Source organism: Humulus lupulus, chromosome 8, assembly GCF_963169125.1.
Source record: "Humulus lupulus chromosome 8, drHumLupu1.1, whole genome shotgun sequence".
NCBI lineage: Eukaryota > Viridiplantae > Streptophyta > Magnoliopsida > Rosales > Cannabaceae > Humulus > Humulus lupulus.
Window position 1 is genome coordinate 144,837,580 of NC_084800.1, and position 72,089 is coordinate 144,909,668.

General features: G+C 40.4%; 1 non-coding gene across 1 annotated transcript; it reads left to right on the plus strand.

Moving 5' to 3' along the window:
- The first annotated feature begins 71,759 nt into the window (after positions 1 to 71,759).
- LOC133799052 (small nucleolar RNA R71) lies at positions 71,760 to 71,865 on the plus strand. Its single transcript, XR_009876260.1, has one exon. It is a non-coding gene; the product is annotated as a small nucleolar RNA R71 (small nucleolar RNA).
- Positions 71,866 to 72,089: the final 224 nt, after the last annotated feature.

Genomic DNA, 72,089 nt, shown 5'->3' on the forward strand with positions numbered 1-72,089 from the left:
AAGATGGAGGAAGATTGTTGAGGATTAAGCCAACTTGATTTTCCTCATATATTGTTGTTCCATGTAGTTCAGCTTCTTGAAACTAGTTTGTCATTTTGATCAGATGATCATGGACATGTTGAGAAGGTACCATTCAAGCATGGGCATATTTCTTGGTGGCCTCAAAACGAGTTTGTGCTGACTTGGAACCAAACATGTCTTGGAGTTAATCCATGATTTTGTAGGTCATCTCGACATTCTCCATCTTTGTCTTGAGAGTGCCGACCATACTAGTCAACATGTAGTACTGTGCCTTATTGTTTGCCGACTGCCAACGCTCATATTTATCCCTTACAGACTTGGTAGCACCTTCAGCTAGAACTTCCGGGGATTCCTCAGTCATGAAGAACTTGGAGTTGTCACCAATCAACACAATGTTGATGTTTCTCTTCCATTTAAGGAAGTTTTCTCCAGTGAGTTTCTCCATCAAAAGTTGAGAAAGGAGGGGAGTAGACACAACCATACTTAAAACTACCAATCATCAATAAAATAGAAATCACTCACTTTTGCTCAATAAAACTTCTATTCATACAAAATTCAAGAAATAACACAACATATACCAAAACTATGTAAGATAAGAGAAAAAAAATACTAAAATGATCATATCTCTATTTCTTCAGGTTTTTAACTAATCTATGATATCGTTGTCCCAGTTGGCGAGAGTAAAAAAATACCACTAGTTAAATAGAGTTGCAAACTCATTTAATAATGGACACCATTATTAACAACCTACTATTCGATCAAAATAAGAAAACAAAATCTCTTATTTTATGAGCTAGACCCACAGTTTCGATAATCATAGATTTAGTCCTAGTAGTCACCGTAGGGGTGAGTCTAGTAGAATTTGACCTATAATTATCTATCTTTCGAAATTTAACCTTGTCAAAATAACTAATGAACACCTTCCGTAGGGGGATGAATCAAAGCGTCTCGAGGCCCCATTAAGCTATTGACCTTGTTAAACCAATGGTGGAGATCAAATATAATTCTTAAAATAAGCTCATTATAAAATTAAAAATAGTATTTTTATTATTTATTTTTAGAAAATTAATGACTATGGTTCTCCAAAAAATTGAAAAGATTAAATTTTTAAAACTAAAGTCCTATAATTTTCTATTAATTCTAAAGTGTCACATTGAAACAAATTCAATTAATTTAGAATTAATTTGTTGTTAATAAATATTTAGGTTTAACTAATATAAAGAACCTATACAATTAAGTCCAACTCATGTAAATGGGCCTTAACAATTAAGCTTGTATGAATGAGGGTTGAGTCCAGTATGTCATTCCAACCCCCATACTTCCATACAAGGTCCAAAAGACAGGAATTTAAACCTTCGTTTTATTAATTGTTATTAATTGACTAGGCCCACTATAGTCATGCAAAGTAAATGAGCCTTCACAAGTGGAACCACCAACAAGAGAGGAATTTAAACTTTACATTTTCTAATGGGCCCAAATAAAACCTATAATTTTATGAATATTTTATTTGGAAAAATCCATATATCTAGCAAACATATGGGTCACTATATGCATCTAAGCTCATTTGCAAAAATACCACATATAGTGCAATCAAACATGTTATAACTGGATGGGCCTAATCGTATTACTATATGAGCAAGTCTATGAATTTATGCAAAAATAACACAATTTATTTCATTTGCAAAAATACCACAATTAAGTATATATAAGCCATCATAAATTCGAATTAATTAAATTTTTACAAAATATAAGTCAATTTAAATGAAATTTATCAACAATTAACAAAAGTTAATTTAAATTTCATTTATTAACAATCAACTTGGTTTAGGTTAATTTGAAAAACATTAATTGGTTGAAAAAAAAATGATGTTTTTCAAAATTTAACCAATTTTAAATTTTAAAACAATATCTTAACTGTTTTTCAAAAAATATCTTGTGTTGTTACAACAATAAGCTAATATTTTAACCATTTTAAAAAAATTAATTATTAATAGTTATAACAACCCTAAAATATCTCAAAACAGTTAAACAAATTCAAATATACATGAAAATATCTAACTAACAAATTTCAAATAATTTAAATATTAAAAACTATAGAATAAACATATATTTATATTTTCAAATAAAGATTTAATAAAAATAACAAGTATTTAAAAGAAAATATCTTAAATATCTGATATCTTAATTCTAATAATTTAATATATTAAAAGATTTAAAATTAAGTTGTTAGTCTATTTTTAAATTTGAATTTGAACCTTTGTAGAAAATATCTAATTATTTAAATCTCAAACAACTTAAATATCTTATTTTAAAAAACATTTTTAAATGAAAAAGTAAATATGATATTTTTGGCTTTGCTATAAATAATCAATTTTCACATTTTTATTTTCTTTAATTTTAAAATTTTTTTTTAATTTTTTTGGGTGAATAGTACCCGCCACCGTGGCCGAGGTGTGCGTGCAGAGAGGTGTGGTTGCCAAGGGGTGCGCATGCGGCTGTTGGGCGATGCGCGCGCGTTGCACGTGTTGGTGCGCGCATGCATGGGTAGCCAGGCTTTTGAAAAAAAAATTTGTGCAATTTTTCAAACCAAAACCATTTTCTAATTAATTTTTACCATGTTTTACACAAAATAAAGCATATACAAAAATTAATAGCATAGAAAACACAACAAAATAACCTAAAAATATCTAATAATCACAGAATTCAATATGCTTCATAAAATCATGAAATCCATTCAATTACTCAACACATCATGTAATTCAATTTTTAACATGTTCATGCATGAAAATAAAGATTACCAAATGCTCTGAGCCCAGTTCTTGGGAAACTTATATATGATCTTTATTTATTTTCATGTAGATCTAATATTAAACAAATTAATATGAGACAACCTAAAACATGCTTCTAAAATTGATTTCAAAGAGAAATAATGAAAGGAATACTTACTGTTATCCAAAAAACTGGCATTGATGACGTGGCAAGTAATCCCTGGACACGTGGCTGACATCTGGAGGAACTCTGCTAGTGTATCGACCAGAAGGTACATTATAGGCAGAAGGCGGCCTAGTCTTTCCTGCGACCAGTCTGGTCGATGGTTCCGCATGCAGCATGATGTTCCAATAAAGATCTTTGTAAATCCCGAAATTAACTCACACAATCTCCTGAGTATCCGATTATTCAGGAGAGAATATCTGTAACAATCTCGTGTAATCCCCCTTGAGCCTATAAATAGAGAAAGATAGCTCAAGGAAGGGGTTTTTGGCTTTCGAATTATTTGAGACTAGAGTAATTCTATCTAAGATATTGTATTGTTCTTCAGAGGTCAGTGAAACTCATTGAACCCTAGTTCTTTGATCACCCATTTGATTCTCACATCAATAACAATCTAAGTGGACGTAGGTTATTACCAGATCCTGGGGCCGAACCACTATAAAATATTGTGTTCTTATTATTTTTGTCATTACGTTCTTTTCAACGCATTCATTCACATCAAGCATATTCTGAATCCGTGTCAGTTGACCAAAATCTGGGTCAACATTCTGGTGCTTTCATTGAGAGCTTGATATATCACCGTTGAAAAAACCAATGGCAAAAGCTGCAAAGAAAATTGGATAGGCGGCCGCCGCTGCACCGTCAAACCCTCCTCCTCCTCCTACAAGCGTAGCTGAGGATGAGCCACATTTAGACTTTGAGGAGGAAGAAATGGATGATGCGACGCTGAAGAGTACTCTGGGGGCGTTGCATGAAGAGCTGGCCAATCTGAGAGCTAGCCAAGAAAGTGCTGTCGAAATCATGGCGCGGCAGCAGCAGGAGATTGAACGGCAGCGCGCGGAGTTAAGCGAAAGGCAGGCGGAGATGGACCGCCGCCAGAGCAAAGCCATGGCAGCCCTCGAGGCAGCCTTACAATTGGCTAGAAATCAGGCTGCACCTGCCTCGCAGCCTGAACATCCTACAAATGGGCCACCCCAAAGGGGTCCTAATCCTAGCCCACCAATCCAGCCCTCAAGTCCACAAAGGCCCGAGCAGCCTCAGGTGCCTCATGACGATGTCCCACTGGACCCTGAGGCACAGCCACCATCCCAAGCTGGTCGTGGTAATCCCCCGCAGCAGAGGTAGAATAGGACCGAGCATCAGCCTCGCAGTCCTAGACGCCGTAGGGGCCATGAGCCAAATCTACTGAACAGAGGTCAGTATCCTCCTGGTAACATGAGGAACTCAGAGTTAGGCTCTGCGGTCCGGGGTCCCCCATGGCATGATAATGCACGGGGACACAACGACCAGCGTAGGCCACCCTCTAACGCTCGGGACGTTTCAGCCAGGGATGGAAATCGAGGGAACAATCGATCCCACCATAGCCAATCGAGGTTCAGAGATGGCCATGGGTATAATGAGGCTGACTCAGGCAAGGGAAATGCTGGTCGGAGGAATGAAGAGAGAGGTAGAGGCGGAAGCCAGATACCTCAAGATGACCAACCTAATAGACGGGATGCTGGGGGGCCGCCCAGGCAAAATAATGTCTTCAACCGGCTCAGGGGTAGCGAGCAGCGGAGAAGAGACGAGGATTTGCGAGACGTACTCAATGATCGCCGCGAGCGGCATGGCGAGAACGTCCCCCCAGCAACAGAGGCCACAACGATTCCTGTCGCTGTACAGGCCCAGATAGATGCCCTCAACCAGGCAGTGCAACAGCTGGTCGGGGAAGGACATCTTATATCGACCACGATAGGAGGAAAGACACTCCTTTCGTCCAGAGGATATCTATGGCATAAACTCCAAGAAAGTTCAAAATACCTACGCTTCCAAACTTTGACGGGTACGGAGACCCAGTATCTCATGTCAATAAGTTTGAGATACAAATGGACATACAGAAAATGTCCGAAGACACTCGGTGCAGGATCTTCCCTGCAACACTTTCTGAGGCCGCGCATGAGTGGTTTTTTTAAGTTCCCTCCTGCAAGCATAGTTTCTTGGGAGATGTTCGTGAGGGAATTCTTCAGGGAGTTTTATGCAGGTCGTGTGCATCCGACCGAAGCAAACCAGCTTGTTGAAATTCACCAGCAGGATGGAAAGTCGCTGAAGGATTACATCCAGCGTTTTATGCGAGCAGCAGCTGGAGCAAAAACAGTGGGGGACGAAGGCAAAATGATGGCAATAACCGCAGTAGTTAAGCGTCGTTCCCCCCTCTGGAAAAGTCTCCGTAAAGATGGAGTTAGGACTACCCCCAGGAATTCTTGGACCGGGCTGATCGTTACATCAAGCTCGAGGAAGCCATTGCCGACGATGGAAAGCCCTCAAGCAAGGATAAGAAGGCTGCCGAGCCGCCAAAGCCGCCAATGGGTCTAAACCTAACGGCAACGGCAAAGGCAACGGGAACGGCAATGGCAAGAATGGTGGAAAACGGCCGCACAATGAGCCTTCCACCTCCGAAAATAAACGAGCCAAGGGTAACCGTTATGAACCTCGGTTCACTAACTACACTGCCCTCGTTGAGTCTCGGGAAGAGGTTTATCAGGCCACAAGTTCTAGTGTGCCTTATAAGAAACCTGGCCTCATTCGAAAGGATATTTCGAAGAGAGACACTACCAAGTTCTGTCGTTATCATAACAACAACGGACATGACACCAACGAATGCAACCAGCTGAAAGACGAAATCGAGTTCCTTATTAGACAGGGACACTTGAGAAGATACGTACGGGCCTCGGGAAATTCCCAGCGAGAGGCTCCAGGTAGCAACGAGCAGGCGCCCACGCGCCAACGCTCGCCACCCTTACAACCTGCCCCTGTGACTGGCACACTCTTAACCATTTGTGGAGGCCCGCACCTCACGGGAAATAGAGGAAAGGCCAGGGAACGATATGCTCGAACTCTGCGCCATGACCAGGACATCGAGATGATGACTGTGGAGGACCGCGCGCCAAAAAAGGCTCGATCAGAGGAAGGCGAAATAACCTTCTCCGATAACGATGCCCAACACGTTCGGTTCCCACATTCCGATCCACTGGTCGTGGATATCCAGATGGCTAACATGATGGTAAAAAGAGTGTTGGTCGATACAGGAAGTTCGGTGAATATCCTGTATAAGTCTTCGCTGGAACGCATGAAGTTGTTCGTTAAGGACCTGGAGCCCTGCAACCAAACGATATACGGCTTCTCTGGAGAAGGACTCACCCCCACCGGATTGATCAGACTACCAGTGACGACAGGTACAGCGCCTGCTACCAGGACATTACTCGCTACTTTTGTAGTAGTCGATTGTCCTTCGGCGTACAATGCCGTCATTGGAAGGCCTATACTGGTTGATCTTCGGGCCATCACCTCTATGTGGCACCTAGCCATGAAGTTCCCTACAGACGCAGGGGTAGGACGCGTATTGGGGAACAGAGGGAAGCCAGAGAGTGCTACAACGCCTCAATCACAAAGGCAAAGAATGGAACACCAAAGGGCACTACCTCGGATAGGTTGCAAATGGCAGTTGATACACGAGCCCAATCCGGTGATGGAGTCACCAAATAGGGTGTTGCCCAAAGTGAGGACAGAGATCTAGATCCTCACTTTGGGGATTTTGAAGAAAACGTTGGACCCGTCGAGGACCTGGAAGAGGTCCAACTCGACGAAAAAGACCCGACCAGAGTTGTGAAGGTCAGAAAGAACCTAGAGCCAACCACGAAGCACGCACTGGTGGAATTTTTGCAGAAGAACCAGGAGGATTTTGCCTGGTCGCACAAAGACATGGCTTGGATAGACCCTGCAGTTATCAGCAATGTCCTGAATATAGACAAGACTTTTCCACCCGTGCAACAAAAGAGAAGGCTGCTCGTTAAGGATAGATCGAGAGCCTTAAAGGAAGAAGTTGAAAGATTAAAGGAGAATGGGTTTATTAGGGTGGCATTTTATCCATCGTGGGTCTCCAATCCAGTGCTGGTTCCCAAGCCTAACAGCAAATGGCGAACCTGCGTGGATTTTACAGACCTCAATAAAGCCTGCCCAAAGGACTGCTTCCCACTCCCAAGAATCGACCAGCTGGTCGATGCTACTATAGGACACAAGATCCTCTCATTCATGGATGCAAATTCGGGCTACAACCAGATTAGCATGCATCCCCCTGATGAGGATCACACCAGCTTTCGGATCGATACAGGCTTATACTGTTATAAAGTAATGCCCTTCGGACTGAAAAACGCAGGTGTGACTTACCAACAGCTAGTCAACCACATGTTTAAGGAGCTTATCGGAGTAAACATGGAGGTATACGTGGATGACATGCTGGTAAAGTCTAAGAAGGCAGAAGGACATGTGAGGGATTTACAAGAGTGCTTCGATGTATTGAACAAATACCGGATGAAGTTAAATCCCCTTAAATGTTCCTTGAGAGTTGGATCAGGGAAGTTTTTGAGGTTCATTGTAAATTCAAGAGGAATTGAGGCCAACCCCGACAAGATAAAAGCCCTGATCGACATGAAATCGCCGGAAAGGATCAAAGATGTACAAATTTTAACTGGGAGAATCGCAGCCCTAAGTAGATTTATTTCGAAGTCAATAGACAAATGCGTCCCTTTCTTCAATCTACTTAGGGGAAATAAGAAGTTTGAATGGACACGAGACTGCGAGCAAGCTTTCCAGGCCTTGAAAGCTCATATGGCACAACCTCCCATCTTATCAAAGCCAATCGAAGGAGAAACTTTGTTTATTTACTTGGCGATTACTGAAGTTGCTGCTAGCGCGATGCTAGTACGAGAAGAAGAAGGCGTACAGAAAGTGGTCTACTATGTTAGCAAGAGGCTGATCGGAGCAGAATTGAGATATCCACCAATCGAGAGGTTAGCATATTGCTTAATCCTGGCCTCTAGGAAGCTGCGCCCTTACTTCCAAGCCCATCCTATCACAGTTTTAACTGACTAGCCCCTACGGCAAGTCCTTCAAAAACCAGAGGCGGCTGGGCGATTATTAAAATGGGCAGTCGAGCTAGGGCAGTTCGACATAACTTATTTGCCGCGAGCAGCAGTAAAGGGACAAGTCTTGGCCGATCTTATTGCAGAGTTCACAGAACTCCCAGGGAGCGAGCAGTGCGAATCGCCTAGTGCGCCTGAGCCTCAAGAGAAAGCTCCTTCGTGGAAGTTATTCACGGATGGATTTTCCAACGAATCCCACGCAGGAGTGAGAGTGATATTGATAACGCCAGAAGGGCATCGATTTCACTGCGCCATCAGGTTTGACTTCACCGCGTCAAATAATGAAGCACTCCTCGCTGGATTAAGAATGGCGAAAGACATGAGCATAAAGACACTTGATATTTACAGCGACTCACAGATGGTGGTGAATCAAGTGCTAGGAGAATATCAAGCGCGAGGCTTAAAAATGGTGGCCTACTTGAATAAAACAAAAGAACTGCTAGCCCAGTTCGCAAAGTACACCCTCCAGCAAATACCGCAGGATCAGAATTCAAACACAGACGCCTTACCCAAATTCTCGAGCGCGAAGGATGCTTACACTTTGAACATCGTGCCAGTAGAAAGACTAAGTGAGCCAAGCATACAAGCGGTTGAAACCAGTATGGAAATTCGAATGGAGGATACATGGATGGCACCTTATTTGGAGTATCTGACAAACGGTGTGCTACCAACAGATAGAAACAAAGCCAGAACTCTACAAAGGTAGGCCGCTAGGTACATACTGGTCGATGGTGTTATGTACCAAAGAGGGTATTCAATGCCACTACTCAGATGCGTTACACCAGAAAAAGCTAAGGAACTCATGAAAAAGGTGCATGAAGGCTTCTACGGGGATCACGCTGGGGGGCAAAGTTTGGCAAAGAAGATTCTAAGGCAAGGCTACTTCTGGCCAACTATGAACGAGGATTCGATGGATTTTTTACGAAGATGCGATAAATGTCAAAGGTTCTCCAAGATTCCACGAGCAGCTCCAAATGAATTGAAATAGATGCAAAGCTCGTGGCCTTTTGCGGTCTAGGGGATAGATTTGATTGGATCCCTGCCTATGGGGAAAGGCGGAGTAAAGTGCGCAGTCGTGGCAGTTGATTACTTCACCAAATGGGCTGAAGCTGAGCCACTCGCTACCATCACGACCAAGAAAGTTCTTGAATTTGTCATCAAGAACATTGTTTGCCACTATGGTTTGCCCCGAAAGATAGTTTTAGACAACGGAACCCAATTTGACAGCGACTTATTCACCGACTTCTGCGAAAGGCATGGAATTATTAAAAGCTTTTCTTCAGTTGCGTATCCCCAAGAAAACGGGCAGGTCGAGGCCGTAAATAAAACTCTTAAGGACACCCTGAAAAAGAGGCTTGAAGATGCTAAAGGAGCATGGCCGGAGCAGCTGCCTGAAGTCCTCTGGTCGTATAGAACGTCTCACCGAACAGCGACAGGTCATACCCCATTTTCCTTAGCTTACGGATATGAGGCTATGTTACCTGTCGAGTTAGATCCCCCCTCACATCGACGCCTAACATACGACCAGGACCAGAACAGCCAACTAATGATGGAGTCCCTAGACTCAATTGATGAGATACGGGAGAAGGCCCAACTCCGAGTTGCTGCGTACCAGCAAAAAGTCGCCCGGTACTTTAACTCCAAAGTTAAAGAAAGAAAATTCAACGTCGGTGACTTGGTGCTACGACGAGTTTTCTTAAATACCCGCGACCCCACTGCTGGAGTACTCGGACCTAATTGGGAAGGACCTTCCCAGATTGAAGAAGTCCTTCATCCGGGCACCTACAAACTTGCACGCCTAAATGGAGATCTCGTTCCACGTTATTGGAATGGAGAACACCTGCGCAAGTACTATCAGTGATCAGTCCTTTATAAAGGACTGGCTTGTATTAAATTTTTCTTTTTTACAAGTTTAGCAAAGAGGGTTAGCCACGCTGTATGGCTAATCGCTCGTATATGTAAGATTCTATTTTAGAATCACTCGTAAAGACATGTTTAGTCCATTTTTAATACGAGATTATAAGGGACTGTGCGCAGCCAGTCATTCTTGCAAACCTTTGTAAATTTATATTTACAAGTATTTGTTCATTACGTGTGTTGTTTTGCTGTATTACAAGTATTCTTTTTTCACCCGAGCAGAAATGTTCGAACAGGTCATGGTCAAGGCAAGTGACCAAGGACCTAAAGCTCCTCGATCACTTGGGGGGCATATAAGGCACATCGATAGCAAAGCGTACCATGAGGTATGTAAACACATGAACAAAATGAGTGAAAGCATGCTAAGGTACTTAGAGTATTTTTCAAAATTTATATTTTGTTAAATCAAGCCAAAGTACTATGCTAAGTTCGGTCATACGGACAGATGTTATAGTAGATGAAAATATTATAACATTATAAAGCAATCTTTTACACCGCAAGCATCACTACTTGGATGTAACTGTTCAAATAAAAGGAAAAGTTTGCTGCCCATGCAGCAAATTAAAAAAAGATATTGTCTTTACATCACGACTCATGGGTCGTGTAACCAAAAGAAAGAAAAAATAATAATAAAAGCTCAAGAGGCATTAGGAGCAGGAGGGTCTTTATCAACATTCTGATTGGTCGCATCCTCAACAACTCCTTCTTTCTTTGCGCTAGCGATGCTTGGGGAAGCAGGGATCCTTGCTCTTGCCTCCTCTTCAGCCAATTGAGCAGTGCAGCGGGCCAGCTCAGCATTTCCAACATCTTCTGAAAGATAACCGAAGTTGGCGCCCTGATTGTTTTTCCAGAAGTTGTAAAAACACCGGAGCGTCACGTTCTTGTACCTTTCCAAATCTTAGGCATTGGAAAGCTTCAGCTGCTCTACTTGGCTCTCAAGAGTAGTGATGGCCTCGTCCTTGGACTTGAGCTCCTCGTCTAGTCTCTTGCATTCGCGATATTGGACTCGGCTGGCCTCCTGATACTCCTCCCTCTGCTTCCTCATAACTACCTTTGAAGCTTCAGCCTCTGACAGATTTGTCACCGCAGCATCCCTCTGCTGAATGACCGCCTCCAACTCCTTCACATGCCTGGCCTCTGCAGCTGAAAGGTCCTCGGCTGCTTTCACCTGGTACCTCTCGATGGCCTTTGCCCGAGCCTGGTCGATGATGGCTTGGGCGCGGGTACGAGCGGCAGTTGCAGTCAGCAAAGCCTGTGGACAAAGGATAAAGTTAGAATCTGTTGCAAAGAGTAAAAGATGGAAGCCAAAAAGAGAAGAAACACTTACGATGGCCATTTCATTTAGGGCCCTGTTCAAAATTTGGTCGACCCCCATAGTCTCTGCCTCAGCCAAGGCGGTCCTTGGCCGCTCGCAGGGCGCAGTTCGAGAGTTTGGCCCTGAGGGCTTCGTCCCGCTGAGTTTGTTCCTTGGTAGCTGCAGGTTGAGGAGTCGTCGTCGCAGGCAGAGCTTCCTTTTCAGCAGGAGCCGAAGGCTGAGTAGAAGTTTGCCCAGTCGGCACGTCCTTGGAAGGATCTTCTGTTCGACCCTTTTTGGCAGGAGATCCCTGGCTTGTTTTGCCGTTGTGTCTCCTGGACGACTTCTGCTGAACCAGAGGAACTTCTACTTCCTCCTCAGCCTGGTATAAGTCAAAAACGTTGGGAGTGGCCATATCTGCATACGAGTAAACACATGCAAATGATAAGATAAAGGCAGATAAAAAATCTTTATCAAAAACAAAAGAGGTCACAAAGTTAATACCCGAGCTACAACTATTGGTCGCTATACTATTGACTCTATTAGTCACACACTCACTATTTGGCACGAAGAAGTCTGGCCCTAGATTTGGAGTATATGTAAAGTTGCCCTTCCCGTCAAACAAGTGACAGGGAATTGGCAAGCTATTTAAAAGCAAAATAATTGTACCGTTTTCATCGGAGGATTCCCCCAAGTCCACAACCGGCTCTTTTTCTTTTTGTTTCCCCTTGCCTTGGGGAGCAGAAGGCCTTTCTGCAGAAGGATTGCCCGTGGGTTCCCTGATTGTAACCCCCGTCGGCCTCTTTCGTGGAGGGGACGTAGGAGGTTGCTTCTCGGGAACCCCCTCGGCAGTGGCATCAGCAACCACGGGTCCTCTTGTTTCATGGCGAGGAGCCAAGAGGCCAGACAGCCTCAGGTTTTCATCAGTAACCAGGGACTTGATGCTTTTTTCTGCGTCTGTCATCCTGGCCAGTGCATTGGACCTCAACACCATATCTGGTGTTGGGGTCGGACGTAACCATGGGCTTGAAAGATAAAGAGTACTTTAAGAAAGATGAAGGAAATATCGCTAATTGAAAAGTATCGACCAGTAAAAACAACACTTACCTCCTCGAGCGAAGCCCAAGTTGTTGCTGGTTATGTCCGGAGTAAGGAAGTACTCCTTGTTGTACTGTCCCACGTTGGATATGTGCGTGGTGTCACTCAGGAATGTTCGATTTGTCTCTTGGTGACAAAGATGGAAGAAGCCCATCCCATACTGTTGAGGGTTGGACTTGAGGTCGAATAGATAATTGACCTCATGAGGGGTAGGTTCTGGCCATTTTTTAAGTTTGTACAGGATATAGAGTGTGGCCAGCATTCTATATCCATTTGGAGTAATTTGGAAGGGGGAGACATTGAAATAATTGGCCACCCCTTGATAAAAAGGATGAAGAGGGAGGATAGCCCCCGCCTCCGCCTCTATGTGGTACCGAGACCAAGCACTATATACACCTCCGGGGAGGTTAGCCCTTTGGTCTGCAGCATGAATTTTGAGAGTAACCCCTGTGAGAGGATACTTCCTAAGGTAGTTAGCAAGCATCCTAGGAGTCACTAGGCTGGTCGGGGAGAAATACCACTCGATATTAGGCAGATTCTGATGGCGAGGGCGGGCTCTAGTTTGGATGTTAGGGTCAGGAGCAGGATTTTCTCGGCCACTGGTCGAAGGAACCCTGGCCTGTGAATCAGGCTGGGCTGGAGAGTTTGGACTATCAATGGATTCAGGTCTTTTCTTGCCTAAGGACTTAGAACGAGCCATTTGAGGAGGAGAAGGACGAGGTCTGGAGGAAGATCGTGAAAAAGGAATCTCGTGAATTCAGTCGGTCGGTTGTTCTTTGCCTTCGAGCAGCTGGGCGAGAAGATCGTCGTCGATGGGCCGTTCACCTCCCCACAAATCTGGCATCAAGGTCTGCAAACAGAAGAATGGGGAGGTGAGGATAGAGAATTTTTAAAGGCTTTTTAGAATAACGCTGATCGAGTATAAAAGTCAAGCTTTTATACAGCAGCATTCTAACAAAAAGCTAAATTTTTCCACACGAATAGTTTGAGAAACGGATCAAAGGGTGAAAGCAAAAAGTTTTTCATAAAAGCTTTTTCAACTCCCCTTAGGGCAGGAAAAACCTATCTTTCGACTTGCCTAAAAATCGAATTTTTACTTCGATTTTACGTCCTAAAAGTACGATCCTAAATATCAAACTAACTCGTAACTCTTTTCACCCACAAGACATTCTACTGACAAGCATCTCAAACCAGAAGAACATGAACTCAAACAGTCAACATACAGAAGCATGCATTATGAAAATTTGAAGCATGAGGATTCAAAAACTTACCAGAAAGAAGATCGTGGAGATTGGCAAAGGGTCTTCGAAAATTGAGGAACTCTCTGCCCAAGTCTTGAAAGCGCAGAAGAACGGTCTCCAGGAGAAGATGGAAGCTCTGGTTTTAGGGTTTCTGGAATGAGTAATAGCGTGCGTAAAAAGAAAAAGAAAACTTCGGAGATGTTATATAAGTTTGTCTGTGGCATTAAAAAGGTGTAATAATCAGTTTCCCTTTTTCGAAGTATGGGGAAGCGAGATAGCCGTCGAATTATTACTGGCGAACCGAAAGGTCATGATTAGACAGGAGTAGGTTTCTTTTTCCAAGAACACACGAAGGGTTCTGACACGTATGGCGGGGTCACCGAAGGGTCGTTTACTCAAAAGTTTATTTATTGCTCGTAATAAATAAACTTGGGGGGCAAATGTTATCCAAAAAACTGGCATTGATGACGTGGCAAGTAATCCCTGGACACGTGGCTGACATCTGGAGGAACTCTGCTAGTGTATCGACCAGAAGGTACATTATAGGCAGAAGGCGGCCCAGTCTTTCCTGCGACCAGTCTGGTCGATGGTTCCGCATGCAGCATGATGTTCCAATAAAGATCTTTGTAAATCCTGAAATTAACTCACACAATCTCCTGAGTATCCGATTATTCAGGAGAGAATATCTGTAACAATCTCGTGTAATCCCCTTTGAGCCTATAAATAGAGAAAGATAGCTCAAGGAAGGGGTTTTTGGCTTTCGAATTATTTGAGACTAGAGTAATTCTATCTAAGATATTGTATTGTTCTTCAGAGGTCAGTGAAACTCATTGAACCCTAGTTCTTTGATCACCCCTTTGATTCTCACATCAATAACAATCTAAGTGGACGTAGGTTATTACCAGATCCTGGGGCCGAACCACTAGAAAATATCGTGTTCTTATTATTTTTGTCATTACGTTCTTTTCAACACATTCATTCACATCAAGCATATTCTGACTCCGTGTTAGTTGACCAAAATCTGGGTCAACACTTACATTATACGCATCGGAATAATAGAGTCATTCCTTAAATTTCTTTAACCCTTGTATCCTTTCTGTCACAGAGTATTACCAAGAAATTGAACCGATCTTCAATTTTCTTCACAGTCTTCCAAAGTATCCTTAGAATCACCTAGACTAGAGTGGGCAATCCTCAACACATGAGATAGATATAGAGAGAAGAAGAGAAAAGAACAATAAGGCTTAGAAAAGGACTTATGTTTAGAGAGAACCAAAAACCTATAAGAAACTTGTGTTTTAGAAATCTGAACTTGTGATTTCATCTCTCACTTAGCATTCCTTTTATAGGAATAATTAGGTCATTTATTTAATTAAAAAATCAATAAAATAATAGTAAATTAATATCCCTAGATCAATATTATCATGGGCTTTTGGCCCGTGAAATTTCCAATTTGATTATAAGCCCATTGGACTTAAAATCAAGACCTGTATTATTTTCTATTGATTTAATTAATTAAATAATTATTTAAATCGCTTATCAAATTAATTATTTATAATTTGAACCTTGATTTAAACTTATTTATTAATTTAGATACCAATTTATCTTAATTAATAAATCTGCCCTAATTTATCTTTTCTTATCAAAATTACATAACTCTGTGAAACTATCCAAAATTGACCTGGTCAACTTTGACAATTCTAATTGATAATTAAATCAATTAATGGAGACTATCTAGATGATTTTATCCAAGGTACAGTGGGGACCATGAGCCTATGATAAGAAGCTCCAATAAGTTATCATAAATCTAATAAATAAATTTACTAACTTATTAACTCCTCGTGATTCCACTAAAGACTCAGAATTGCACTCTCGAATTCATATAACACTCTACAAGGAATATAGATACGTTATTAATTATCCATTGTTACAACCATAATTGTCACTCAATCCTCTATAGACGGTCTACAATGAGATGGGACTAAAATACCATTTTACCCCTCATTGTATTTTATTCTTAAAATACTTAGTTCATTGTAAATGATATTTCAATAAACTAATATTAATTACTGAAATGAGATCTCAATCATTTAGCACCTTGAACCAAACTAAAAGCAAACCATAGTTTCACTTCTTCATCAGAAGCTATAGATGTTCATATCTATGATTAACACTCCCACTCAATTATACTACCGAGTTCCCAAGATGTAAGTATGGGCTAGTCTGTAGGGTAAGCTGGTAACTTACAAGTCAAAGAACTCAAATAATACAAAAATCAGTTAGAATACTATTCACTCAGAATTGAGATTGAATTGACCTATGGTTAACTATATGATATGACTAGAATAGATAATAATGGTATGTTTACTTTTCCTATCTACTATCAATATTGTTCATGTCCGATGTAAAAAATACATCTAATCTTATCTACTTTGCTAATGTTCTCGAAAGAACATAACACTACAATGTGTAAGTAGATCATATCATAGATTGGCAAGTTAGTGTAAATCCTGTGCACTGACTAATCTTAGGACTAACATATATTTGAACATATAATCATGTTTATATTCCACTGTGATTACGTCACTATAAATACGATTAGCTATATGCTCAGGATCTAATAGAACTTTATATTAAACAAATAATAATAAAAATAAAACATGTGAGCAAAGTGATTGACCAAGTCAAAAAATAATTTCTATTCTTTTATTGATAATAAATGAGATTAATAAGAAATTGGGTTTTAATTAGGGCATAAAACACCAACAAACTGTACTGAGATAATCACGTCCCGGGGCTCACTGTCCCGAAATGCTATCTTGGGCTTTCCGCCCAGCCCCTCGAGTATAGTTACTCAGACCTCTACCACGTGGAAGTTGTGAGCTCATTGTCTGTGGGCTCTAAGTCCCCGGAGCATGCAACCGAGTCTTGTGTCTTTAGGCCAGGTATCTCAATGTTAGATTTCTGTTCCCACCTCAAGTCAGCACTCGCGTTACTTGGATTTCTCATCACCGAGTGAGAAAGTTGTGCCCAAGTACAAATGACTCGAGACTCCATTCACATCTCGAGGATTGGGACCTGGTTTTCGTTCCTTGGGCGCTCGTGTTCCTCGGGAGAATACCTTAGGTCCAACCTCGCGTTACTTTGATTTCTCCAACGCTGGGAATTTTCCCAGGTCTTAGCTTAGGGGTCCCATGACACATAGGTTGCTACGCTCGTCGACTAGCTTAGCTTCCGAGGTCACTAACTCCCAGTGCTAGGATTAATCTTACGATGCTCGAGTTTTGTCAACTCAAGGCTTCAGGCCCAAGTGCATACGACTCGGGCTTCCGCTCGCATCTAGAGATTTAGGAACTTGGTCATAGCTCCTTGGGAGGTAACCTAAGTTCGCTCTCGTGCAATTAGGATTGTCTAATCTTCGATGTCCCGTGACACTAGGCCTACGCTCATGACAGGCTTAGTTTCCTAGGTCTTCAGGCTTGAGTACAGATTACTCGGGTTCCGTTCTCATCTCGAGATCTAAGGACTTTGGTCATGGATTATCAGACTCAATGTCCTCAGGAGGTAACCTAAAGTTCGTTCTCACACTACTAGGATCTTTAAGTCATGGACTTCCCTAGACTTTGCTTGGTTCCCCAGATTTTTCTATTCTCTGGGTATTGACATTAGGCTTACTCCGCTCAAGACAAGCTTAGTTTCCTAGGGAATCCTCTGTGAGATAGTATACACTGTGAGGCTGCCCAAAATCTATGCCCCCCAAGTGATCAGAGACTAGTCTATGCACACTTGTCCAAGCCAGCGAGTGGGTGCTCTTCGAGTAGTACAAATAGAATAAAAAAGGAGACTAAAATGTAAGAATATTCTTTTAAACTTCCTATCGAGTTTTGTCTACACAATTTCCATTACTTGTGCTCGAAGGCTACAAAATGATTACAAAATTTAACAAAAATACAATGTTCACATCACTGGTAATACCGACAGAGATGCTCAACATTCTAGGCATGGGGTACTAACTCCCCACTCATTCGAGAAAGCTTATAAGTCCCTAGACATACAACGCTCTTGACTTGGTGCATACCTTCCCATTTAGGGCCTAGCACTCCAGCACCAAGATCTCGAGTGGCCAGGAAAAATCTTCGCAACACCAAATCTCCAACCCCAAATTTTTTATCCTTTACTTTAGAGTTAAAGTATCTGGTCACTTTCTACTGGTAGGAAGCTACTTGAAGCTGAGAAGCGTCGCAGAGCTCGTCCACGAGGTCCAGAGACTCCTGGAGTAAAGTGTGATTTATGGTCAGATCATACGTATCTATTCGATGAGTGGAGATCGTTGCCTCAACTGGGAGCATGGATTCACACCCGTAGGCCATGGAGAATGGAGAGTGGCCAGCGGAGGTCCTGGCAGTGGTGGGTAACTCCACAATGCCTTAGGAAGCTCCTCAGGCCAAGCGACTTTCACCTGCTCCAGCCTTTTCTTCAAGGTGGCCTTAAGCATCTTGTTGACTGCTTCCACCTACCCATTTTCCTACAGGTGAGCTATGGAGTAGAAGGTCTTCACCACCCCATGCCTTCGACAGAAATCCATGAACAACTCGTTGTCAAACTGTAGGCCGTTGTCAGAGACTATCTTCCTCTGGAGCCCGTAGCGGCAAATGATATTCTTGATGACAAAGTCCAAAGCCTTATTGGAGGTGATGGTAGCAAGGGGTTCAACCTCAACCCACTTCGTGAAGTAGTCAACCACCACAATTGCATACTTCTGTAACGTCCTAAATTACGTAATGAGGCTTAGGGTCTTGAATAGGGGGGCAGGATGGAAAATTATGGAATTGGGTATTTATGTGATATATATGTGTGTCATTATATGATTATTTTAGTTATATTATAATATGACTAGATATGCATGTTTAGGTGTATGATATATGCATGTTGGCCCATTTCTTATTAGAAGGGAAATTTTTGTAATTTGGCCAGTTATAGGTATATTTGGAATATATGTGCATATATGTGTTATATGTGTGAGACAACATTATTATGTGGATATATTTGGGTTACTTGGCACGAGACGATCCTAGAGAGCAAGTTAGCGGGAAAGTCACAACGAGACCTAATACCCGACTCGGGTGAGTCAAGGGGTATTTTGGGTATCTAGTACATTAGCGAGTTATCGGGTAACGAGAATAAATATTCGAGGATATATTTGGAGTTAGTGAGATTAGGAGGGAATTTAAGGGATTTTGACCATTTTTCCCTTGGCGACGTTTTTGGTACCCCGAGCCTCGAGATTTGCTTAAGGTTAATTAGAGCCTAAGTAAACCTCACAAACACTAAAATAGAAGTAAAACAAGTTCTTTCTCTCTCTCTCTCTGTCTCTCTTTCTCGTTTACACACACACTATCAAATTCCTTGGGAATTCTTGGGATTTAGGAGGAATCGAAGTTAGGTTAGGCTCAGGATTGCTTGGGGAAGGACCCTATCAGATCATGGAGATCTTACAAGAAGGAACCTTCAAACTAGCTTGGCTAAGTGGAGAATTGGTTCCACGAACTTGGAATGCTCTACATCTCAAAATGTATTATTAGTAATAGGATGTATTTGTTAGATTTAATAGTTTTGGTTCTTTGTAAGGCTTATTTATAAAAGCCATTTTATTTTCTTCGAATTTGAATAATAAAGGATTGCTACGTATTTTAAATGCGGTACTAGTTTTTCCACTTTATTCTCGTAATTCAGTGTGAGTTGATTATGTAAAAGCTATCTAGAATATTTACAAATTCTGATTGCTTGGTGGGCATATAACCCTCGGCAAGTCTTTGAAACATTAAAAAAATTTAGTCTAAAATTTTTGCAACTTAGAATTTGGAAAAGTGATTACTCTATGACTTCTTAAAGCTTGAGTTTTCAAAAAAATTTCGAGTACGTACAAAATTAAGAAAATTCAAAGCATAAGAAAAAAGGTAGAACATAACTAGGTACAAAAATCCTGGAACTAAACCAGGTCCAAGGCCTAATCCCTAACAAGTATACGCGAATAAGCGATCAAACTTCTGGAAATAACTAGGTCATGAACCAGAAATTAACTAGGTGAGCTATCAAGCAACAATACCTCGATCTAAAATTTCCCCTATAACTATTTAGATGAATAAGGACTTTGAAAGTTCACAAACATATATACTTGATAGAAAAAGGGGGGTAAACAAAAAGATTAGAGATATACCAAAATATGTCAATTATATTGAGGGTAAAAATAACCGTGAATTAAAAGCCCAAGGGCAATTGTCTCGGCCTAAAAGGCCCACATACAAAGTGCTCTAGGTGCCAAAAGAGAGAAAATAAAAAAAAACATGTATATACATAAAAGATGTCCCCCTTTCATCCCTAAGCTCCGGTAACTTGCTCCCGGGGTGACACATCTTCCTCTTCGGCCCATGCCGCAGCTCCAAAAGCCTCGACTATATCCATAGGCTCCTTTGATAACTGATCCTGGAACTTGGCGAGGTAGCGCTCCCAAAGTTCTGCTTACAGGAATGAGAAATCCTCTTCCTGGTTATACGCCCAAACCCGATAAAACATTTCTTATAAAGAGTTCTCTGCTTCACCAGCGTCCTCCTTGGCCTTGACCTTGACCTTCGCAAGCTTCTGCTTAAGATTGTTAACCTCGAGCTGAAGCTGGTCCCGCTGTCAGATTATTTCCAAGGCTTGTGCTTTGGAAATTTTCTCATTCTCCTGGGAAGACTTTAGGGCATTGTTGGCCTCGTCCATGGCATCCTTCGTGGCGTTGGCTCCTTCCAAGGTGACCTGCACCTTCCCCAAGGAAGTCTTGGCCTTTTCAACCTCAACTCAGACCCAAGAGATGCCACAGATCTGAGCCATGCAAGACTACAAACAATGAATAAAGAGGGGTTGTTTTCTAAAGGCATGGAACTAGAAGAAGAGGACAAGTATAATACTTACTGTCATAGTCATCCGCAATGCAGTCGAGGACTGTCATTGATGGTGTCAACTTAATAGATTGCAGCTATTTGATGCTGACCACACTCGTGTGCTTGTTCAGATGGCTCACAATTTCTTGATATGAACCGTGCAGAGGCTCTGGATATTTCCCCACCTCGAGAGGGGGGGGGGGGGGGGGAGTGGGATAGTGACAATTGGGGCTTCGGTTTGGATGACTTGTGGGACAGGAGTGGGGTCGCGAGGAACTGGTGGAGGAGCTAGTAGGGTCATGAATAAACTGGGTTGAGGCTACTCTTGCTTCTGGGAAGAGCTGGCACCTTTGTCTTTCGCAAGAGACCCGATGGCGGCTCCAGCTCCAGGAGTGGTTTTCTTCAAAACCCTCTGCCTCTTTATGTTTGGTTCAATTTTTAAAGCTTCCTTCTGATTCTTGTCTTCGTCTACAAAAGAGCGAGCATAAAATTCAGACCCAAGAAATGTTAGCCAAGATAACACAAAGCAAAGAGTAACAGAACAAGAACCCTACCCTTCGAACTAGAGGAGGAGAATACTATGAATAGTTTCGGGTTATGGGCCGGGTTGAGTAAAACCTCTAACTATTGGATTATTGTAGGAGGGAGAGATTCTAGCATTACTACATTATGGGACCTACGGGTTTGGGCTCTTCATCTGGACTAGACTCGTGCTCGGCCTGCATACCCAAAGTAAATGTATCATGACACAGGGAAGGCCATGACAAAAGGTTTGTACCATACTGTTAAAAAATAGTGGACCTAAAATGCAAGGTATTATCTACCACTATAGTACATCTGGGGTAGCCATGATCATGGCGTAAGACCAGTTGGTCAAAACACTGGAGTAGGGTCACATCCAAGTCCGGATCAATCGGATGTCGACTCACGAGCTGCCTTGGATTGAATCAGACTAGCCTAAAACTGCCAGCAACCCAGTTTATTTCTCTATATGGATTACCTTGGCCGGAGGTGCCGGATACTGCCCCCGATTCAGCATGGCCTTGACCATAATCCTGTCTATCTTCAGAAAATTTTCTCTTATGCACCAACGGTGCACCAACAGTGCAACCTCTTCTTCTTTCTCAACCTCCTCAACGATTGAAGAGAGCTCCTAGGGAGGAGGGAGATCTGATAGAGGATCTTGGGGCTTGCTGGCCAGTGTTTGATCCTTTTTTATTAGCTTACAAGCCACCATGGTGGCGTCATTCACCACCACCCTCAACTGTTTCTCCTTGGCAGGAGCATTGGCCAAAATCCGGTATTGACCTTCGAGGGTCTCAGATCACTCCATTATCTTGTACATAGTTGCACAAGGTAACAAGTCGATCATAATAAGTTTTAACTTGGTTAAGATAAAGAACTCAAGTACCGAGTTCAAAAAGTTGAGAAACTTACGAGGACGGCTGAAGTAATGGTGAGTGTAGTTCTTGAACCCGTTTCACATAAAGAATTGGTCTTTATAGTCATTCGGGTGGCTGGAGAGGATGATGACGCTAGCAAATTTAAGAAACTAGGTGAGGTAGTAGAAACCGTCACCTCGGGTTTTAATGTATGGGTTGGCTTTCAGACAGAAAAAACACATAATGTCCTCAGGAGTGGGGACCTCCCACTCGTTCTTGAGGAATAAATATTTTAACACTGCGAGGAGGCAATATGAATTCGAGGGGAGCTGGAATGGAGCGAGCTCACCGTAGTCAGGAAGTCTACGAAGTATTAGTCCACTGGGAAGAGGAATGCACCTACTTTCAGATGCTCATCACTCCAGGCCCTGAAGTCATCTTGCAACGGAGCGCAACTTCGTTCACCTTCCCAAGGAGGTCGGGCATAAAACTCAGGAGTCATCTCTATCCCATAACTCAGCATAATCTTGTTGACCTTGTACTGAGTTATTATTTGAGACACGATCATCTCGGCCTCAAAGAAACTATCAGGTCTTACCTCGACCTCCCTCTCCACCACTGGGTCGAAGTGGGGAATGGGGGTCTCTGAGGCGACCTACTTCTCCTTACCTCAGGACGAGGAGCTTGTTATAGTATTTTTCTTAGGGGCCATGATAAATATTTTAGTTCGTCTGATTACAGAATGATCCATTAGAGGCGGTATGGGAATATAACCTAACTCTAATAGCCGAAGAAATGGCGACCTAAAGTTATAAGGCTTCATTACTCAACCTAAGGCATCTTATGAGTCAAGAATGAGCATTGTGTCCTGGCGCGTGTTCTCACGTGCATCTCCAGTTCACGAGCCCAAATCTCAAGAAGGTGCTAAAATTTTGAGATTCATGTGTCAGACATAGTGGTTTCGAAAGGCGGTTTAATGCAAAATAACCCCAATACCGTAACCCTTAAACTACCCAAAATTGAACCTAAAACCCTTGAATCTTAAAAGCCAGAAATTCAAAATTTTGTCCTTTAAACCCATAAAATCACTCATGTTTATGCATTATTTCTAATCAGATCTAGTGCTACCGTTTTTGGCCTAGAAAAAACCCACACTAAACTCATACAGAACCAAAGTAAGGAAAAAGTACTGGAAAATTTCATAAAACTTGTTGAAAAATGAGAAAATGACATTTAAACCAGGGATGAGCATATTTACAAACTGGATGCTTGATCGATAAGTGAAGTAAGAACAGAACGTGCTGAAAAAATCTGAGCGTGAGGACCTGGGGATTTCTGGGAAGCGAGGGATTTTAGAAAGTCTGAATGTATTTTTAAGAATAGAAGCAAAAGGAAAGTTTTGAATGCAGAGGTGGCTAAGCTCAGATTCTACTCTTTTATTTATACGTAAACTTTGGGGATAGATCTAAGTCACATGATTAAAGCAGAAAGAGATCCAATGGCCAGAATTAAATAAACCAAACGACGGAAAAAAGCTCACAAGAAAACTGTCACAGTACTCGAAACTCGAACATGAGCCTATGACAGGCAGACACGTGTCCCTATTGTGCATGTTAGAGGTGATGTCATGCATAAGCAGGAGCTTGGGGGTGAAATGTTAAATACGGGCTGAATTACTCAGCATGAGGTGCAGCTGGCAGAGAAGCGCATGAAGAAAATATACATATAAAGTATTTTGTTAACTCTGAAGTGAGTAGCTCGAGCTTACTTGACAGTTTGTGACAACCCAGGTTTCTAGATTCCCTCTTACGTCATCAACTTAGATTGAGATACATAATGTCTAGATCGCCCTCGTGAAACTCCGGACATGGCATGCGTCAATTTGCATTGGTCTTACAATATCCAGCTCGCAGAAGCCTGACTATGATGCATAATGAAGGATCCCAAAAGACTCGGAGATTCCTTATATGCCCAATAAATGCCTATATTTTATTATGTATTTATTACTCGATATAACAAATATAGAATTAATAGGCAATCGTGTATTTATGTAAATGGGAAGTTACCCAAATTTTCCAGTTACCATATTAATGTACAGTTACCCAATACTGTCCACTATTTTTTCCCTATAAATATAAAGGGAATGGACTGTAAAAAGGACCGACATTTTGTATGCAAAAACTCTGCCAAAATTGCTTTAAACTATTTTGTCTAAAAATTCATAAACAGATCAATAGCAGTGACTTGTTGACTAGGTGGATTTTAACCACTGAACAAAGTAGATTGTGGGTGTTTTTATATTCTTATACATTCAGTTTACAAAAATCTTAATCTCTTTGTCTCAGATTTCTAAATCCCCTGTTGACGAAAAACCGCGTCAACAACTTACAAAGATGCAATAAAGCTTTTGTAGTGGATAATTGCATCTTGACCAAACCAACAGTACTTTATTTTTAAAAGGGAAAATAAAAAAATATTTTAATTTTTAAATAATGAAGACAAGATTGTCTTATAAGTTATCTGAATTTAACTTAACCGATCCTAAGGCGACACTTTATTTGTTGGGTAGTTTTATTGTGGAATAGTAAATGTTAGTTTATGTGTTTTATTGATTACATTCGTGCATCATATTTACTTTCCAAATAATTTATATTTTTCAAATAGTAATATTATTGTATTTTTATTTCCAGTCATAAAATGTTGCCACCCAATTACTTTCCCATTATGTGCCCGGTCATGCATCAAATAATTGATGATCATATAAGCAAAGTTAAACATACTGAAAATGCTGAAGAAGGATGTATAAATTCAACTCTATTCATTTTTCTAGCCAAAAAGCTAAAACATATTTTTAATGAAAGACGACCTCCTCCTATGCCATCATGGGATGCAAGGAAAAAAGGAACATGAGAAATTTTCTGATTGGATGAGATCAAATCACATGGAAAAATTTGATATTCTTAGCACCATTAAAGAAAAGCTGAGGAAAAAGTTCGAAGATATTGAATACGCTTGTGATATGTGGGATGCTATCTAGGAGGATATACAGACAAGACCACATTCACGAAAAATGTCTTTACCTTAAGCTTAATAGTGGATTATAATGTATCATTCTGAATCTTTGATTTGGAAACTACTAATCATATTTTTGTTCTTCTTTACAGACCCTTGAGAAATTAAGAGGAACTTGTAGATGGAGATAAAACGACTGGAAAGAAGAGAGAGAAAGCGTTTAGTTCAAGAAATCATTGAAGAAAGTCCATTTATTTTAAAAATCTTTAGTTTTTATCAAAAGAAAACTTTACTGTTATTTTAACAATGTTTTAGTTTGTTTCTTTAGTATTTTGAATTTTATTGCATGTATTGACTTTAGAATATTTTATTTATAATTTGATTATTCTTAATTTTTCTTTAGACATGCAAATGAATATTCAGACTTTAATGCTTTCATTTATTGAACAAGCGCTAAATAGCTCAAAATTATTTAAGGTAGCAAAATTGAAGGGAAACAAAAGACAAAAAGTTTCACATGAGGATGACACATATCTTTGGCATCTTAGACTTGATCATAAAGGACTAGACAGAATAAACTGGTTAACAAAAGATGAAATTTTGAGAGAAGTAACAGTTGGAACTCTGCCGGATTGCGAATCTTGCCTAGAAGGAAAAATGACAAAACGTCATTTCTCAGCGAAAGGCGATAAAGCTAAAAATCCTTTGGAGCTTGTACACAATGATGTCTGTGGTCCAATCAATGTATAAGAAAGAGGTGGGTAGGAGTACTTTGTCACCTTTATTAACAATTATTAAAAATATGGTCATACTTATCTAATGCATAGAAAATCTAAAACTTTTGGTAAGTTTCAAGAATTCAAAGCAGAGGCTAAGAAGCAATTAGGTAAGACTCTTAAAACACTTCGATCAGATCGAGGTGGTGAATACTTGGATTTAGAATTCAAAGATTTCATGTTGGAGCATGGTATTCTATCCCAACTCACAATACTTGGAACACCACAACAATATGGTGTTTCAGAAAGAAGAAAAAGGACCTTGTTGGACATGGTCAGGTCTATGCTAAGCTAACCTTCATTTCCTCTCTCATTCTAGGGATATGCACTTTAACGACAACTTACATTTTGAATGTGGTCTCATCTAAGACCATAAGCAAAACACCACTGGAATTGTGGAATGAAATAAACCTAGTTTGCACCATTTACGCATTTGGGGCTGTCCTGCTCCTGTTCTTAGACCTAAATCAAGGAAACTTGATTCGAGGTTTGAAGTATGCATTTTCGTGGGCTATGCTCCAGAAACAAGAGGCGATTACTTCTATAGTCCCAAGGACCAAAACGTATTTGTTTCAACAAATGTGACCTTCCTTTAACACGATTATATGAATAACTATAAACCTTAGAGCAAAGTAGTACTCGGGGAACTCACAGCTGATAAGATTCCATAACCTTCATCATCATCATCATCATCATCATCGTTAAATGATAAAAAACAAACTGAGGAAACCACTATTACTAAAAAGGAAACCCCACTGCAACGTCGCAGTGGGAGGATTGTGAGACAACCTCTTCGCTACAAACATGAGGCACATGTCCTTGTTTCCAATACAGACAAGGACGATCCATTAACCTTCAAATAGGCTATGGATGATCCTGAAAAGGAGAAATGGCAAGAATCCAAGAACCAAGAAATGGAATCCATGTAATCCAATTCTGTCCGGGAACTTGTAGACCCACCTGAAGATGTCAGGCCCATTAGGTGCAAAAGTATATACAAGAAGAAAAGAGGTGTAAATGGGAAATTTGAGACTTTCAAAGCAAGGCCAGTAGCCAAAGGATACTCTCAAAGAGAAGGTGTTGATTATGAAGAAACATTTTCTCTTGTAGCCATGCTGAAATCCATTCGCATCCTCTTATCAATAGCTGCCATGTATGATTATGAGATAAGGTAGATGGACGTCAAGACAACCTTTCTTAATGGCTATCTTGATGAAAGTTTCTATATGGTACAACCAAAAGGGTTCATCAAGGATGGGGAAGATCAAAAGGTGTGTAAGTTGTTGAAATCCATTTATGGATTAATGCAAGCACTAGATATTGGAATATCACCTTTGATGAAATAATTAAAACATATGGCTTCAAAAACAATGTCAAAGAAGTATGTGTATATAAATATGTCAAAGGAAAATTTGTAGTTTTCGTAGTTCTTTATGTTATATTATTTTATAATACAATGTAATATTATATTATATTACAATATAATGTTTTAGATTAAATAAATGTGACAAAGTGTGTCACATATTGTAACATATAATAGAGGGTTACAATATTTAGATATATGAGATATATCCAAATAATGTAACATATTTGGTGTTACAAATTTGTAACTTCTAAATATTACCCTTTATTGTGTAAAATTGTTGTTACACAATATTGAGATGAATTTCATAAAGCCATATGTTATATGGCTGTTAGAGATATGATTTTAACCCCAATAATATGTTTTGGGAGTTACAAAATCATTTGGGAGGGTTTGGAACCGTTTGGAAAAACAGCACATTTTTTGTGCTGAAATTGGTCGGTGGCCGTGGCCTGTGGGACAGAGACCAGTGGCCGCGGCCACAGGCCAATACTGACCAATTTTTCAGTTTTTTCAATCTTTGTTGAACAGCTCAAAAAACCCAAATAACTCCCAAATCTCATTTTTAATTCCATATTAATCCAATTAAACATTGGTAACAGCCATGGGGGTTGGTGGAATTTGAAATTCAAAGGGTGTCTCTAAACTCTATAAATAGGAGCCTATAGCTCACTTGAAAGACACAACATTTCTATCCATTAGAGCACTTGGCTAGAAACACCTTGAGGCTTGATATTCTGAGAGAGATCCCTTAGTGCTTGAGTTAGGGGGAAATAAGCTTTTGGACAAAGGTTTTAAACCTTGTTCAAGTTGGTGATCCCCAACACTCTTAACTTAGGTTGTGTAAGTGAGAGTTTTCTTTGTTTTGTTCTTACAATTTCCTCTATTGCTTTTCTTCTCATTCCTCTTGTTTTATTTACTTGTAATTTTGTTTAGAGTTGTAATCATCTTTTCTTGTGTTCCAAACACTTTTACTTTATTTGTAATCTTTTGCTTAGAGTTGTATTTTTCACTATTCCATTCTTCTTCTCTTCTTCTTCTTCTATTTTTTTAATTTGTACTTTCAGTTATAGAGTTGTAACCTTATTTAATCAATCTATATTTATTTGTAATATTATTGCATAGAGTTGTAATATTATTATCAATTTCCATTGAGGCAAAACATTTTTTCCTAACACTTTACGTGGGTGACATTCTTCACATTGGCAACGATGTAGAGACATTTTCAAACGTAAAGAAGTGATTTGCCGAAAACTTCCAGATGAAAAATTTGGGATAGACAAGCTATGTTCTAAGAATCAAAATCCTAAGGGATAGGAAGAACAAACTCTTGGCACTTTCTCAAGGTAATTATATAGATAATGTGCGTGAAAGTTTCTCTATGGAGAATTCCAAGAAAGTTCAGTCACCGACCAGACATGGAATTACTCTTTCCAAAGAGAAATTTCCAAAAGATACCTCAGGAGGAAGAGGACATGAGAAAGTATCCCTATGCTTCCGCAGTTGGAAGTCTAATGTATGTTATGTTGTGTACTAGGCCCGACATATGCCATGCAGTAGGGATTGTGAGTCGTTATCAATCAAATCATGGTTTGGAACACTGGATTGCAGTAAAGCACATTCTAAAGTATCTAAGGAGAATGATAGATTATATGCTTGTATATTCAGGGGGAGAGTTAAACCCTACTGGATAAATTGATTATGATTTTCAATCAGAGAAAGAAATTCGTAAGTCGACGCCTGGGTCAGTGTTCACTCTTGGTGGAGGAGCTATAGTTTTGAGAAATATTAAACAATTTAGTATAGCAGATTTAACCATAGAAGCCGAGTATATAGTGGCTTGTGAAGAAGCTAAGGAAGCAGTTTGATTGAGGAAGTTCTACACTAATCTAGAAGTAGTTCCAGATATGGATAAGCCACTAATCTAGTACTGTGATAACAATGGAGCAGTAGCTAACTCCAAAGAACCTAGACGCCACAAGAAAGGAAAGCATCTAGAAAGGAAATACCATCTGGTTAGAGAGATTTTGCACCAAGGTGATGTGACTGTTATGAAGATAGCTTCAGAACAGAACATGACAAACCTGTTTACAAAACACTTCCTACAAAGTTGTTTATGGGTCATGTATGCAACATAAGATTAAGGGAGATGCCTCACTTGCTTTGAGGGCAAGTGAGAGATTGTTAGGATTAATGCCCAAAAATCATGTAAATACATTTTATTGATTTAAATAAAAGTACAATTTTATTATCTTTGAATGTTATAATTATTGTTTGAATTAATTATATAATAATATCATGAAAATTAATTATTCATTCATGAGAATATAATCTTGTATTAGTATGAGAGAATTAAGATCATATATCATGAATAAAATAGTTAGTAACATATATATATTTTTTTGATCAGGAAGAAAGAACTTCATTGAACAAACAAGCTGTACAAGCAAAGTGCAAAGCACTACAAGACCGAGATTAAAACAGAAACAAATCCCCCACTCTAATTACATGTTAGATGCCTTATGAGGGACTGCTCAGGGACTGAAAAATTCCTAAAATTAACCAAGTAAATTCTATATTTAACTACACATTTAATCTCATTAACAAGACAGTTAGCTGATAAAGAATAGTCATCAAATAAGCTTCTATTCCTATTCCTCCAAATGCTGTAAACCGTTGCAGCAGCAGCAAGATTAAGGATTGCTGCCATCAGACCACGCCTAGGCCTTCCAAGCCAAGCACTCTAACTGGTAAAGTCTTTCGGCCAGGCAGAGAAGCCAAACCAGATAAACAGCAGCTGAAGCACCTGTTTAGAAAGACAGCAAGAGAAGAACAAATGATGGTGACTTTCAGGAAAGCAAACACAAACTGGGCATAGATTAACAGGCACCAAAATATGCATATTCAAAAGATTATCCCTAGTGAGGAGCTGCTCATTAATCACTTGCCAAAGCATGAACCTATGCTTAGGTAAAGTGAGCTTACACCAGACCGCCGAACAGTAATTAACAGTCTGCTGGTTTAGGGTCGAATTGTACAACTTGGATGGCTAAAACTTCCCAAATCTACCAGCTGCCTGAATCTCAAACAGACCAAACTTCTCCCTTAAGCGACACAACTTCCGCCAATACCAGCTACAATCTGATTTCACAGTATAACTCCAAAAACTGAAACCTTTCAAATATATAGAATTCACCCATTTCACCCATAAAATCTCAGGCTGCTCAGATAAAGCCCAAATATACTTGGCAAGAATAGCTCTATTCCAAAGAGCACCATCACGGAAACCCAAACCACCATAAGCTTTTGGAAGGCAAACCTTCTTCCAAGAAGCAAGATGAGGTTTACTTCTCAGGCCAGCACTACCCCAAAGGAAGCTGCGACACAATTTCTCAATTTCTTTGACCACACTCTGAGGTAAAACAAAGATACTCATCCAAAAGTTACGAAGGCCAAATAAAACAGAATGTATAAGCTGCACACGGCCTGCATAGGAGAGGTGTCTACTAGACCAAGAGTTAAGCCTTAATCTGATTTTTTGCAAAATTATATCACAGTCCTCGTGACGCCACTTAGTAGGCCTCATAGGAACCCCAAGGTATTTGAGCGGAAAGGAACCTACCATAAGATTCATCTCCTGAGAAATGAAGGTTCTCATAGTAGAAGAAACTCCGCCAAAAAAGATTTGAGACTTGGCTGAATTTATAGTCAAACCAGTGGCTGAACTGAAATCATCAAGAGCAGCTTTGAGAGTAAAAACAGCTGAGTGAGTTCCCTTACAAAAGAGGATCAAGTCATCAGCAAAACAGAGATTGATAAGCTTTAAACTCTTGCACATAGGGTGAAATCTGAATAAAGGACCGTGAGCAGCAAGTTGAAGTCTCCGAGTCAAATAATCCATGATAAGAACAAATAATAGAGGAGACATTGGATCCCCCTGACGCAGCCCCTTCTTACCCTTGAAATTCCCTTGCACTCTCCCATTCATGAGTAACGAATAAGAAGTATTTCTCAAACAATTCATAATCCAACCTATAAACTTCATAGGAAAACACAGAGCATTTAAAAGGTCCTCAAGGAATTGCCAATCTACCGTGTCATAAGCCTTGCTCAAATTAATCTTTATGGCACACCTAGGAGAAGTAACAACCCGACCATAATTTTTGATAAGATCTTGAAAGATCAAGATATTATGAGCTATTGAGCGACCCCTAATAAACGCCCCCTGGTTTAACTGAACAATCGCAGGAAGGACCAATGCCAAACGAGAGCAAATAAGCTTAGCTATACATTTATACAATGTAGTGCAGCAGGCAATTGGCCTATAATCAATAGCTCGAGAAGGATTGGCCACTTTAGGAATTAAGGACAGCGAAGTTTCATGTAATTCTGATGGGAAACTCCCTATTTCAAAGCAATTACTGATATCAGAACAAACCTCCTTACCCACAATCTTCCAGGCAGCCTTGAAAAAACCTGAGCCGTAGCCATCCGGACCTGGCGATTTATTAGAAGGAATACTAAAAAGAGCCATCCAAATTTCCTTGGGAGAAAAGGGTTTTAACAGCAAATTTTGATGCTCTATAGAAAGCTTAGGACCCAAGTTTATACAGTCCAAATTAATGCTGCCAGTAGTTGAACTCCTACTCCCCAAATAACCTCTGAAATGCCCAACAAAATGAGAGACTACCTCAGGAAAGTTATCCACCAGCTGACCATGATCATTGACAAAAGAAGCTATACCATTATCAGCTTTCCTTTGCTTCAGAAAAGCAAAGAAGAAAGCAGTATTCTGGTCTCCCTTTTGTAACCAGTCCACTTTACTCCTTTGGGTCAAAAAACTATAATACATTTTTTCCTGAACAAGAAATTCTTCAGCAGCTGCCTTAACTTCTTGCTGGAAACCAACCTCTAATGGGAAAGCTTGGGCTTTTAGCTGAGCATTCTGGTAATTATCTTTAGCCAAATCATATCTCAGACCAATATCTCCAAACTTATTATGGTTAAACTTCTTTAAAGCATGCTTCAACCTCAGGGATTTTAAGAACAGAGCCCTTAAACCAGTAGCTTTAACAGATAAATTCCAGCTGAACCTCACCACTTCCAGGAACTGAGGAAGGACAGCCCAAAAGTTATAAAACCTGAACAACTTTGTACCCAAACTCACCTTAGACTGACAATTGATAATGCAAGAGCAGTGATCGGAAACAACTTCCCACTTAAAGACAGCAGTAGCATGAGGAAAATGATCAAACCAAGTCTCATTAATGAAAACATGATCAATTTTGGAATAGATGCGAGCTGAACCACTTTGATTATTAGTTCAGGTAAAAAACGACCCTAAACTTTTTAAAGGAACCAAATGAGCCACCTCAAGCCAACGAATTGAATCCATCAGTTCAACACCAGAAATAGGATTTCCTCCAGCTCTATCCATACCAGAAAAAGGAGCGTTAAAATCTCCTAAAACAATCCAAGCTTCATTCACAAGAGACAGTCTAAGTAAGCCTTCCCATAAACTCCTTCTACCTTCTATAGTATTAAAACCATAGACAAAAGTGACATAGAATCTGTGCTGCTGACCAACCATCGAAACCAAGCAATGAACATATTGAGGAGACTCCTCAATGATCGTAAGCTTAACAAAAACCTTCCTCCACACAATCAAAATTCTACCCTCTATAACCATACTGGTATAAAAATCCCAGTTAGGCAAATTTTTTTCCATAAAATCCAAAATTTTAGGACCCTTCATCTTAGTCTCAACAAAACCTCCAACACCAATTCTAAACCGGCTACAAATATCCACAACTACTTTATGCTTATTAATACTACTCAAACCCCTTAAATTCCAACTAAGAATGTTACTATTATCCATTAGTTGAAATAGAAAAGGGAATACCATCTTTAGGACCATACACCTGCTCTTGAAGAACCTGAAATTGATTAAGTTTGCCTTGAACTTGATCTGAATTCTTTGTGACAGGAACAGACTGTTGCCCAGATTTTGGATGAAATGCTACCCGTTTAGGGGTGAGCCACTTAGTTTCTTGCTGTTGATCTTTATCATTCACAGGGATTGCTCAATAAGTGTTCTGACTACCATCTGATGTAGTGACTGGAACGCTCTCCTGTCCAGAAATAGTATTCGGAACCCCTACTTTTCCCACAGAAACCAGATCCACCGTCTCCAAACCAGAAGACTTTGCCCCCTCAATATTCGGCCTAGCCATCACCTCCTCTTTAGATGTAGTTTCCTTTTTGACCCATTTTGTTTTCAGCTCCTTCCTACACTCCATCTCAGCATGACCAAATCCAGTACAAGCTTTACATTTAATGGGAAGCCACTCATATTCCACTTCCTGCTCCATTATCTGACCAAATTCATTCACATATTGGATATTCCTAGGGGGGCTATCTGTTACTTCCATTTCCACAAGAACACGAGCAAAATGAATTCGAGAACGCTCCTTAGTGAATTTATCGACCATTATCGGTTTACCAAGCGTGCTCACAAGGGCACTGAGACATTTACTTCCCCAAAACTGCAACCCTAATTCAGGCAAGCGAATCCAGAGTGGAACTGAACGAACCAGACGAATGGCACTAAGATCCGCAGACCATGGTCTGATAATAACTGGTTTCCGATCAAAATGAAGGATCCCATCTTCAAGAACTTGATCCCTTGTAGCTTCATCATTGAACTTAACCATGGTTAAACCCATTGTCATTCTGGAAATCTGAACTATCCCCAAATGACCCCAAACTCTTTTAATGAAACCTTCAAAAATAGCCATGGGAGGATTTACCCCAAGCACCATGCATATAACAGCAGAAGTCCAATTCGCAGATTGGACCTGAACCTCTTCTACATCTATCTTGGCATACTTCCTTCCATCTTTGAACAAAGGCTCAGAGAACTCAAGTTTCTGATCTGAAAATGAGAGTTTCCTAGCTGAAAATTGCTGCCATTGTCGTTGAGCTGAGGCTTGAAAGTCCCCTTCCTCAACCTTATTCGCCCACTTTGCCCCATGTGAAATCGAGTCTTCTACCCTATCTCCATCAATATCTTCCTCCGGAGAACAATCCGTCTCAGGCAATCGTAGCTCATCTTGAACCGAACCATACTCGTCTACGCAAGCCCCGTCTTCTATGTTCGACCCACCCAAAACGAAATCAGTATGAACCTGATCAGTAGGGCCAACAAAATTCGGATCCCTCTGCTCTTGATCTTGTTGTTTCTCTTGGTCTTCCACCCGGATTGCAAGCTTACGAACTAGTTTTTTCCTCTTCGCCATGGGAGAGAGCAAAAACCGGAACCAAGCTTCTTCATTATTATAGTTAGTAACATATTAAAATAATGAATCTTTGATGAATGGTTACTAGTGTGGTATACTAAGCATACGAGATGCAAGTGATCTAGATTCAAATTACTGATGTGGATAGACATGTTAGTAAAGGTGTTGTATATAATAGAGATGAGAATTAATTATCTTTATAAACTTTCCATTTGACATAAATATTTTATTCTTATCATAATAGATGATCATTTTTAGATCAGTCTAAATTCTGAGTATTCTTGAACTCATGTTTGTGTTTATTGGATTTTTTTATTCACTCATTAAGGTTTCTTAGTATAATGAGGCTAATGACTTTTGTTTTGGAGATTCAATATCATGAATATCTGGGAACATGATTTACGATAATGGAATCCATACTTTCCTAATAGATCCAATATTGGTTCCCTTAAGGGTTAATTCTGGAACTGAATAGTTATTGAGCTCAAATCTATAATTTTATTATATATTAATTATTTGCTAGTGAATTAATGGTACTTCAGTATCAAGAGGTAATTAGAAGAGTAAAATGGTAATATTGACCAACTCTAATTAACGAACCAATAAATGGAGGAAAAAACTATATTTATTGATTATATCAATGGATTTTAAGAGAAAACTCTGTAAATATTATTCTATAAATACTTAGAGTGAAATTCCATATTTATAGTGGAGTAATCATGAAATTAATAAATAAGATTGTTAGATTGAAGAGTTTAATTAATAATCTGTTTTATTGAAGCTTCGTATTATAGGTCCGTGGTCCCCATATCACTTTTGTCCTACATTGTCAAGGGTAAGGATGTCAAAAGAAAGATTTGTAGAGAGAATGACTTACTTGCAAATGAATTAATTTTCCAGGGCAAGAAAATAATTATGTGCTAGTTATGGGCAATTGATTAATGATGAATTAATTAATTATTTAACTATGTAGGTTTAATTTTGTTAAACTAATGTTAAAATAAATAACAATCATGTTTGGATTAATATAAAGAGAGATTAATAATGATTTTATTTATAATAAGATATTTATTTATTTAAAACTGATATTTTAAGATAAAGTTAATTTTGAATTAACTGATATTTTATTTAAGATAAATATATATTGTCTTAAATATTAATTAAATAAATAAATGAGAAAATTAGGGAGGACTCTAATGTGGCTCATGCCACTCACTGTTTGTATACTGAGTGGCGCCACATAGCGATATTCCCTATCCTTGGGGTTTTAAATTATTCGTTTATTTAATTATTCTTTTTAAATGAGATTTAAATTAAATAATTAAAAAGGTTATAATTGATCATTTATATTTCATATGAAATAAAGATTAATTAAATTAGTTAATTATCTTTATAAACCTGAAAAGAAGCGATACTTTTCAAGAAGTTGTTAACAAAAGTTTTGACTGTCAGACTCTCTCTCAGAAAAAGAAAGCGATAATTTTCCTAAAAATGTTCAATTCCCCCTCTCTCAATCAAACCTTGCTAGATCTCACATGTTGAGTACATGTAGAGAGTTCTAAATCAACCTTTTGAATTCTACGTCCCCACACACGTCCGTGTGTATTTGAGGATTGGTTTGGAAGATCATGGTGAGAGCTTTCAAAATCTGGATAGGAAGATCGTTGATTTATATAATAATTTTTTTAAAAGACCCATTCTTTTGCGGAACTCTGATTTACACTTATAATATCAATAAAAAAAACATCGGGATATGTGTAATTTGCATCAGGAAAAGTATAATTTAATAAAAGGACACAATTTTTAAATTTTTTTTAGGAGTGGTGTCTATGTATTTTTGAATCCTTGTCAAATTGATGAGTATTTTAGACCTAATTAAAGGTCTTATTTCTGTGAGAGTGTTCGAAGATTAACAATGATACTAATCAACCTTATTTTTATTAATTATTAGTGGTTAAAATGTTGTAAACAATATCGATCGTCATTGATCTAATCCCAAGGTCATAGTTTTTTTTTAATTATTTGTTATCTTAGTCCTAATCAACGAATTGATTGCACACATTGTATGAAGATCCATAATCTCACTAATAGTGAGCATTATTATTGACACTTAGTAGTTGACGTTTTATGGTTTATATCTATCAGTGTTCATATATCAACCCAGAATAATAGGTTATTGCAACGTTAACTAATTATTAATTATTTAACAACGTTAACTAATGAGGGGGTCAGTTATAAATTATGAGGAGGGGTTAGTTGTAACGACCCAAATTAGCTAATAAGGCTTAAGGGCCTTGATTAGCATGCCAGGAGGGCATGATGGGATTTATGTGTGATTTTTATGTTAAATGCATGATTATGATTTGAAGCATGTTATATGACTAGTTGTTTATCTGAGATGCATGACTATGTATATTAGTATGCATGTAGGCCCGGATCGTGTTAGAAGGGCATAATTGTAATTTGGCCATGTTGGGCATAACTGTATTGATATGTGATGATTGTTGAGACCACAGTGGTATGTGGGCGCATTTGTGATTTGTGACTCGAGGCGATCCCAGTGAGCAGGCTAGCGGAAAGTCATGGCGGGAATTTATACCTGGCTCGGGGCGAGCCTGGGGGTATAAGCAGGAATTCAGAGGATAGATTGAGATTTATTTTGATGATGGGGGATACTTATTTGGCGGTTTATCAGGTGTCAGAAGGTAGCGGGAAAATATAAGAGACACTTGAGGATTAGCGGGAATTGGGTAAAATGGCTAAAATGGCTCTATTTGGACAAAAGGATTTAGAATTTAATAGGGTGGGCATTTTGGTCATTTGGCTTTTAAAGATAGATTTTATAAGGCTTTATATAGTGAGTGGGATTGTTAGAGAGTGGGAATGCTGAAGGAAAGAAATAAAAGAAAAGAAAGAAAGGGAAAGAAAGAAAAAGAGAGAAAACAGAGGGGTTTTCCTCAAGGGTCGGTTTGTGCATTTTTGCACCATTCCGCTCCATTTTTCTTGGAGCAAAGCTTATTGGAGAGCAATGGTAGGCTGTGCATCAAGGATCTTGGGTTAGACTTGAAGATTTGGCAAGAACACATCAACTTTTGAGGTAAGTTTTAGAGATTTCAGTTTTAAGGGTTTTTGATGGTTTGAGCTGTGTTTTGAGCTGAGTTGATGGGAATTTTAGGGAAATTCTGGGCAAGCTTTGATGATGAACAAGCTAGGGAGGCCTAGGGTTGAATCAAGGTCGAAATTTGCATCAATGGTAAGAATTCTAAGCCTTTAACTTTGTTGTTGACTGAATTTCTGAGCTTAGGGTTGGTCATGGTAGATTTTGAGATTTGGGATAAATGTTCTTAGGATTTGAGGATTTGGGATGCTTGGGATGAATGGAGAGTGTTCATAAGCTTGATTTTGAGTTTGGTAAAGATTTGGGGAAGTTTGGTTTGAGATTGGTTGAAAGAAATCGCAGAAATGCGATTTTGGGTTTTCTGGGCTGCAACTAGCGCTACAGCGCTAGTCAGTGGGCGCTGTAGCGCTAGCCCATGTTCTGGGGAGGTGAGTTCTGCTTGTAGCGCTACAGCGCCCTCCTTAGAGCGCTGTAGCGCTGCACTGTTCACAGAGGTGATTTTTTGGGTTTTTGAGAGGAATTTTGACCTAGGGTTTGGGGCTCGTTTCTGCCACTTTGTTTTGGGGATTTAGGACTTCTCGGGAGCTCGGGATTGGTCCCGAGGATAGGTTTCCGGACTTGGGGTTCGGTGTTGACTTTGACCTATGTTTGTGCTTAGGTGTGCGCTATGGCTCGAGTGGGATCGTGCTCAAGGAGTCAGGTGATCTAAGCTATTGTATGGACAGGTAAGAAAACTATAACACCCGTAGGATAGGGCATGGGCCCATAGTGTGATTGCGGGGCACGGCCCTAAATTGCATGTTGCATGATGAGATGATTGTCGGGCGTGGCCCTATATTGCATTACATGTTAGGGTGCAGATTTAAATGAATTGTTATTTATTTGAATGTTGTTTGATTTATGCTATATATGATTATGGTGAAATGAACAGCTATGGCCGAGGGCGGCAAGGCCGAGAACGGCAACGGGGCCGGAAGTAACACTTAGCACATGGGATGCTTATGGTCAGGGCAGGGCCCGGGACCCAGAGGATATGTGTGAGATCCTTGCGGTGAGGACTGAGACCCCAGGCTGCGGTAAGGGTTCTGGGGCGGCAGGGCCGTGTTTGCTTAGTCTAATGGTTGACTTGTTTATCTGTGGATTATCTGCTATGAATAACTGTATATTTTGCATATGTTATGAAATGCATGAGTTTTCTTGCTGGGCTTCGGCTCACGGGTGCTCCGTGTTGCAGGTAAGGGCAAAGGCTGAGTCAACCAACCATGAGTATGGAGAGCGTGAAGCGACGCGTACATGTTTGGCCTGCCCGATTGCTTTGGTTGGGGGTTTATTCGAAAATGGCTGTAATAATCTATGATTTTTAGAACTGATTAACTGTAAACTTATTTCAAGATGTAAATAGTTTTCAAACCTTATTTTGGGATCCCAAATGTTTAATACTAGGAGTTTTAATGAAACGACGCATTTTCAGGGATTACAGCCTTAACTTTTAATTAGTCACACTTTTGTTTCAAAACCTCGGTTAGCGAGTTCATTGCACACTGGTTTGTCTTAAAACTCACTTAGTAACGACTCTAAGGAAGTAGGGCGTTACAACTTGGTATCAGAGCGAGCCAAGGTTTATTGGTTCTGGAGATCGACCGAACATGTACGCTCGCTGTCAGTGACAAGCTCGACTTAGGGTTGGTTGGTATGATTGATTGACATGTCTGAATATATGTTTGAATGCCCTGTTTGCCTGCTTATTTATATGGAGCATGAGGAATGAAATGACATATGCATGAGATGCTGTTGGGCTTGGCCCTTGATTATTGCATGTTGGGATTGATGCATGCTGAATAATACTATTATGCATATGGATGGATATTGGCATAATGATTTGCATATTGAGTGTATGTGGTTAATTTTCTTAATTAAATTCATATGTTATATCCGTTTATTTGCTTGTATGAAGCATGTTGAGACCTGGGTATACTTAGTGATGTTAAAATTTGGTAGCTAAATGTATATCATTGTGGACTTGACCTAGTATATGCTTGTGTGTGCATTATACTTGTGGATATTTGGATCTAGTTGTGAGTTGGTTCAGGGTATGAACCTCTGAGTTCAGGAGTTTGGTAAGTTTTGACAGATGAACTCGAGTTGTCTGTTCCTAGAAGGGTTTGGGGACCTGATATTGTGTTGAGAGGGAGATTCTAGATATAAGTTGGAGTTGAGATCTCCAGTTATCCCTGAAAGCAGCAGCAGAGAGTCACTAGTGTGTGAGTAAGCTGTGGAGTTTGTTAGTTGAGATGGGATAGAAGAACAGCGGATTTCTCTGGGGAAATAGCTAATTTAGATGTGTTAACAGTAAGGTTACCAGTGTTGGTTTACTGTGAGGTATGGACAGATAAGGGTATTATATGAAAGGCGTAAAGGGTGTTATCCTCGGGTTTTGAGGAGAGTTCGGGCTGACAAGGAAATTATCAATAGACGGGCAGAGTTAATTCCACCCTTGGTTAAGAGGATGAGAGATCCTGATTAGAGAGTTGTATTAAATGTTGAGGCAGAGAGATGCCTGGAATTGGTACTCGGGCTGAGGTACTGGCTTAATGGGTTGGCAAGAACCTAGATGATGGATGGTTAGAAGAGGTTATAAAGGCATGATCTGAACTGTGGAAAGTGGAGGCCTTATAAGTTTGGTTTGGACTGATAGGGTAACAACAGTGTAAATTAATGGGTTTGGTGAATCAGGTAATTCATTTTGGGAATTTATAATGACGGATGTATCCGGAATTGATGGCGACCCATTTAAGGATATGATATCTGGAATAGTCTAAGGCATTTGGGCCGCCCTGAGGTAAGAGTTTATCGCCTGCATGTGGATGGCGGAGAGGGCCATGTTGTTCGAGGAACTGATGGTTGATGTATAGAGCATGAGTGCTAGAGCCGCAAGGGCAGTGCTCCCTTTGATGGAATTAGTAAAGATAGATTCGTGTTAATCAAGTTGATAGAACCCCGGATAGTTCTGTGGCTTCTGGTTTTGCCAGAAAGGGGAAAAGTCTGATTGATAAGATGGTACTTTTGTTGATAGGACGCAGCGAGGTCGGATTCTCGATTTTTGAGGTAGAAGGACCCCAGACAGTGCTTGGGCACCTAATTTGAGATTGGAAAGAAGCCTGATTGATAGGTAGCTATCAAGATGGTGACAGGAACCAGGGAGGTTATTTAGTATGCATGAAGGAAAGGATGCCACCTGAGAGGAGGTTAGGTGAGGGCATGACTTCTACATAGAATGACTCGATATGTTAGGATGAATTTCCCATGGTGAGGGAACGGGGAACTGGAATGCGTCGATACATTCAAAGTTCGAGGCTGAGTCCTCAAGGATGAGTATTTAACTGAATGGTTTATGCTTTGGTCATGTAACGAACTGAAAGAACTCGGTGTTGAGAATGTTCCGAGAGGGAGATAGACATAGAGAGGTTGCCTCAGAGGTGCTATTCGAGAGGCTGATGATAGTAACACTTATTGAGAAGGAATTAGAAACTTCTGGCAGATGAATTGGGAAGCAAGTAACTAAGAAACTCATAGTGAGAAAGTTAATCAGTTAAGAAATAACCATGGATTGTAAAGGACATCATCCGGAGTATGTTAATGAGACTGAGTGGAACTGAGCTGACCAGTGGGAAAAGTATGTGGGTATGAAAAGAAAGATTTGGGGTACTTCAAGGTCAGACTACAGATAGGATTGGTACCAAGAACGTTGTAAGAGACGGTATTGGCAAAAAGGAAGTCTATTGAAGCAATCGAAGGAATTTGGCCCTGGAGTAGCCAGAGTGTTATACTACAAGGATTGTTAGCATTGTCAGTAAGGGATAAAAGTTTGAGATTGGTAACGAAGATTCTAGAATGGTTCAAGCTACAGCAGCACAGGTAAGTTCCTTAGGCAGAGAATGCATGAACGGTATGGGCAAGTCCCCTTCAAGCTCACGAGCAGTGCATGCGGATTACTCCCAGATGGAAATGGTGAGCAATGACTATGCTGAAGGCGTTGTACCCAGAAGGCAGAGTCACAGGTAAGGTTCTACGGAGTGTTAGTTTGGGTGTCGTCAAGAGTACTCAGAATAGAACTACAAGAAGAAAGGACAGATAAGAGAAGAATTGATCTGAAGCCGCAAGAAGCTAATGAAGAACGTCTGAAGAACAGAAAGCATAACAAGACTGGTAAGCGCATCATCTATTGCTTAAGCACCTCCAGAGACAACTACATCAGAGATGAGGAGAATAGTAAAACTCGAAGTTAGACGGACTGAGTGGTGTCAAATCAGAAAGAAATTCAGAAGACAAGGTAAGATTGTTTAGTATCTAGTAATGCTGGAATGTGTGTGTGTTTTGGTTAAGTAAAGAGTGATTCCATAAGGGACCTGATCTATGGTAGGGTTATGGAAATGTGGGAGTGCATCACGATTTGGGCACGCCCAGGAATAATTGACGCGAGGATGGATTGAGCCTTGCGGGAGACGACTGAATGGATCATGGTTGATACACTTGGAACGTTAAGTCGACTGTTGTGCATGGAATAAGGTGCTTGAGTCTTGGGTATTAGTAAGAAAGATAGCATTGAGACACAGAGGTGGTGAAAAGTAACAGACGAATGATCAGTGTTTGAAATCCTTGATTGAGCGAGGGAAGATATAATTAGAGGCGGAACTCCTAGCTGTGAGGCGTGTGTCAGTCAGGGGATAGCGCCATAGACTGTAATAGAGTGGACAAGGCAACGACTGAGATTGGCGTAACGTTAGTAAGTAATGGTTAGCTGGTGGGTGTCAATGAGCTATAGAATCCAAAGAGTAGACTGTGGTTGGAGCAGGGAGGAACCCTGCTAAGGTGGTACAAGTTAGGATACCAGGAATGGATGAAGGATCCACTTAGATTCGGTTAATGAATGAGAATTCTGAATGGACATCATTCCACCTCCTAGGGTACGTCGTACCGGGAGGGTCGAGCAGGTGACAGAATCTAGTGTTTTCCTTTGGATCCTGAGGGGTTAGGTGATGTGGTAGTGTATCATAGGAATAGACCACTTTAGACCTTGAGTAAAGTGTTTGGACATGAAAAGTTTTAACTCGGTTGTTTGAGTTAATGTTGTTGGGTCAAGTGAACTAGTTTCAGGGTAGAACGTCGATGATACTGAATTGAGACCCTATAGTATTTTAAATCTTGGAAAGGATCTAGAGAACGAAAAGAACAGAGTGGGAACCTGGAACTATCAGTTGATTGCAAGTGGAATGGCAATCGGAAAATCTATCAGATATCTTAAAGAATTGAGCATTGAGTGAGCGAATACTTGAGGTATTAAGGGAAGTGTAATCCCTGATGAGTTAGTCGTGGTGGCAGTTGCTGGTGTCTTGTTAATGTAACGCGACATAGGGCTTGATAAGAGGTGAAGAATAGTGAATACTACAGTTTGGCTTTAGTTCAGTGAGAGAGCCAAAGAGGTCGTTGAGACTTCTTAAGGCAGGAGTGTCTGCCTATTTGAAAGAATAAGGAGCTGGTTAATTGCTAAGTTATGAGGAAATAAAGTTCCGGGAAGAAAGAGTTGCGTCTCTGCGTTTAACAGACGAGGATCTGTAAGGTGTTCAGAGAAAGAAGGGAGAGTTCTGGCTCTTAATTCAACATAAAATTCTAAAGTTGTACTAAGGGTTAGGCCAGCGGGGCCTACAAGTTGATCCCACCTAGTAGAGGTGATGATTTTGAGTATCTCTGGAATCAGGAATAAGACAATGAATTGGTCATTGTAATCTAGGCAGACCCTGAGGCTTCAGCAGGGTTGCGGTGTAAACAAGAAGCTATCGAGAGTATGGCTATTAGACGAAATCTTGAGGGGCAAGATTGTTACTCTTGTGAGAGTGTTGTTGAAAAGTAAAGCAAAGGCGGTGGACCTTGGGGATTCAGGGTCAGAGTTGCGGGTTTTCTGACTGATGTGTTGGATAAATTTCGAGGACGAAATTTTTATGAGGAGGGGATAGTTGTAACGACCCAAATTAGCTAATAAGGCTTAAGGGCCTTGATTAGCGTGCCAGGAGGGCATGATGGGATTTATGTGTGATTTTTATGAATTAAATGCATGATTATGATTTGAAGCATGTTATATGACTAGTTATTTATCTGAGATGCATGACTATGTATATTAGTATGCATGTAGGCCCGGATCGTGTTAGAAGGGCATAATTGTAATTTGGCCATGTTGGGCATAACTGTATTGATATGTGATGATTGTTGAGACCACAGTGGTATGTGGGCGCATTTGTGATTTGTGACTCGAGGCGATCCCAGTGAGCAGGCTAGCGGAAAGTCATGGCGGGAATTTATACCCGGCTCGGGGCGAGCCTGGGGGTATAATCAGGAATTCAGAGGATAGATTGAGATTTATTTTGATGATGGGGGATACTTATTTGGTGGTTTATCAGGTGTCGGAAGGTAGCGGGAAAATATAAGAGACACTTGAGGATTAGCGGGAATTGGGTAAAATGGCTAAAATGGCCCTATTTGGACAAAAGGATTTAGAATTTAATAGGGTGGGCATTTTGGTCATTTGGCTTTTAAAGATAGATTTTATAAGGCTTTATATAGTGAGTGGGATTGTTAGAGAGTGGGAATGCTGAAGGAAAGAAATAAAAGAAAAGAAAGAAAGGGAAAGAAAGAAAAAGAGAGAAAACTGAGGGGTTTTCCTCAAGGGTCGGTTTGTGCATTTTTGCACCATTCCGCTCCATTTTTCTTGGAGCAAAGCTTAGTGGAGAGCAATGGTAGGCTGTGCATCAAGGATCTTGGATTAGACTTGAAGATTTGGCAAGAACACATCAACTTTTGAGGTAAGTTTTAGAGATTTCAGTTTTAAGGGTTTTTGATGGTTTGAGCTGTGTTTTGAGCTGAGTTGATGGGAATTTTAGGGAAATTCTGGGCAAGCTTTGATGATGAACAATCTAGGGAGGCCTAGGGTTGAATCAAGGTCGAAATTTGCATCAATGGTAAGAATTCTAAGCCTTTAACTTTGTTGTTGACTGAATTTCTGAGCTTAGGGTTGTTCATGGTAGATTTTGAGATTTGGGATAAATGTTCTTGGGATTTGAGGATTTGGGATGCTTGGGATGAATGGAGAGTGTTCATAAGCTTGATTTTGAGTTTGGTAAAGATTTGGGGAAGTTTGGTTTGAGATTGGTTGAAAGAAATCGCAGAAATACGATTTTGGGTTTTCTGGGCTGCAACTAGCGCTACAGCGCTAGTCAGTGGGCGCTGTAGCGCTAGCCCCTGTTCTGGGGAGGTGAGTTCTGCTTGTAGCGCTACAGCGCCCTCCTTAGAGCGCTGTAGCGCTGCACTGTTCACAGTGGTGATTTTTTGGGTTTTTGAGAGGAATTTTGACCTAGGGTTCGGGGCTCGTTTCCGCCACTTTGTTTAACGGTCCCTGATTTGTAGGGCATTACAGCTTGGTATTAGAGCCGTCAAGGTTTAATAGTTCTTGAAGACTGGCTAGGTATGTACACTCGCCGCTAAAGATGAGATCGAGTCACGTTTTGGCAACCAATGTCTTGACTATGTGTTAATTTCTTAATTGGAATGTATATGGTTTAGCTACATTTTAGATTAGGAAGCATAAGATATATTGATAGGGTCTGGCTCTTGACTGCTATGTGAATATGAAAAGATATGCTTATTATTAGTATTGTTGCTGCATGTGAGAGTTATTGAAATGCTTATTAGCATTATTATTATGTGTGTGTGATTATTTGTTCATTTTTGACTGAGGGGTGGTGTTGAGCACTGTTATCATTGCCTGATAAGCCGAGTCGTTGATTGCAGATATACTTGGAGAGTTATGCCTCCAAGGCAATCAGATCAATTGGCTGGCGCTAGAATCTAGGCTAGACATTATAATCAGGTTCATAACCTTCTCCCAGCCCCTGAGAACTGGCAACAGGTGTTTGCTGAAATGCATGCAAGGTTACAAAGGCTGAAAGAAGAAATTAGGTAGCCTAGGCTGCAGGGTCCACTAAGGAATGCTGCCCCAGCCGCGCCACCGGTGGTAGTACAAGTTTTGGGGTAGCCAGAAATCAACACTAGATGGGAACCACTTTATGAGAGATTTAGGAAACAACACCCTCCAACCTTTGAGGGAGGTTTAGATCCACTTAAGGATGAGTAGTGGATGAGCCTAACCACCTCCATCCTAGACTTTATGAGGGTGGTAGGTAAGTGGTATCCCAAACGCAGAATGTTGCTACTATAAAATAGGATGAGTTCTGAGATGTGTTTAACCAGAAATACTACAATAATGTAGTTCGAGCTGCGAAAGTGGATGATTTTACCAGTTTAATACAAGGCAGCATGACAGTGACCGAATATGCCTTGAAATTTGACAGGCTAGAAAAATTTGCACCTGATTTAGTGCCTACATATGTAGCAAGACAGGATCATTTTGTACGAGCGTTAAATTTTGATGATAGCATGCGATGTTAGGATTACTTCAGAGCCTGGGGCAACTACTTATGCCCAGGTGGTTCAAAAAGCCCCTATTACTGCAGAAGTGAAGAATAAGATCTGGAGGGAAAGTGCCGCACGACGTGATGTTCTGAGGTGGTGCCTCCATTTGGGGGATCTAGTACGGGTGGAGGCCCTAGTGACCATAAGAGAAAGACCTCAGAAACCTCTACCATTGTTGGTCCTGATAGGAGGGGTCAGGGCATTTAGATTGGCCGCCAGGGCGACAATGAAGCTTGGAGGAGTTATCCAGAGTGTGTCAAGTGCAGGAGGTGCCATCTGGGAGAATCCCAAGCAAAGGCATGCTTTTGTGTGGGGTGGTTGTACATCTCAATAAAGATTTCCTGAGAGAAAATAAGGAAGAGCCAAAGAAGGCGGACAACTTGACTCCAACTCAAGTGTTCACCTTGACGCAGTCAGAGGCTAAGGCTAGTCCCTCAATAGTGATAAGTCATATTTCTAGTGCTAGTTCCCCTTACACCGTGTTGATTGATTCTGCTGCTACAAACTCTTTTTATCTAGTAGAGTGATAGAAATATTGTGTAGACCGTATGATTTTTATGCTGTGGGGTTTGGGAATTTGTTGCCTACTCCAGAATCGGTAGTCTCTAGGAGATGGGTCAGATCATTACCAGTAAAGGTTGATAGTAGGGAGTTGTCTGTAGATCTGATTGAGCTAGATATGGAGGATTTTGATATGATTCTGGGCATGGATTGATTAGCCAAGTATGGGGCAACCATAGATTGTAGGAGGAGCATGGTAACTTTTGAGCCTGAGGGTAAGGACCCATTTGTATTTGTGGGTACCGTCAACAGACCTCGCATTCCTATGATACCAACATTGAGAGCTAGAGACCTATTGTGAGGTGGTTGCATAGGATTCCTAGCTGGTGTGGTGGATACCACTAAGGTCGTATTAGTTGGACCTGAAGAGACTAGGTGGTTTGTGAGTTCTTGGAAGTATTCCCAGAGGATCTACCAAGGTTGTTGCCGCATCGGGAGAATGAGTTCGTCATAGAGTTGGCATCGGGGATAGAAACGGTATCCAAGGAACCTTACAAGATGGCACCAGTAGAGTTAAAGGAATTGAAGATTTAGTTGCAGGAATGACTCGATTTAGGATTTATTAGACCTAGCCTCTCACCGTGGGGTGCGCCGGTGTTGTTTGTTAAGAAAAAGGATAGGACATTGATAATGTGCATTGACTACAGGGAGTTGAACAAAATGACTATTAGAACAAGTACCCATTGCTGAGGAACGATGTCTTGTTGGATCACCTGTATGGTAAGACAATGTTTTTGAAGATTGATCTTTGATCTAGTTATCATCAGCCGAGGATCAAGGAGGAGGATATTTCGAAGACAGCTTTTCACACGAGGTATGGCATTATGAGTTTTTAGTCATGTCATTTGGATTGACTAATGCCTCAGCAACTTTTATGGATCTGATGAATAGAGTGTTCAAGGATTATTTTGACAGATTCGTGATTGTCTTCATCGATGACATCTTGGTTTATTCTCAGTCAGAAGCAGAGAATGAGCAACATCTCTGGTTGGTACGACTAAGATTGAGGGAGCACAAATTATATGCCAAGTTCAAGAAGTGTGAGTTTTGGTTACTTCAGATGACCTTTCTTGGTCACATAGTCAGCAAGGATGGGATTAAGGTTGATCCGACCACGATTGAGGCTGTTAGGGATTGGCCAAGGCCAAGGAGTGCCTCAGAGATAAGAAGTTTTCTTGGGTTGGCAGGGTACTGTCGACATTTCATAGAAGGGTTCTCAAGAATTGGTATGCCATTGACAGAGTTGACACGTAAGAACCTGAAGTTTGTGTGGTCAGACAGATGTGAGAATATCTTCCAGGAGTTGAATGGCTATTGATCACTGCTTTGGTATTGAGTCTTTTGTCATATTAGGAGAAATTTATGGTATATTGAGATGCATCGGGACAAGGATTAGATTATGTTCTTATGTAGGTTGGGAAGGTAATTGCCTATGTGTCACGACAGTTAAAGGAGTATGGACAATGATAGCCTACTCACGACTTGGAGTTGGCAACAGTTGTTTTTGCACTAAAGGTATGGCAACACTATTTATATGGAGAGAAGTGCGAGATTTACACTGATCACAAGAGTTTGGAGTACTTATTTACTCAGAAGGATCTGAATATGAGACAGAGACGTTGGCTAGAGTTGGTACATGATTATCATAGTGAAATCCTCTATCATCCAGGAAAAGCCAATGTGGTTGCAGATGCTTTGAGTCAGAGAGGTCCGGGACAACTATGTAGTTTGAAGAAGATATCAAAAGAGTTGGCAGATGATATGACTAGAGCATGAATAGAGTTGGTGGTGGGACAGCTAGCCAATATCACCTTCCAGCCACTCTTTTAGAGAGGATAAGGGGGGGCAAGTTGAGAGATCCCCAATTGATGAAGCAAAGAGGGGACGTCCTAGCTGGAGTGGCTAAGGACTATACTGTTTCAAAGATAGGTTTGTTGAGATAGAAGGATCAGATTTGTGTTCTGATGGACGCTGGTATCAAACGAAACTTTCTGGATGAATCTCATACTACATCGTGTTCGCAACATCTAGGCACCATAAAGATGCACTTGGACCTGAAAAATGTTATAATGGTGACTTGGGATGAAGAAAGATGTGATTGAATATGTTGCAAAGTGCCTGACATGTTAGCAAGTGAAAGCTGAACATCAGAGACCAGCAGGGCTATTGCAACGTTTTTGGTATCCCTGAGTGGAAATGGGATGACATCACCATGGAATTTGGGGTACGGTGACTCAGGATAGTGGGTCAGCATGATTCAGTACGGGCAATTATGGACAAGTATACGAAATCGACTGACTTTCTGCCAGTGAGGACAAATTTATAGTAGATCAGTACGTTGAGTTGTATGTCTCCATGGGACTCTGAAGTCGATAGTATCGGACCAGGACCCCACATTTACTTCTAAGTTTTTGGGAAGTCTACAGAAGGCGATGAGTACACAGTTGAAGTTTATTACCACCTATCGTCCTTAGATAGATGGACAATATAAGAGGACGATTCAGATATTGGAAGACATGCTTCGGGTGTGTGTATTGGACTTTGGGTCCTGGAGTAAGTACTTACCTTTGATTGAGTTTTCCTACAACAACAACTATCAATCAATGATTGGAGTTGTAACGTCCCAAATCTGCTAATAAGATTTAGTTCCATGATTAGAGTGCCGGGAGGGCAATAATTGATTTAATTATGTTATTACATGGTTAATTGTGATATATGTGTATCATTATGTGATTACTTGGATTAAATGATTATATGACTAGATATGCATGTTTGGGTGAATTAAATATGCATGTGGGCCCGTTTATGTTAATAAGGTCATATTTTTAATTTTGGCCTGTTGAGGGCATAAATGTGATTATTTGTGTGTGTTGCATTTGAGACATTAGTATTGTGGATATATATCTGAGATATGTTGTTTGAGATGGTCCTAGGTAGCGGATTAGCGGAATAGTCACAATAGGGTCAATACCTGGCTCGGGGTGAGTCTAGGGGTATTTTTGGAATGTAGCACGTGTTTGGTACCAGGTAACGAGAGGCTATTTAGCGATTATTTGGGCATGTCAGAATTAATTGGGGATTTATAGGACTACTCAAAGAATTAGCAGGAATGTGGCAAATGACGGGATTTCCCTTGGAGGCATTAAATGGCTAAGGGTTAACTTAGTGGTAATTGGGTCATATTCAAAGGATAGACATGGACATGTGCCTTAGGACTCTAGAACTAACAAGAAAAAAAAAATACGCTCTCTCAGTCTTTCTCTATCTCTCTCTCTCTCTCTCGATAGCTTCAGGATTATGCTGAAATTTAAGGAGGAAGCTTGGGAATTGAAGCTTGGAGTGATTGGGTTTAGTTCAAGGTCGAATTCTCTGATTGAGGTAAAGATTTTATGCTGATTCTGTTGAGTTTCTGCTGTAAGTTAAGGGGATTTCTAGAGGTTAAACCTTAGGTTGGTTTTTGATTCTTGGTAAGGGTTTGGAGTGGTTTTTGAGCTAATTATAATAATTATGTTGTACTTATAGGAATTCTACACTGAATTATGGGTTTGGGTATTGTTTAGGGTATATTTTAGTGAGTTTGGCTCGAGAAAACGAAGGAAATTATGGGTTTTGGGACTCGAGCCACAACCCTATTCTTTAGGTGCCTCAACCCATATGAACCCAGGCAGATTGAGAGCCTCTGAAATTATGCAAGTGCCGCGACGCAGGCAGAGGCGCGCTGCGGCCCGTGTCCCCTAGAAGAGAGCATTGGGGCTCTCTCACTTGTAGAACGCCGTGGCCCTAGGGAGCTGGGTCGCAGCTCAAATAAGAAATATTGGCCAAAATAGGGTTTTAAGCTCGGGAACTCAAATTTAAGGGCTCAGGAAGAGTTCTACTGTTCGGTTTATTAGAATTCGAGGTCCTGCAGGCTAGAATATTACTCCAAATTTTTTTATTGGTTTAGGGCTTGATGGATGTTTATTATTAATGCGTTGTGACTAGGTTTTACCACCAAAGGTCAGGTTTAGGGGATCGTGCTCAAGATCGCACTAGGCAGTAAGCTTGAGACACAGGTAAGAAAATTGTTTGTGATCGTAGAACAGGGCATGGCCTTATTATCTGTGTTTAATGCTATGTGTGAATGTTCATAATTGTTATGCCATGTTTTTATGATTATGATTGATCGGGGAAAGTCGGGAACAGCGATAAGCATGCTGAGTGCAGGCCGCCATGGCATGGCCATCTAGGGTGTTGTACTCACCCGTTCAGTGAAGACCGTGAACCCAATTCCTGGTAATGCACTTGGGCCGGCATAGGCCGCTATGTGAATAGTTTGTGCTATCTGTTTAAAGTAATGCATTTACTAGCATGATTTGTTATATGCTATGTATGTGGAGTTTTCTTGCTGGGCCTTGGTCACGGTTGCTCTATAGTGCAGGTAAGGGTAAAGGAAAGGCCGATGAAGCATGAGTTGGAGGGCATGGAGCGACGCATACATGTTTGGCCTACCTTGTCGCCATGGGTAGGGTTGTTTTGAGGGACGCGTTGTAAACGTTTGATTTTGTCGCTTAGGTCGACTATACTCTAACTTTTGTATTGGAAATATATTTCGAAACAGTATTTTGGGATCCCAATGTAACACTTTTATAATCTTAATGAATGTCCAAACCTTTTACACTTAATTTTCATTAATTGGGTCTTTATTTTGATTAATCAAACTTTTCAGTCTAAAACCTCGATTAGCGAGCTAGTGGCACATTTTAAAATCACATGGTAATGTCTCTAGGGTAGTAGGGCATTGCAAATTGGTATCAGAGCGTGCCAAGGTTTATGATTCCTGGAGATTGACTGAACATGTATGCTCAATGCTAGAGACAAGCTAGACTCATGGTTGGTCGGTATTAAGTGAATTATATGTTTAATTGTTTGTCTCAATTGTCCTATTTGCCTGAGTAATATTAATAGAGCATGATGAGTGTATATAATGCTAGGGCATGGACCCTTTGACTACTATATGATTATAATGTGTGTGCATTGTATTGGTTTGATACTTGTGTTTGATTGATTGAATTGGGAGGTGATTTTTGGATGTTGTTATCATACCTGATATGCAGGATCATTGATTGTGGGCATGTTAAAGTTATGCCTCGGTGATCAACTAGAGTCAGGACCCTCCACCTTCCCCACAAAACTAGCAACAAATGTTTGCGGAAATGCAAGTTAGACTTCAGAGAACCGAAGATGAACTCCGAGAACTGAGGCAGCAGGCTCCTCTTTGGGATGTTGGACTACAGGTCCCACAAGCTATGGCACCAAATCCAGCCCAACATGAGCTGGAGAAAGATGGGAGCCTTTGTATGAGAGATTAAGGAAGTAGCACCTTCTAACCTTTGAGGGCGGCTCAGATCCACTGCGAGCAGAGTAGAGGATGAACATGACTTCTTTTATCCTGGATTTCACAAGGATTGAAGGATATGAGAGGGTGTCTTTGTGCCAGTTACATGTTAAGGGAAGACGCCAACATTTGGTGGGAAGTTGTGTCCCAGAGGAGGGATGTGAGTGTTATGACTTGGGATGAATTCGAAGATGTCTTTAATGAGAAGTATTACAGTGTTGTAGTCCAAGCTGCAAAGGTAGATGAGTTTACTAATCTAACTCATAATAGAATGACCGTCACAGAATATGCTTTGAAGTTTGACCGGTTGGCGAAGTTCGCGCTGGATTTGGTGGCTACTGATATGGCATAGAGGGATCACTTTGTATGGTGGCTGAATGTGATGATAGCCCGGGATGTCAGGATAACATTGGCTTCAAGGACTACCACTTATGCTCAAGTAGTGGAGAAAGCCCTTACTACTGAGAGTGCCGAAGATCAGATATGGAAAGAAGGCGCCGCAAGGCATGATGCTTGGAGGATGGTGCCTCCTTTCACTGGTTCTAGCCGAGGTAGTGGCCCCAGTAAGTAGAAGAGAAAGGCCCTAGATTTTTTTGTTCCTCCTAGATAGGAGGGCACGGGGTGCTTTTTATGGCCGTTAGGGCAGGGGAGAGAATTTGAGAAGATTCCCAGTGTGTCCACGGTGTAGGCGACGACATCTTGGGGAGTGTAGAGTCAGAGCATGGTTCATTTGTGGGAGTATCGGTCACTTGAGGAAGGACTGCCCACAAGCCAAAAAAGAAGAACCCAAGAGGAGTGACAACCTCACTCTAACCAGAGTGTTTACTTTGACCAAGATCGAGATTGAGACTAGTCCCTCGGTCGTGACAAGTTAGATTTATAGTGCTAGTTCTTCATTTACTTCATTGATTGATTCAAGAGCTACTCATTCATTTGTATTTGCTACGGTGATAGACCGTTTATGTAGACCTTGTGATTTATATGCTAGAGGATTTAGGACTTTGTTGCCAATCGGGGAGCTGGTAGTCTCTAGGAGGTGGGTTAGAGCATTACCAGTGGAGATAGAAAGTAGGGAGTTGTGAGTGGATCTGATTGAACTGGTGATGGATGACTTTGATATGATTTTGGGGATGGATTGGTTGGCAAAGAATGGGGCGATGGTAGACTGCAAGCGAAGGATGGTAACTTTTGAGTTGGAAGGAGAGGAACCCTTCGTGTCTGTGGGGATAGCGAGTGGACCATGAGTACCTATGATTTCTGCACTGAAGGCTAGAGACCTATTGCAAGAAGGTTGCATTGGAATCCTAATAAACATAGTGGATACCTCTAGGATAGTTTCAGTTGGACCAAATGAGACCAGACTAGTGTGTGAGTTTCCTGATGTATTCCGAGCAGACCTGCCAGGATTGCCACCACACTGAGACATCGAGTGTGTCATAGAGTTGGCACAAGGAGTAGAACTTGTATCAAGGACACCCTATAGGATGGCTCTAGCAGAGTTGAAGGAACTAAAGATTCAGTTGCAGTAATTGATAGATCTAGGATTCATTAGACCCAACTATTCACCATGGGGTGCCCCAGTGTTGTTCGTCAAGAAGAAGGATGGATCCTTAAGTATGTGCATCGACTACAGAGAGCTGAATAAGTTGACTATTAAGAATAAGTATCCATTGCCCAGGATTGATGACTTATTTGACTAGCTACAAGGGAAGACGATGTTATCTAAGATTGACCTTCAGTCTGGCTACCATTACTTAAGGAATAAAGAGGAGGACATACCAAAGACCGCATTCCGTACAAGGTATGGACAGTATGAATCCTAGTCATGTACTTTGGATTAACTAATGCCCCAACAACCTTCATGGAATTGGTGAATAGGGTCATCAGGGATTACTTGGATAAGTTTGTGATTGTATTCATCGATGATATACTGGTGTACACCCAATCAGAGATAGAGCATGAGCAACATCTTCGTTTAGTACTACAGCGGCTGAGGAAGCATAGGCTATATGCTAAGTTTAGTAAATGTGTGTTTTGGTTACCCCAAGTAACATTTCTAGGCCACGTTGTGAGTAAGGAGGGGATTCTAATAGAACCAACCAAGATAGAGGTAGTGAGAGATTGGCCGAGACCGAGCAGTGTACCAAAGGGTTAAAAGTTTCTTGGGATTAGAAGGGCACTATCGACATTTTGTTGAGGGATTCTCCAAAATAGCCACACCGTTGACTGAGTTGATGTGTAAGAAGACCAAGTATGTCTGGAAAAATATATGTGAGAATAGTTTCAAGGAGTTGAAGCGGGGGCTGATCATCGCTTCGGTATTGAGTCTTCCATCAGACAAGGAAAAGTTTGTGGTCTACTGTGATGCTTCAAGGTAGGGTTTGGGTTGTGTACTGATGCATGTTGGGAAGGTGATAGCCTACGTGTCTAGACAGTTGTAGGAGTATGATCAGAGGTATCCCACTTGTAACGCCCTAAACTCCAGGGACTGTTGCGGTGTGCATTTTAAACAGTGCTAAACTCGCTAATCGAGTCATTTGGTCATAATTGTGTAACTAAATATGATTAGCGGTTTAGGGTTAAAAATTTCGGTTAAGATATAACGTTTCACTAAAACGTTTACCATATACTTTGGGATCCCAAAAATATAATTTAAAGGTTAATTACAACAAAATATTTACAACCAGCCGACCTATACGGCAAAATAGGGTTTAACCCTAGTTCATCTTTAAACCCTCGGTCGTGGCGGACGAGCAGCCGCATATGTACACATCGTCACCTAAGCTCTCCAACTCAAGGATGGTCCAGCTTTCTTTTGCCTTTACCTGCACCACATAGCACCCGTGAGCCGAAGTCCAGCAAGAAAACTCAATATGCTCATGAACAATAATATCATGTCAAAAAATCGTATCTGGCATGCCTAGCTAGCCTATTCAAGCATGCAAATAAGTTCAGACAATGCTGGGGAATCTACGATAAGAAATCCTGCCCTCCTGATTGGATGACTATCAAGTCAATCCTAATCAGATGAGTGATTTAACACTGGTGGTTCCATTAACCATAAGGAGTGACTGACAAGCAAGTCACCACGGGGCTCAACACCCACAGCCATGCGAATGATGATCATTATAATCATACAGAGCTTATAGCGCTGAACAGATGGGTGAATATCACTTTGAGGTTCTGTTTAATAATAATGAGTGACTGACGAGCAAGTCACTACGGGGCTCAGTACCCATAGCCATGTGACGAAACAATCACTTGGGCTTTCTGGCAATGACTCTAATTAGATGAGTGATTGACGAACAAGTCACTACGAACTCGACACCCACAGTCATGTGACGAAGTAGTCACCTGGGCTCAACACCCATAGCCATGTGACTAAACAGTCACTTGGACCTTCTGGCCCTGGCTCCAATCAAATGAGTGACTTCTGGGTAAGTCACTCAGGCTCAACACCCATAGCCATGTGACTAAATAGTCACTGGGGCTCTTTGGCCCTGGCTCTAAGTGTAATGCCCCAAATTTCCTAATAAGGTTTAGGACCTTGATTAGGAGGCCGGGAGGGCCATAATTGATTTATTATGATATTTAATGATTATATGCATGTTTATGTGAATTATATTATTATATGATGGTGAATGCATGCATATGGGCTCATAATTTTAATGCAAGGGCATTTTGGTAATTTGGTCGTTGAGGGCGTGATGGTGTAATTTTATGCATATGGGTGAATTATAATTTTACCACATTATATGTGGATTGGTTCGAGCCATTCGACATGAGACGATCATGGGAATGCAAGTTTTCGGTCTAGTCATAACAGGATTAAGTTCGGGGCTCGGGGTGAGTCTCGGGGTCATTTTGATGATTAGAACATTACCGGGAATTAAGGGGTAATGGGGTATGATTTGTTGGCATTTGAGAATATTGAAAATAGCGGGAATTGGAGAGCGTTAATTATAATTAACGGTATAGGTTGGAAATGACGAATTTACCCTTGGGAGTGTTTAGAAGCTTTAAATTGGCCTAGGGGCATTATGGTCTTTTGACCTTAAGGATTTATATCAGCTTTGGGGTTTAGAAAGCTGTGGAAATAGAACAGAAACAGAGTCTTATCCCCATCATTTTCTTCTCTCCCGTACATGCTCCACCCTTCACTTTCCTTTGAATTTTGAGAGGCCAAATTGAGGAGTTAAGCTAGGAGATTAAAGGTGGGAGCTTAGGAACTTGATTCAGCCATGGAAGGGGATTCAAAATCAAGTTTGAGGTAAGTTCCAGCCATGAGTTTCATGGTATACCCTGTTTTTTCTATTAAGTTTTCAATTGAGTTTTTTGATGTGTTAGTTGTGAATTAATTGGAGTTCTTGAGTTTGGAAACTTGGGTTTTGATGAGGGTGAGATGTTGATGATGTTTAGGGGTTTAAATGGGTGTTAGGTTGGTGTTTTGGGTTGGTTTGAAGGGCTAGTTCCAAGGGAAAAACGCAGGGGAGTTTGCTGGTGCGTGCTGGTTTTTGGGCTGATCAGGGTAATGTGCCGCGGCCTGGCTATGGCGTGCCGCGGCCTAAGTGTGTTTCTGAGGCAATTATGCCTCTGTCAGGGGGATGAGCCGCGGCCCATCAAGGCAGATTTGGCCAAAATGAGGTTTTTGACTTAGGGATGCTTGCCGTAGGCCTCGGGGTTGATCCTAGTACCCGGTTAAGTGGGGATTGATGTCCCGGAGGCTAGATATTGGTTTGAGAACCTATGTTGGTCATTTTTATTAAGGGTATCCTATATGTTTGGTTATGACTAGGTGACCTCTAAAGGACTAAAAGCTGATCGTTCTCAAAGGTCGTTTGTTTTATTAATTCTCGCTCGAACACAAGGTAAGAAAACTGCACCCCATATGTGACATGCGTGGCTATGATTGATGCATGTTGGATGTTTAAATGTAAACATTGATAGCATAATGAATGCTTGGAAATCTTGCCCATTTGCATATGATTATTATTGAGGCATGCTGGATGGTTAAGTGTGATGCATGTGATGCACGAGAAACATGTAATTAGGGCATGCCATGAATGATGAATATGAGATTGGTCAGAGCTTGTGTCTCTGTGTTTATGCATGATCATAATTATGCTAGCAACTGTTTAGTAAGCATGCTAAATGCCCTGTTCTTGGATAATTGGCATATGATACACATTGATAGCATTGCTTACTTGTGCATGGTACTGACTAATTAGTCAGATTTGGCAAAGGTGCTAGTATCAACTGTGAAGCTATGACTCACTAGTCAGGTTCGGCAGTGGTACTGGGCACTGGTCACACAGGGCTGACTCACTAGTCAGAATTGGCAAAGGTGTTAGTATCAACTGTGAAGCCGTGACTCACTAGTCAGGTTCGGCAGTGGTACTGGGCACTGGTCACGTTGTGCTAACTCACTAGTCATGACAACCCTAGTGTGTAGTGCAAGCTATGTCGATTGGACCTAATCGACCCTCTGCATTGAATGACTCAAAGAGCATTAATGCAAGACCGACCTCAAGTTCGATGAATATAAACAAGCATTTATCTAGCCAAGGGCTAGCCATGTAGAGCCATTGCGGGAAATGGGAACTGGGCCCCTAGTGACTTGGTTGTCAGTCACTCAGTATGGTTTACTAGAACCTCAAGTGATATTCACTTGTCTGATCAGGGCTATGAGCTCTGTATGATCATTTTGATCATCATATGCATGGCTTGGGCACTGAGGCCCCTAGTGACTTGCTTGTTGGTCACTCAGCATGGTTTATCGGAACCTCTAGTGTTACGACACTCATCTGATTAGGATTGACTTGATAGTCCTCCAACCAGAAGGCCAGGACTTCTTATCCTGGATACCCCAACATTTGTTTGAATTCATTTGCGTGCTGAAGAGAGCTATGAATGCTAGGCATGCCAGATATGATTTGGTATCATGATATGACTGTTTATGTGCATATGAGTTTTCTTGCTGGGCTTCGGCTCACGGGTGCTTTGTGGTGCAGGTAAAGGAAAAAGGAAGCTGGACCATCCTTGAGTTGGAGAGCCTAGGTGATGAAGTGTACATATGCAGCTGCTCGACCAATACTTGGGTGAGGTTTGAAAGTGGAACTAGGGCTGAACCCTGTTTTGCCGCTTAGAATGGCCTGTTGTAAACACTTTCTTGTAATAGACCCTGAAATTATATTTTTGGGATCCCAATGTATACAGTAAACGTTCTAGTGAAACGTTATATCCTTAACCAAAGTTTTTAACCCCTAAACCGCTAATCATACTTAGATACACGTTTATGGCCAAACAACTCGATTAGTGAGTTTAGCACTGTTTGCAATGTGCACTGTAGCGGTCCCTGGAGTTGGGGCGTTACACTAAGTGACTAGCCTTAGGCTAGACAAGCGCTTTTAGTTTTCATTGAACTTAAGGTTGGTCCGGCATTAATGCTCATTTGAGTCATTCAATGCAGATGTCGATTAGATCTAATCTTTATCGGCTTGTGTTAAACACGCCAAGACCGTTCTTGACTTTTTAGTCAATGCCATGTGACCAGTGCTCAGTATTACTGCCGAACTTGACAAGTAGGTCACAGCTTCACAGTTAATACTGACACCATTGCCAATTCTGACTAGTTAGTCAGTGCCACGCACAAGTAAGCAATGCCACCAGGCATATATCATATGTCAAATATCCAAATGTAGGGCATTCAGCATGCTTACTTAACAATTGCTAGCATAATTATGATCATGCACAAACACAGAGACTCAAGCTCTGATAGATCTCATATTCAACATTCATGGCATGCCCTATTCACATGTTTCTCGTGCATCACATGCATCACATACTGGGTGCAGTTTTCTTACCTCTGGTTCGAGAGAAAAATAATAATTGAATGAACTTTGAGAACGATCAATCCTTTGATCCCTTAGCGATCACCTAGTCATAACCAAATATGGGATTCCATCAATAAAATCAATAATAAAGATTCCTGGACCAAGACCTAGCCTCCGGGACATCAAATCCCACTAAACCGGGTAGTAGGAACGATTCTGAGGCCTAATGTTTGGATCCCCACACTAAAAATATCATTCTGGCTAAAAATGCCACTAAGGGCTGCGACCCTACATCCACTATGCCGCGGCCCGCCTCCCAAAACAGAGGCAGCCAACCTCAAATCCCCAACACGGGCCGCGGCCCTACCTTTCCCGCCGCGACCCAACAGCCTTCTTGCACCCTCCTACTTCTTCATCGAGCTTAGGCCGTGGCGCTCTAGAAAAGAGCCACAGCCCCACTTAAAACCCAGCCAAAAACCCCTGTTTTTCCTCTTCAAACCCAATTCAAAACCTCACTAAAATATCCCCAACAACATAAATCAAAGTTCCCAAAAATTACCACAACTTGTCCAACATATAACCAACAAAGCCCAAGCTTTAAACCATAAAAAACCACATCAAATTCCCATTCCTATGATCAAAACCCCAACTTCCAAACTAGCATAAAAAACAGAGTATGGAACCAGAAAATTGAACTAAAAACCTTACCTTGAACCCGAATTGAATCCTCCTCTATGGCTGAACACAAGCCCAAACCCTCAAGCCTTGATTCCCACACTAGAATCCTCAAACTTGAGATTCAAAATTCAAAGAGGAGATGATGAACGGTTGAAGGAAGAGGAGGTGCTATGTTTTTCAGCTGCCTAAAGCTTCCTAAGGTTATATATATCCTTTAGGTCAAAAGACCAAAATTCCCTTAGGCTTATCTTCTTTCCTTAACAGCCCCAAGGGTAAAATTGTCCTTTCCCATCTAATCCCGCTAATTATAACTAAAGTCCTCCAATTCCCATTATTCTCAAATGCTAATAACCTTTAATTCCCAGCAATGTTCTAATCACCAAATTATCCTGAGACTCACCCCGAGCTCCGAAACTAGCCTCGTTATGACCAGACCGATAACTTGCATTCTGAGATTGTCTCATGTCGAATGGCTTGAAAAAATCCACATATAATGTGGTATTAATCATAATTCACCCATATGCATAAAAATACACAATTACGCCCTCAACAGGCCCAATTACCAAAATGCCCTTATAATTAAAAATGGACCCATATGCATGCATTTATCATCATATCATAATATAATTCACATAAACATGCATATAATCATTTAATAATATAATAAATCAATTATGGCCCTCCCGACCCCCTAATCAACGTCTTAAACCTTATTAGCGATTTTGGGGCATTACACCACTCATGATCTGGAACTGGCAGTGGTCGTATTCACACTGAAGTAATGGAGGCACTGCCTGTATGGAGAGAAGTGCGAAATATACACCGACCATAAAACACTTAAAGTATTTCTTTACTCAGATTGATCTGAATATGCACCAAAGGCATTGGATGGAGTTGGTGAAGGACTATGATTGTAAGATCTTGTATCATCCAGGAAAGGCTAGTATGGTGGCTGATGCATTGAGTCGGAGGGGCCTAGGGCTGTTATTAAGTGTGAGATAGATATTAGAAAAGTTAGCTGAAGAGATGACTAGAGTAGGAATTGAATTGGTAGTAGGTCAGCTAGCCAATATTACTCTTCAGTCCACACTCCTTGAGAGAATCAGAGAAGTACAGAAGGAGGACCCAGAGTTGAGGAAACACAGGGAGCAAGTATTACCAGGATTGGCTAGAGACTTTTCTATTTATGAGATTGATTTGCTGAGGTATAAAGGTTGGATTTGTGTTTCGATGGAGTATCATACAAGAGATTCTGGATGAGTCTCACACCATTCCCTATTCTCTACATCCGGGTATGATGAAGACGTACTAAGATCTAAGGACTCTATATTGCTTGCTAGGAATGAAGAAGGACGTAGTGGATTATGAGGCCAAGTGTTTAACCTGTCAGTAGGTGAAGACTGAACATAAAAAACCAGTAGGGTTGCTGCAGCCTTTAGCGATTCCAAAGTGGAAGTGGGAGGATATCATCATGGACTTCATGGTTAGATTGTCGAGGATAGTGGGACAACAACATTCTGTGTGAGTGAGTGTGGATAGGTACACCAAATCAACCCACTTTTTCCCTGTTAGAATGACTTATACAGTGGAGCGGTACATTGAGTTGTGTGTAAAAGAGATTGTGAGACTTCATGGGGCTCCGAGGTCGGTAGTGTCTGACAGGGACCCCAACTTCACCTCTAAATTTTGGGAGAGCCTGCAGAAGACTATGGGCACGCAGTTGCGGTTCAGTACTGTCTGTCATCCTTAGACGGATAGACAGTCTGAGAGGACGATTCAAATATTGGAGGATATGTTACGGTCCTGTGTGTTGGAATCTGGGGGATCTTGGAGTAAGTATCTCCCTTTGATCAAGTTTTCTTATAATAACAGCTATCTGGCGACTATTGGAGAGGCTCTGTTTGAAATGCTGTATGGGAGGAAGTGTAGATTGCCCATTCATTATGATGAGATGGGTGAGAGGAAGTTCTTAGGTTCTAAGGCCATTCAAAGGACTAACAAGGCAATTAAGAAGATTAGAGCTCAGATGATCGTCTCCCATAATAGACAGAAGAGTTACTCAGACTTGAAGTCGGTGATCATGTGTTTCTTAGAGTTTCTCCTTTGAGAGGTGTGAAACAATTTGGAGTGAAAGGCAAAGTTAAGTACTAGGTTTGTTGGCCCTTTGAGATTCTGGAACAGGTTGGAGTGGTAGCTTATAGATTGGCTATGCCTCCAGCTTTATCAGGGGTTCACAACGTATTGCATGTGTCTATGCTCTAGAAGTACGTATCAGATTCTACACATGTGCTGAGTTATGAAAACTTGGAGCTGAATCAAGATTTGTCTTATAAGGACAAGCCGGTTCAGATCATACACAGGAAGGATAAAATCTTGTGGAACAAGACCATTTCCTTGGTGAAAGTGTTGTGGAGAAACAACAAGGTGGAAGAGGCAACTTGGGAACTTGAGTCTGATATTCGGGATTGATATCCCGAGCTATTCAGGTAAATTTTGAGGAGGAAATTTCTGTAAGAAAGGGATAGTTGTAACGTCTCAAATCTGCTAATAAGGCTTAGTGCCTTGATTAGCGTGCTGGGATGGCAAGAATTTATTTAATTATGTTATTACGTGGTTAATTGTGATATATGTGTATCAATATGTGATTACTTGGATTAATTTATTATATGACTAGTTTAGGTGAATTAAATATGAATGTGGGCCCATTCTTGTTAATAAGGGCATATTTGTAATTTTTGTCTGTTTAGTGCATAAATGTGATTATGTGTGTGTGTTGCGTTTAGGTCATTAGTATTGTGGAGATATACCTGAGATGTGTGGTCCGAGATGGACCTAGGAAGCGGATTAGCGGAATAGTCACAACGAGGTCGAATACCCAGCTTGGGGTGAGCCTAGGGGTATTTGGGGATGTAGCATGTGTTCGGGGTTACCAGGTAACCGGAGGCTATTTAGCGATTATTTGGGCATGTCGGGATTAATTGGGGATTTATAGGACTACTCGAGGAATTAGCAGGAATATGGCAAATGACGGGATTGCCCTTGGAGGCATTAAATGGCTAAGGGTTAACTTAGGGGTAATTGGGTCATTTTCAAAGGATAGACATGGACATGTGCTGTAACGCCCTGCTAATTAGGGTCTGTTACCAAGTGTGTTTAAAATTAGTGTTGGAATTGTTAAACAAGTCATTTGGACTAAACATGTGATTAAGCCACTAAAGGTTTAGGTATTACAAATTTTGGTCAAGCCATAAACATTTCCATTGATCAAAAACTTTGTTCTTACACAGGATCCCAAAAACACAAGTTTAAAAGTTGGTTACAACACCAAGGTTACATAACAAGCTGACCTAAGTGGCCAAAGTTGGATTCAACCCTAGCTTCCTCGAGTATCTCGGTCGTGGCAGTCGAGTGGACTGCATATGTACATGTCACTGCTATCGCCCTCCGACTCATGGTTGGACAATCTTCTCTTCACCTTTACCTGCACCACGAAGCACCTGTGAGCCAAAAGACTCAGCAAGAAAACATATTAAGCAATTCACGGAGTAATATATCTGACTATCAGTAATAGCTCAATCTAGCATACACATTATACAAATTAGCAACCATAAAGTTGCACAAGTGTGTGTCGCACTCCCTTTCAATTTGTTTGGCATCTGAGCCAGTCAGGTGCTTGGCGCACCCCCAAGGTGGCCCAGCCATGGTGGCCTGCACTCCACGTGCGTAATGCCAATCTCAGCTCATAAGCCGAGTCCTACATGTCCTTGACTTATAAGTCAAGCCTCACATGCCCCCGACTTATAAGTCAAAGCTTTAACACCCTCGACTTATAAGCCGAGCAATTCAAATCAGATATGCCCTCGACTAATAAGACGATCTCTAATTAGATATCACAACAATTCCCTAGTTTATAAACCGGGCTCCCTAGTCACAGCAGACAATCAAATATTCCATTTATCATACATATATATAGATACAATGTATTATAATACATTTAATAAAACATACATAGGAATAATCATAATCATGCGCATTCACAGGCCTAACGCCTAAATCAAGATTATACTCAACATTCAGGCCGAGCCCCAATCATGTAATCATATTCTGGGTGCAATTTTCTTACCTTTGGTCCAAGTGCAAGCTACCAATGAACGAATCTTGAGTACGATCCCTGATTCGAGCCCTTAGTGTTGACCTAGTCACAACCATGATAAATAATTCCATCAACAACAAGTGAATAAAGGCTTTTGGATCGAATCCTATCCTCTGGGACATTAAATTCCACCAAACACGGTATTAGAATCAATCCCAAGCTCATAAGGTTTAGTACTCGCACTCAAAACCTTCTTGGGGGACAAAAACCTCTTAAGAGCCGCGACCCCATGCTCTTGTGTCATGGCTCACCTCAATCCGAGGCTCAGCCTCCCTAGAACACCAGTCATGCGCCGCGGCCCAACCTAAGAGGCGTCGCGACGTGCCCTGGCGACAAAGCCCTCCTTGGCTTCCTTTTGTTCTAGAGGGTCACGACACACCAAGAATAGGGCGCGGCCCGACCCCTTCGAACCCATAATTCTGGGTTTTTCCTTTAGCCAAACCCAAATAAAAACAGCCCAATCACACTCAAATCTTTAATTCAATCCCCATAATCAGTATAACTCCTTTATAGAAACAAAACCTAACTAATTAATTGGCAAAAAACTCACCAAGAATCCCCAAAATTCACTCTCCCAACTCACACACATGCAAACACCAAATCTTTCAATAAAATCACAGAAGCATCATGAAGAATTCGAATTTAAACCCTTACCTCTGAGATGATAACACCCTTGAGCTAATCCCCAAGTTTTTCCCAAGCTTAATCCTCCAATTTCCTAAGCTTTGTTCTTTAATTTCCTCAAAAATCTAAAGCTTCCAAGAAGTGGGAGAGATAGATACAGGAGAGAGAAATGGTTTTGGTTTGTTTGCTCTATTTTTAGTTTTCCCTCAGCTGAAGAAACACTTATGTCTCTAATTAGGCACAAATGACCAAAATGCCCCTAGGCCAATCCAATCTCTCCAAAGCCCTCCAAGGGAAATTCCGTCAATTTCCTCTTCCCATGAATCCCCGAGTGTTCCTCTAAATCCCCAACTATCTCAAAATAATAATCTTTTAATCTCCCATTACCCGATAATTCCCGACAATGTATTGAGTTACCAAAATACCCCTGTGCGGCCCCGAGCCGGGTATTTTACCCCGTTGTGACTTTTCCGCTAACTTACTCACCAGGATTGCCTCGCGTCGAGTAGCCCAAATATATCCACATAATAATGTGGTCTTAATCACACAGACGCAAATTTACAATTATACACTCAGCGGGTCAAAATTACTAAAATGTCCTTCTTATAAGAAACAGGCCCACATACACATTTAATATTTCTAAACCAACAAGCATAATTATATTATAATATAATTCATATAATAACATGCTCATACAATATTAACACATAATTAAAAAAATTATTGCCTCCCAGCCCCCTAATCCAGGCACTAGGTCATATTAGGGAATTTGGGATGTTACATGTGCCTTAGGACTCTAGAACTAACCAATAAACAAAACACACTCTCTCAGCCTTTCTCTCTCTCTCTCTAGCTTGGGGATTTTGCTTAAATTCAAGGAGGAAGCTTGGAGTGATTGGGTTTAGCTTAGGGTCAAATTCTCTGATTGAAGTAAGGCTTTTATGCTAATTCTGTTGAGTTTCGGCTGTAAGTTAAGGGGATTTCTATAGGTTAATCCTTAGCTTGGTAAGGATTTGGAGTGGTTTTTGAGCTAATTATAATAATTATGATGAATTGATAGGAATATTAGACTGAATTCTGAGTTTGGGTATTGTTTAGGGTAGATTTTAGTGAGTTTGGCTCGAGAAAATGTAGGAAATTATGGGTTTTGGGGCTTGAACCGCGACCTGTATGAACCCAGGAGGCTTGGGAGCCTCTGAAATCGTCCAAGCATCGTGGCGTAGGTCGAGGCGCACTATGGCCCGTGTCCCCAGAAGAGAGCCTTGGGGCTCTCTTAATTGTAGCGTGCCGCGGCCTTAGGGGGATAGGCCGCGGGTCAAAAAGGAAATATTTGCCAAAACAAGGTTTTAAGCTCGGGAACTCAAATTTAAGGGCTCAGGAAGAGTTCTATTGCCCATTTAGTAAAATTCGAGGTCTTGGAGGCTAGAATATTATTCCAAAGTTTTTAATTGGTTCAGGGGTTGGTGGATGTTTATTATTATTGTATTGTGATTAGGTTTTACCGCAAAGGCTCGGGTTTAGGGGATCGTGCTTGGGTTTGCACTAGTCAGTCTATTCAAGACTAGGTAAGAAAACTGTTTCTGCCCGTAGATCAGGGCATGACCCGATTATGTGTGTTTAATGCTAAGTGTAAATGTTCATTATTGTTATGCCATGTTTGTATGATTATGACTGATCAACAAAGGCTGGGAACGGCGATAAGCATGCTGAATGCAGGTCGAACGGCAACAAGCATGCTGAATGTAGGCTGCCATGGCTTGGCCATCTAGGATATTGTACTCACCCGTTTGGTGAAGACTATGAACCCGGTGCCTGGTAATGCACTTGGGTCCACATAGACCGCTAAGTGAATAGTTGGTGTTAATAGTTTAACATTATGCATTTACTAGAATGATTTGTTATATGCTATGTATGTGGATTTTTCTTGCTGGGCCTTGGCTCATAGGTGCTCTATGGTAAATGTAAGGGCAAAGGAAAGGCCGACCAAGCATGAATTGGAGGGTATGGAGTGGCGCGTACATGTTTTGCCTACTTGGCCGCCATGACTGGGGTTGTTTTGAGGGCCACGTTGTAAATGTTTGATTTTGTCGCTTAGTTCGACTGTACCCTAACATTTGATTGTAAATATATTTCAAAATAATATTTTGTGATCCCAATGTAACACTTTTATAATTTTAATGAATGTCCAAACCCTTTACACTTAATTTTCAGTAACTGAGTCTTTATTTTGATTAATCACACTTTTCAGTCTAAAACCTCGATTAGCGAGCTAATGACGCATTTTAAAATCACGTGGTAACGACTCTAGGGTAGTAGGGCGTTATAGGAGTGGCTCCATATGAGATGTTGTATGGTAGGAAATATAGATCACCCATTCATTGGGATGAAATGGATAAGAGGAGATATTTGGGTCCTGAAGCAGTTCAGAGGACCAATGAGGCTATTAAGAAGAATAGAGCTTGGATGCTCGCCTCGCAGAGTAGGCAGAAAAGCTATGATGATCCTAAGCGTAGAGATATAAAGTTCCATGTTGGGGATTGATCTGTAAATTTTGTACACAAGTATACGTAGTCGTGTCAAGTAATAAAGTCTGTAAGAAAAGAGATCGCCCACAGAGACTATTAACCATTTACCAATAATTGTTTTTCAAATTCTATTTGATGATTAAAAATAAGATGAATAAATTTAAACTATAAACTTAATTTAAATAACTGGAAACAGAATAATAAATTTAACAAATTAAAAATCAATAATAAAAAGGCTAGGAATTAATTTCATCAACTTTTCATTCTATTAATTTTACTAATCAATTTTAGATCTCTTCTTCCTATTCTAATAGCAGGTTAACATAATCGATTTCAATTCTTTTTCAAGATATAAGATCTCAGCCTATATACAGGTTTTCTACATCTCTATGATAAACTTAAACATATAGAAGGCATTAAGCATAGAAACCTAATTACTACACAAGTCATACATGTACTTTCGTCCAATATGCAACTTATGTCTATATAATGATGGCATATTCTATTCTCATCTTTTGAATTTTGAATCAAAACCATTAAATCAAGTAAATAATGATCAAGTATTTACTAGCATTAAATAAACATCATATAGATTAGAATAGAGAAGAAGTATCAATAGAACATCATAATAAAATTAAATTGAAATTCAAGTGACTACATTAATCCCTAGATAAAAGATTTAGTTCATAGATAACATAATGAAAATGAAATTCAAATAATTATTCATAGAAAATAACATAAAGAATTTAGATGAAGAAGAAATCTAGAAAGTCATAAACCAAAAAAAGAAATCTAATTACAGCAGCCTTTTCTAAATCTATGGTTTATAAAACTAAAACTGCTTGCTTAATTCGCAGAATAATGTCCCTTAAATATTTTTCCGATGCTCCCAAGTGAAAAGACCATTTTGTCCTTCAAAAAGTGGCTAAAAATCTCAAAACCGCGTCGATAGCACTATAGCGCTAGGTCTTAGGCACTGTAGTGCTATTGTCAGTACCAAATTGCCTCAGAAATTATTTTTCTAGTGTTGTAGCGCCCATAATCTAGCGCAATAGCACTAATATTCAGATCTTGATAGCGCTGTAGCTCTTGTTTTGTAGCGCTGGGGCGCTATTAACAGATTCAAAAGCTTTAAATGTCTCATTTCTCGCCCTGTAGCGCCACTTTGATAGCATTGTAGCGCTATTGACAGAATCATTACTCGGACATATTGGTCCCGAAAGACACGATTTTCTCCAAAATAACTCCAATTTCTTCCACTTTCACTTCATTCCACTCTTTTCACCATCTTAGCATCAAAAACCTGAAACATGAACAAACGAGCATAATTCTGCAATAAAATAGCCCTAAACAAATGAAAACCTTCCTAAAAACTATACTGTAAAGGAGTCTAAAACTCATTTATCAAACTCCTCCAAACTAATCCTTTACTCGCCCTCAAGTAACGAATCTGACTAGACTCAAACATAAACAAACCAAGTTGACATAACCAACCAATTCCAACACTCAAGACTGCTATGCACATATAATTCTCAGGAAAAACAACCATGCTATTTAAAATATTAATCTAGATTTTCAGTCAAAATACTTCACCCTTTCACTGCAATCTATCAATGCCAAAGCTCATTTACTCATAACTCGCAAATAAAATAATTGAACCAGTTAATGCACATTAAATTCTCACCAACTAACCACATAACCAAGTATTTCCATATGCCTGCACTACTTACTATTCTCCATTAATATAAACAAATGCACAAATAAGAATCAATAGGGCTTTTCAAAGGTTGTAATAGAAGGCTTAGGTACAGGTAGATAAAGAAACATTTTTAGGCTTATTCACGCCACAAGCATTTCAACTAAACAAACTTTCCTAGCAAATTTCAAACCACTCATCCCTTGTTACCCCTTTTTTTGTGCAATGATTGAGAAATTTTTGTTTTCTTTCTTTTCAACAATTGAGAAAAATATGCAAAACCAGCTCATTCTTATTTTTCTTTCTCATAATACACTCCCCCAAACTTTGATTTTTCAAGAGATAACTATTTGAGAGTGTAATCATTTTTCACCATCTTTTTCTTTTCTTTTTTTTAACTTTTCTCAATCACAAGGCATTTTCTGAATAACACATGATACATACGCCCCATTACACATTACTCCCATCACATAATAGTTTTCATGCTCATGGTATGGGTCAAAAAGAGTAAATGGTAATCCAATTCATAGCTAGGTTCAAAAGAATGTGTTAACGAGAAAATAGTTATAAAGCTCAAAAGGGTTAACTAAGGATAAAATTTAATAGGGATAGCTTGAAAGGCACAACTGGTCCAAAAAAATTTCCTATATCATTTTCCTAAATGTGCATTGTTTCAAATTTCATCTCAAATAGTAAGCAAACAAGTTCTAGAATTTTTTCAATCTTTTTCAATCCACAATCCAAATTTGACATGCATAAAATAATTCAATTATAACATTTGCAATTTATGAGAAATAGATCTCTAATGTCAACAGATCATAGTGAAAAAAACACAAAGTAATCTAACCAAGCACACAGAGTGTTTCAGATGCACATCAACTTTTCCTTTGGGTTATACTACAAAACAGTCAATCATATTAAAATGGAAATTATTATCAACTTAATTTACACTCTAAAACATGGCTCAACACAACTAACTAAAAAAAACGCATCAAACAACACTAAAAATAAATCTCTCCCCCAAACTTAAAACCTAACAATGTCCCCAATGTTAAAGTGCATAAAGAATGAGAAAAGAGACTTACCTGAACAACCATGTCATTATGGCGGTTGTGGAGGCTGGGACGAAGGTCCCTCAAAAGGTTGAGATGGCGGAGGTTGTGGTTCTTGAAATCCATCAAATGGCAAAGGCAGAGGTGGAGAGAAAAACGAAGAATACGGTGGTGGTGAAGCAAAATAATTATGATCCGCCTCATTAAAGACCATCGACTCACTAAGTTATTTTACGGTGGTGGTGGGGCAAAATAATTCTGATCCTTCATTGCTGGATTTAGCCTCTTTTGAGCATAAATACTAGCCTTATTTTCCTCCTCCATGAGAATACGGTGCATAACAGTAGATGGGCTAATTCCTTTTATATCAGCTAAAGGCCAACTAATGGCCAATTTATGAGCTCGAAGTACTCTTAATAATTTTCCCTCTTCAACAGTAGATAATGAAGCAGAAATAATAACAGGGAGAGTATCATTCTTACCCAAATAAGCGTATTTAAGATGATCCCGTAAAGTTTTCAATTCAAGGACAGGTGGTTTCTTTATAGATGGTAGTGGTCTCTCGGGTCCTTGTCTAAGTTCCTCATATTTCTTCTTATAAATAGGTCCAGCGGAGTTTAGCCATTTTACATATTCAAGAACCTCAATACCATCACAGTCTTCCCCACCTTGTGAAATAAGTCTTGTCTTAAGCGGATCTTCAACAAGTTGTCTCTTTAACAATTGTTCCTCAATTACTTGCTCTAGGACACTTCAAAGCCTTAAACACATTAAATACAACCTCATCACCTTGCACCCTCAGCCTTAACTCTTCTTTTTGAACATTTATCAAGGCTTGACCAGTGGCTAAAAATGGTCTTCCCAAAATAATTGGAACATCTTCATCTTCCTCTATATGAAGAACAATAAAATCAGCGGGAAAAATGAATTTGTCCACTTTGACAAGAACGTCTTCAATAATACATCGGGGGTGTGTCAATGAACGGTCAGCCATTTGTAGAGTAACTATAGTGGGTCTAGCTTTCCCCAAACCGAGTCTTCGAAATACGGACAGTAGCATTAGATGGATGCTTGCACCTAGATGACATAAAGCCCTCTCACAATGAAAATTCCCAATAGTGCAAGGTATGGTGAAGCTGCCCGGATCTCTAAACTTTTGAGGAAGTTTCTTTTGAATTATGGCACTACACTCTTCTGTCAAAGCCACGGTTTCATAATCCTCCATTTTTCTTTTATTAGACAAAATCTCCTTCATAAACTTCACATAACTAGGCATTTGTTCAAGAGCTCCCGCAAAGGGAATGTTAATGTGAAGTTTCTTAAATACTTCAAGAAATTTGGAGAATTTCTTGTCAAGATTTTCCTTTCGGAACCGCTGAGGATAAGGAATCTTGGGTGTCGACTCTGTGTATTTTGGCATTTCTTTCTTTGGAAGGTCTTCAGTAACCTCCTCTTGTGCTGGACTAGGTATAGGTTGATCTTTAATCTTCTTACCCTTGTTTTCTACTATAGGCCCCTCATACTTAGTCCCACTCCTCAAAGTGACCGCTTGACATTGCTCTTTTGGATTCACCACAGTTGAGCTAGGTAAAGCCCCTTGATTATGATCTGCCATTAACTTTGCAAGTTTTCCAACTTGAGTTTTTAAACTCCGAATGAAGGATCTGGTTTCTGTCATAAATTGGCTCAATGCAGTAGCGGATACCTCTGGTTTAGTCATGTGAGGCGGTGGTTGTTGATGTTGCGGCATTGGTGGCCTTTGAGTATCATAAAAGGGCCTTGGGTTTAGCCCATATGATGGTCTATGTGGAGGATATTGAGGTGGATTTGGATGGCACTGTGGTTGGTGCCCTTGATTATTACTCCATGACAAATTAGGATGGTTCTTGTATGCTGGAGTATAGTTGTTAGGGTATGGGATATTGTTAGGTGGCCTTGGGAAATTTCCAATGGCTTGAACCTGCTCAAGTGGGATATCATCAATTGAATAAGAACTCATCGATGGACATTTCTAAAAATGATGAGGGCCTCCACATGTCTCACAAATGATAGGAGCAGGTTGTAGTTGCAATGCTTGAGCTGAACTATTGTTTTGTTGTTGTATTTGTTTTGTTAGCGAAGAAATTTAAGCAGTGAGCATAGCAATAGGATCAACTTCTAGAAGTCCTGCCACCTTCTCATTTTCTCGCTAAGATGGATAATTATAATTATTCATGGCCATTTCCTCTAAAAGCTCGTAAGCTTCATTAGCACTTTTGCTCATAAATGCTCCACTTGCTACTGCATCTATGATAGTCCATGTATTTCCCCTCAGTCCATTATAGAAAGTATGCACCAACATCTATTTCACTATACCATGATGTGGACATTTTCGCAGTAGCTCTTTAAACCTCTCCCAAGCGTCATATAATGATTCTCCCTCAAATTGATAGAAATGATTTATTTCACCTCTAATATGTGCTGATTTAGCAGGAGGAAAGTACTTTACGAGAAATTTTTGAGCGAGGTCTTCCCATGTCAGAATTGAATTGGCTTGCAGAGAAATCAACCAACTTTTAGTCTTGTCTCTCAATGAAAACGGAAATAACCTCAAGCGGATTGCATCATTACTTACTCCATTCATTTTGAAAGTATCACATAACTCCAAAAAGTTGGTAATATGGAGGTTCAGATCCCCATTA